The following is a 63,968-nucleotide window of genomic DNA, read 5'->3' as shown; positions in this document are numbered from 1 at the left end:
ATGCCCTGCATCTCAGACTGTAAAATGGCAAAAGGTGAATTTAAAATAGATGATTATATTGACTCTATGAGGAAAAGAAAAGTTCTGAGGTAGACAATTGGTAATCAAGCAATTATGTGTGACTTGTTAGAATACTAGGATGTTTTTTATTTGTCTCACTGATTATTTTCTGTTTAACAGGCTGGCTAAGAACAAGAGGGAGAGAAAGCTGGCTGGGAAATGAGAGGCATGAGGTCACCTCAGTCCCAACATTTCCATGGAAATGGTGATGCGAGATGGGCTGGTGGCAGGAGTCCCTGGAAATCCTCACAATCTCAGCTTTTAACTTCTGTAAAATATTATGTCACTTACAGATCGTAAATGACTTTAACAAATAACTTTTTTTCCAATTATAAAAGTGTATATTCTCTTTGGAGGATCTTTGGTAAATATAAAATGAGTTGTAAGAGAAGGAAAAATTATTCATAATTTTATCACTCAAATTTTGATAATTATATTCCTGCATTTTTAATGAAATGTAGAAATTTTAGATTATACTGTACATAAAATGTTTCTGTTTTTTCATCCAATAGTAGATCATAAATGTTTTACATAGCATAAACTATATATGTAAATCAGCTATTTCCACACCTGGATGCTTGATTTAACCCTCCTTATACTGTTAGCCATTTAAATGATTTCTTCTTTATCCTATGAATAACAGTTCAACCAGTTATTATTCTTATATATAGCTCATTCAATCATTCATAATCTTGTTGAGCATTTATTTATAATTTAATTGCACATTACCTGAGTGGGTAGTGGTTATATGTTTATATGCTTATTCCAAATATAGTGCTAAGATTAGCATTAGAGACAGGAAAATATTCACAGGTTTCGAAACTAGAAGGAGCCAAACAAATCCATGATCCAGCTCTGCATACTCTCACCCAGCCTTAGTTTTCTCACACAGAAAGTGAAGACAGTGCTATTTGCCTTGTGGCATCGCTGTGAAGTTAAAGAATACACCGATTGTACATGCAGCAGTGCACGGACAGTGGAAGGCTGGTCTCTGACCAACTCTAAGGACAATCACCATCGGATACCCCGCGATCCCACTCTCAGGATGCTCGTATGCCATATGCCATGTGAGTGTCACTCAGTGAACATATATTTCTTGATTATAAATTACTCCCATGCTGTTTTCTTTGTTTTACATGTTCACAAATCTGTAAAAACAAACTTACAATTATGAAATTAAAAGTTAACTAAAGAAGGATGTTTTCATTATCTCTGAAATTTAACACCCCAAATCCAGATTATAAAGCAAGGAAGTGTGTTATGGCCCAACCCTTGCCATCAATACTTTTTCGATGTTAGTGGGCAGGCGAGGGTAGTGGAAGTGAAGGAATCAGAGCTGTGATGAGTGCACATTGTCTTCCCTACAAATCCATTTCTTGTCCAGCCTTCCTTCCTCACTGGGGCTGCTCTATCCTTTTTGGCACATTTGAACTGCTCCCCTGTGGGCCATTCTCATTTGCTTTACTTCCTAGTCTGAATTCCATGGGATCCGCATTTAAGGAGAGGGGAACCACTTTGGGACTGGAGGAAGTTCACCTTATGAGTTATGCCTGCCTCCTTCCTCTACAGTGAATGGTCTCTGGTGTCCCTCGGTGTTCAGTTTCTTTCCACTCATGTGTTTCTGACTGTTCAGGTGGCAAATGGCCCAGGACCTTTATGGTATTAAAAAGAAAAAAATAAAAAGCTGTGTTTCTTTTTTTTTTACTTTTATTTTAGGTTAGGGGATACATGGGAGGGTTTGTTATACAGGTAAACACGTGTCACAGGGGTTTGTTTTACATGTTATTTCATCATCCAGGTATTAAGCCCAGTACCCAGTAGTTATCTTTTCTGCTCCTCTCCCTCCTCCTGCCCTCCCCTCTCAAGTAGACCCCAGTGTCTTTTGTTTCCTCTTTGTGTTCACAAGTTCTTATCATTTAGCTCCCACTTATAAGTGAGAACATGCTGTATTTGGTTTTCTGTTCCTGCGTTAGTTTGCTAAGGATAATACCCTTCAGCTTCATCCATACTAATGTGAAACACATAATCTTGTTATTTTTTATGGCTGCATAGTATTCCATGGTGTATATGTAGCACATTTTCTTTATCCAATCCGTGATTGATGGGTATTTGGGTTGATTCTATGTCTTTGTTATTGTGAATAGTGCTGCAATGAACATTTGCATGCATATATCTTCATGGTAGAATGATTTATATTCATCTGGGTATATACCCAGTAAGTGGATTGTTAGGTCGAATGGTAGTTCTGCTTTTAGCTCTTTGAGGAATCACCATACTGCTTTCCACCATGGTTGAATTAACTTACACTCCCACCAACGGTGTATAAGTGTTCACTTTTCCCTGTAACCTTGCCAGCATCTGTTAGTTTTTTACATTTTAGTAATAGCCATTCTGACTGGTGTGAGATGGTGCCTCACTGTGGTTTTGATGAGCATTTCTCTAGTGATCAGTGATCTAGAGCTTTTTTCCATATGCTTGTTTGCCACATTTGTCTTTTTTTTGAGCAGGAGTCTTGCTCTGTCGCCCAGCCTAGAGTGCAGTGACGTGATCTCAGCTAACTGTAAGCTCTGCCTCCTGGGTTCATGTCATTCTCCTGCCTCAGCCTCCCAAGTAGCTGGGACTACAGGCGCCCGCCACCACACCTGGCTAATTTTTTGTATTTTTAGTAGAGATGGGGTTTCACCATGTTAGCCAGGATGGTCTCAATCTCCTGACATAATGATCCACCCTCCTCAGCCTCCCAAAGTGCAGGAATTACAGGCCTGAGCCACCGCGCTCAGCCCACATGTTTGTCTTCTTTGGAGAAGTGTCTCTTCATGTCCTTGGTCCAGTTTTTAATGGGGTTGTTTTTCTCTTGTAAATTTGTTTAAGTTCCTTACAGATGCTGGATATTAGACCTTTGTCAGATGCATAGTTTGTAAATACTTTCTCCCAATCTGCAAGTTGCCTGTTTACTTTGTTGATAGTTTCTTTTGCTGTGTAGAAGCTCTTTAGTTTAATTAGATCCCACTTGTCAATTTTTGCTTTCGTTGCTATTGCTTTTGTTGCTATATTTTTGGGTTTTACACTTAAGTCTTTAATCCATCCTGAGTTCATTTTTGTGTATGGTGTAAGAAAGGGGCCCAGCTCAATCTTCAGCACACGGCTAGCCAGTTATCCCAGCACCATTTATTGAACAGAGTCTTTCCCCCATTGCTTGTTTGTCAGAAAAGCTGTTTCTCAGGCTTTGCCCAACATATCTTTAACTTTTGACCATATCTTTCCCTTCGTCAATAGGCTCCAGGAAATGGGACAGGATTCTTGGAAATAAAGAGCTGACCCTGAGACAACACAGGTGAACAAAGACTAGCTGCTGCATAATAAGTAAACAAAATGTGTGTCTTTCATTCAATATCAAACAATGATAGACTGGGTATGTAAGCATGTTACCATCACAGGTATGGAAGTGCCTAACTATGACTTAAATTGTAGAGCCTCAGATTTTAGATCTGGAAGAGCCATGAGTTTTAATCCATGCTGGGAGAGGCTCAAGGTTACTCTGGGGAAACACATAGTTTGGGGAGGCTGGACACCAAGGGGTGGGCTCCCATTCTCCAGGTACTTCAATGAGTCTGATCTGTTTTATAAATCAGTTATTGGAAAATGATTCAAACAACTCAACCCAATTCCCTATTATTTGGTCAAAGCCATCAGCCTTCAGGCTTCTTGCCACTGCAGCTGTGGGCTTCCACTCTCCACCTGCTCTCCTGCTCAGGTTGGGGCAGCCAAAGACCTTCTCTTCCTGGGGAGAGAGGTTAGGGAGGGACCATTTTTTGATTATTTGAGGGTGTGGTTCAGTTGTAAACAGTGTAAGTTTTAGAATTTGTGTTATTGTGATGGCGATGACCAACTGCAAAATATTTCCCATTTGCCTTGTAATAACAAGAGCATGTATTTTACACAATTGAAGTTTTTGGATCCTACTTATTTACTTTACTTTATTGAGAATGGTGACATTTGAGCAGAGAAGAGTTCTAATTTTGCATCAGAGTCAAAAGTGAAAATGAAAGGAACGGACCTATGAAGGAAGAGGTGTGAGCTGTTTACTTCATTCCTGCCCATCCTTGTTGATGTTGAGCTCTTGCCCTGCATCCCACTTTCAAATGTGGTGGATGCCCCACCTAGGAAAGGCCCTCACCATGCTGGCTTGCTCTGTTCACCGACTGTACTTACTTCTCTTAATCCCCTATGAACACTGTTTTCTGGGTTGGGTGTGTTTTCTGTAATAAAAAGGTATTTTTGCACCACTTATTGAGGACTTTTTGGATGCCATGCTAAGCATTTCATAGTCACGAGCTCATTGTGTAAACTACCCTTTGTAACACTCCTATGCATTTATATTCCCATATGAATTGGCCTGAGGAAGTGGCGTGCTGGAGAGATTAAGTAATTGAATGACAGTATACAGTTAATTACTGAGGGGATTTGGGTTTGGAACTGGATCTGTAATTCAAACACTCATGTCTATAACCACAAGTGATGCCACATCATTTGCATCAGGATTTAGAATCCCTGCTGGCAGGCCTGGGAAGATGCATTGTAACCAGATAAGAGATAATTACCACATTTACTGAGTTGTGAGAACCACTGTACTGCCTCTCAGAGAATGCCAGGCTCCCCTGTGTTTGTCTCAGTGTCTCCAGCTTGAATTGCTTCACCCCTGGCTCTTGGCAATGCTGCTCCTCTCTCCTGCATGGATCACCTGTTCCTGGAATTAATTCTCCCATTTCTTAGGTTGCCACTTTACTGTAGCTTCCTGATCAAAGGCAAAGCTTTGATGCTGTGCTTGTCCCCAAATGCCTGAGCACTATTCTCACACTAGGTTGGCGGTTTAGTTGAGTTTAAAATATATGTATTTCTCTCAGAATGTGAAGGCCAAATTTCATTTTCTTATTATATCTAAAATTTCTATGAAAAACTTCAGTGCCGTTTTGGTTCTTGATTCTTTGCAGGTGATCTTTTTCTTTCACTTCTCTGAAGCTTTTCAGATCTTTATCTCTGATGTTATCAAATTTCACAATAATGTGCTTTAGTGTAGAAGAACTTTGAAATTCATTTTGGAGGGAACTCAATAGATCTTTTAAATCTGAAAATTCTTAAACTTTATTTCTGGAAAATGTTCTTTATTTTTAAGTTGAGATAAAATTCACATACTACATTTTACTCATTTAAAGTGTACAATTTAGCATTTTCTAGAAGTAGCACAGGCTTCACCACTATTTAATTCTAACATATTTTCAGCACCCAAGAAAGAAATATTGTATTTTCCATTTTTTCCTCCTCCAACCTCTGGCAACCATTCCTTTTTGAGGCTAATAGTCCATTGTGTGGATATACTTCATATTATTTATCCACTCATCAGTTGGTGGATGTTTCGGTTGTTTCTACATTTGGCTATTATGGATAATGCTGCTATGGACATCTGTGTCCAAGTTTTTGTGTGGACATGTTTTTAATTCTCTTCAATATGAAGACTTCAGTAGAATTGATGGGTCAAAGAGTAATTCTATGTCTTAATTTTTGAGGAACGGCCAGACTGTTTTCCAAAGCAGCTGTACCATTTAAATCCCATTGATTTCTTTTCTGACATTTTTATTCCTCAGTCTGCTTTTATTTTTTTCTTTTTGTGAAATTCTATTTTAAACTCTGAAGATGAATCAGGAAAATCAATGCAGCTTCTTCACAAATAAATTACAAGAAAATAATATATAGGAGATACAGGGAAAATGTATAAATTATATAGACTTAGAAACACATCAGCTAATCACAGTGTGTGAATTTTATTTGGGAATATAGACAGAACAGAATTGGCCATGTGTTTCTGGTTATTCTGAAGGGTTATAGACATACAGGGGTTTGTTACATTCATTGTTTATTTACATATATGTTTAAAATTATCCACATAAGGGTTTTAAAAATTCCACCGGAAGCCTTATGTTTTAAAATGTACTCAGAATTTTTTTTTTTTTTTTTTTTGAGACGGAGTCTTGCTCTGTCGCCCAGGCTGGAGCGCAGTGGCACGATCTCGGCTCTCTGCAAGCTCCGCCTCCTGGGTTCACGCCATTCTCCTGCCTCTACAGGTGCCTACCACCATGCACGGCTAATTTTTTGTATTTTTTAGTAGAGACGGGGTTTCACCGTGTTAGCCAGGATGGTCTTGATCTCATGACCTGGTGATCCACCCGCCTCGGCCTACCAAAGTGCTGGGATTACAGGCATGAGCCACCACGCCCAGCTTGGCTTTAAAGACATATGTGGCTTGGCTTTAAAGACACATATGCTTTAAAGACATATGTGATGCTACATGGAGATAATGCAATGAGTATAAGACTTGCAGGAGCACATTTACCTCACCCACCAGAGGGTACAAATCAGAGGCTACTTACCCTGCAGGTTTGGGCAACCCCAAGTCAGAACAGATCTAGGCCTCTGTCTTCACCACTTTTCTTCCACACTGTCTTCCATTCCACAATGGTTGAACTAGTTTACAGTCCCACCAACAGTGTAAAAGTGTTCCTATTTCTCCACATCCTCTCTAGAATCTGTTGTTTCCTGATTTTTTAATGATCACCATTCTAACTGGTGTGAGATGGTATCTCATTGTGGTTTTGATTTGCATTTCTCTGATGGCCAGTGATGACAAGCATTTTTTCCTGTGTCTATTGGCTGCATAAATATCGTCTTTTGAGAAGTGTCTGTTCGTATCCTTCACCCACTTTTTGATGGGGTTGTTTGATTTCTTCTTGTAAATTTGTTTAAGTTATTTGTTGATTCTGGATATTGGCCCTTTGTCAGATGGGTAGATTGTAAAAATTTTCTCCCATTCTGTAGGTTGCCTGTTCACTCTGATGGTAGTTTCTTTTGCTGTGCAGAGCTCTTTAGTTTAATTAGATTCCATTTGTCAATTTTGGCTTTTGTTGCCATTGCTTTTGGTGTTTTAGTCATGAAGTACTTGCCCATGCCTCTGTCCTGAATGGTATTGCCTAGGTTTTCTTCTAGGGTTTTTATGGTTTTAGGTCAATATTTAAGTCTTTAATCCATCTTGAGTTAACTTTTGTATAAGATGTAAGGAAGAGATCCAGTTTCAGCTTTCTACATACAGCTAGCCAGTTTTCCCAGCACCAATTATTAAACAGGGAATCCTTTCCCCATTTCTTTTGTCAGGTTTGTCAAAGATCAGATGCTTATAGATGTGTGGTATTATTTCTGATGGCTCTGTTCTGTTCCATTGATCTATATCTCTGTTTTGGTATCAGTACCATGCTGTTTTGGTTACTGTAGCCTTGTAATATAGTTTGAAGTCAGGTAGTGTGATGTCTCCAGTTTTGTTCTTTTGGCTTAGGATTGTCTTGGCAATGCGGGCCCTTTTTTGGTTCCATATGAAGTTTAGTTTTTTTTCCAATTCTCTGAAGAAAGTCATTAGTAGCTTGATGGGAATGGCATTGAATCTATAAATTACCTTGGGCAGTATGGCCATTTTTATGATATTGATTCTTCCTATCTATGAGCATGGAATATTGTTCCATTTGTTTGTGTCCTCTTTTATTTCATTGAGCAGTGGTTTGTAGTTCTCCTTGAAGAGGTCCTTCACATCCCTTGTAAGTTGGATTTCTAGGTATTTGATTCTCTTTGAAGCAATTGTGAATGGGAGTTCACTCATGATTTGGCTCTCTGTTTGTCTGTTATTGGTGCATAAAAATGCTTGTGGTTTTTGCACATTGATTTTGTATCCTGAGACTTTGCTGAAGTTGCTTATCAGCTTAAGGAGGTTTTAGGCTGAGACGATGGGGTTTCCTACATACACAATCATGTCACCTGCAAAGAAGGACAATTTGACTTTCTCTTTTCCTGATTGAATACCCTTTATTTCTTTCTCCTGCCTGATTGCCCTGGCCAGAACTTCCAACACTATGTTGATTAAGAGTGGTGAGAGAGGGCATCCCTGTCTTGTGCCAGTTTTCAGAGGGAATGCTTCCAGTTTTTGCCCATTCAGCATGATATTGGCTGTGGGTTTTTCATAAATAGCTCTTATTTTGAGATACGTCCCATCAATGCCTAGTTTATTGAGAGTTTTTAGCATGAAGGGCTGTTGAATTTTGTTGAAGGCCTTTTCTGCATCTATTGAGATAATCATGTGGTTTTTGTCTTTGGTTCTGTTTATATGGTGGATTATGTTTATTGATTTGCATATGTTGAACTAGCCTTGCATCCCAGGGATGAAGCCAACTTGATGATGGTAGATAAGCTTTTTAATGTGCTGCTGGATTTGGTTTGCCAGTATTTTATTGAGGATTTTTGCATCAATGTTCATCAGGGATATTGGTCTGAAATTCTCTCTTTTTTGTTGTGTCTCTGCCAGGCTTTGGTATCAGGATGATGCTGGCCTCATAAAATGAGTTAGGGAGGATTACCTCTTTTTCTATTGATTGGAATAGTTTCAGAAGGAATGGTATCAGCTCCTCTTTGTACCTCTGATAGAATTCAGCTGTCAATCCAACTGGTCCTGTACTTTTTTTGGTTGGTAGGCTATTAATTATTGCCTCAATTTCAGAGTCTGTTATTGGTCTATTCAGGGATTCAACTTCTTCCTGGTTTAGTCTTGGGCGGGTGTATGTGTCCAGGAATTTATCCATTTCTTCTCAAGTGGGTCACGGACCCACTTGAGGAGGCAGTCTGTCCACTCTCAGATCTCAAACTCTGTGCTGGGAGAACCACTACTCTCTTCAAAGCTGTCAGACGGGGACGTTTAAGTTTGCAGAAGTTTCTGCTGCCTTTTGTTCAGCTATGTCCTTTCCCCAGAGGTGGAGTCTACAGAGGCAGGCAGTCCTCCTTGAGCTGTGGTGGGCTCCACACAGTTTGAGCTTCCCAGCTGCTTTGTTTACCTACTCAAGGCTCAGCAATGACAGACACTACTCCCCCAGCCTTGCTGCCGCCTTGCAGTTCAATCTCAGACTGCTGTGCTAGCAGTGAGTGAGGCTCCATGGGCATGGGACCCTCTGAGCCAGGCACAGGATATAATCTCCTGGTGTGCCATTTGCTAAGACCATTGGAAAAACACAGTATTAGGGTGGGAGTGTCCCGATTTTCCAGGTACCATCTGTCACAGCCTCCCTTGGCTAGGAAAGGGAATTCCCAAGCCCCTTGTGCTTCCCAGGTGAAGCGATGCCCCACCCTGCTTCGGCTCACACTCCATGGGCTGCACCTACTGTCCGACAAGCCCCAGTGAGATGAACCCGGTACCTTAGTTGGAAATGCAGAAATCACCCGTATTCTGCGTCACTCATGCTGGGAGCTGTAGACTAGAGCTGTTCCTATTCGGCCATTTTGGAACCAGAAAACCATTTTTTACTCTTTTAAATGCTTCCTTCAAAGAAAGAAATTGTTTTCGGTGAGACACAATTTCTCCAGTTTTTTCTTTAAGTTTCTGAATTATAATTAATTGGAATTTTAATCTACTGGCTACTGTGTTGGACAGCACGGATCAGAAGAAGAGATGAAAAATAACAAAAAATTTATAAATGGTGATAACTGTTGATAAAAAAAAGCAAGCGTGACATTGATTTAGACAAATGTGGTTGTTGAGAATGATTGTGGACCACTCTGCATTAGGGTGTTCAGGAAAGCCCTCTTTTAAGTGACCTGTAACTCATATCAGTGAAAAAGAACATGCTATAAAAAGATTCCAGGAAGCAAGAGCATTAAGCTCAAAGGTCCTGAGGTAGATGTGTTTGAGGAGCTGGTGTGTAGATGCTGTATACGAAGTCAACCTCCTTAGTTTTAGGCATATTTATTATTATTTTAACCCCAAGCAGAATTGCCTAGCTTGGTCCCTCACCTTTACTCAATAGTCATAGGATTTGACTGTTATCAAAAAGCAAATCCACTCTCAGAGGCCATAGATTTCCTATTACTGAGGTTCTTCAAAAGAATATGCAATCAATTTATATAGTAATTCCTAAAAATGAGATTCTAAAATATAGTAGCATGCAGATAAAGCATAGCTAATGCTTTAAATTATTCTGGAATAATGCATTCTTGAGGATATCCAAATTTTCACAGAACAGTTTTAATGAAATGGAAGCACATACTAGAATCATTTTAGTTAGGGATGATTTGTATCAGACTAAAACACTCTGACCTTTTGGTTTCACATACTAATTGAAAACTCTTTAGGATGAATGTTGAAATAGGGAAGAGAGACTTACAGTCTCAGAAAGCTAGGGAAGTGAAAATAATTGTAAAACAGATCTAACATTTTTAAATGCAGCAGCTGCTGTTGTGAACTTCATTCTGCCTTTTCTTTCTAATTCTCTGGGTCCAGATCTGTTTATACCACCTCCTGGTAGAACACCCCCAAGAGCTGACTTTGGCAGTGTGTATCTCTGTTACTGGGGCTTGAATTAAACATCTTAGTGAACAAACTTTAGCTTTATTCTTCAATACCGAAAAAAAATGTTATGCCCATGGTTAAACCAGTATCCTACTCAATCCTTCTGTGGTGTTACTCACAAAATGAATTGCATAAAATCAGATACCTGAGATTGTTTTGGCTGGGAGGATCCTTGAATTATAAAGATTAAATTAGATTAATCAGGAATGACTTCTGTTACTCCTCATGGGACCTTCAACTTCTGATTTAACTTTTTTTTCCTTTAAAATTGGGGTAATAGCCCATATCCTCCATATCTCACAAGGTTCATTTTTATTGGTCAAAAGGAGGTATATGAAAACACTTCCAAAAAAAGTGTAGGTATTATCAGTATATCATACCATGTGAGAAAAGGTGTAAAGCAACAAAAGGAGTTTAGTATTTTTGTTTTGTTTTGTTTTTGAGATGGAGTTTCGCTCTTGTTGCCCAGGCTGGAGTGCAGTGGCGCCATCTCAGCTCATTGCAACCTCCGCCTCCCGGGTTCAAGTGAGTCTCCTGCTTCAGCCTCCCAAGTAGCTGGGATTACAGGCATGTGCCACCATGCCCACCTAATTTTGTGTTGTTAGTAGAGATGGGGTTTCTCCATGTTGGTCAGGCTAGTCTCGAACGCCCGACCTCAGGTGATCCGCCTGCCTCAGCCTCCCAAAATGCTGGGATTACAGGTGTGAGTCACTGCGCTTGGATAGGAGTTTGGTTTTTAAAAATTTAACACAAGAACATGTACATGCATTTGAATGTACACCATCATTTAAAGCAGTCGACACTGGAAGCCATATATATCAAATATCATGAGGGAGAAACTCAAACAAAAAGATGAGTTGGCTATAACTTATGGAAAAGTGAAGAAAATTTCAAAAACCTCTTTATGTGAATGCTTAACTATATATAAAACACATCAATTCTATGAGGTAGGTATTAACCTTTCTTACAGAAGAAGGAACTGAACCCCATCAAGGCTACATATAAGTGGCAGAGGTGGAATTTGAACCCAGATCTTCCAACTCCAAGTTTCTTTTAAACTTGACTATAACTGCACTTGTTACTGCTTGTGACATAGGACATACGAGAGAGTAGATTTGAACTATGTATAAGCAGCTGAGAACATTGAAATTGAGGGACTTTTCTCAATTGAGAAAAGGATGACATTCTTTGGAGAGCAGACTTTCTACCCTCTCCATCTACCATTGAATGTTATATTCATTGCTGCCACTAGTTAAATGTTAGGTAGACATTGACTGGTAGTTACAATCAATGACACAGTCACTGGCCTAATTACTTTGGTGATTTTTATACCATGGTGTCTGACATTGCCAGGTGTTTTGTATAAGGCACATGTATTTCAAGAGCTCTTCAGCCAGGCCTAATCTCTATGCTGATGCCTCAGTCTTGCTTGCTGTTGGAATGCTTGGCATATTCTCCAGACATAGTCAGAGGACTATATTTCAAAGCTATGTGTAGGTGCACTGAATTCTATGCCTCATGTGATTCCACTGTGGAAAATGATGTGGAAACCCAGTAGAAACGCTCTCAATTCAGTTAACTTTTATATCACAAATTTTAAGTCTGGAAAAGGAAAACAAGCTCTTGTGTCCATACTTATTCTTTCTTAAGATGTGAAAACAATAGTGCATTTTAACATGGCTGAAGAACAATTAATTTATGTGACTGTTTATAGAATATAATATAGTTTTATAAGATAAAAATTAAGGACAATATTTTACTTTTTTTTTTTTGAGACAAAGTTTTGCTCTTGTTGCGCAGGCTGGAATGCAATGGCATGACCTCAGCTCACTGCAACCTCTGCCTCCCAGGTTTAAGCAATTCTCCTGCCTCAGCCTCCCAAGTAACTGGGATTACCAGGGTACACAACCAGGCCTGGCTAATTTTGTATATCTTTAGTAGAAACAGGGTTTCACCATGTTAGTCAGGCTGGTCTTGAACTCCTGAACTCAAGTGATCCAACCCCCACACTCGGCCTCCTAAAATGCTGGAATATTTTACTTTTGTATACATCTAAAAAGTAATTATTAATTTTGAAGTTTGAGTCTTCTAAGTTAAAATAGACAGTTGTAACTCATAGACAGAATGTTCACAAGTCACACATACCTAAATAGTGCAGTTGCTGCTTTTAGTTCTGAAGTGAAGATTGTCATGAAGCAGCTTATCACTCTCTGTGCCTTCACCATTCTCCTGGGTTATGATTTGGTGAAAGGGCTGCAGGAAAAAATGTGGAACATGTTCAATAGATAGGGAGAAGTGAGAAAACTGATGGTACCTACAGAAATGAAATACTCGGCCGGGCGTGGTGGCTCACGCCTGTAATCCCAACACTTTGGGAGGCCGAGGCAGGTGGATCACCTGAGGTCAGGAGTTCAAGACTAGCATGGCCAACATGGTGAAACCCCATCTCTACTAAAAATACCAAAAATTCTCTGGGTGTAGTGGCGGACGCCTGTAATCCCAGCTACTCAGGAGGCTGAGACAGGAGAATCACTTGAACCTGGAAGGGAGAGGTTGCAGTGAGCTGAGATTGTGCCATTGCACTCCAGCCTGGGCAACAAGTGTGAAACTCTGTCTCAAAAAACAAAAAAATGAAATCCTCTCTAATCAACAAATTAGGTGACTGAATTCTTTCACAATTCTTGCATTTCCATTCAGGACTTGGTGGCTATTCTTTTCGAAGTAGAGGCATGTTGTGCCTTATAGGACCACATACAACTTAACAAAGATATGTAGTTATAAAACTTGCCTTCCTGGAGGGTATTTGTAGCTAAAAGTAAACTAGATTTCAACTTAGATTGCCAGTAAAACACATTATAAACTATAAAGTATTACAAAAATAGGTATATAATATTAAGATTATATGTGCATCTAAATCTTACCTAAATCTGAATTTGCTTTATTTGACAAAGTCTATAAACAACCCCAGGACATTTAAATTTTTTCCTCAGAAAGTTTGTCCCAATCCCCTTTCATCCTATCCCCAGCTGCATCTGCCTATGGGTCCCCAGCCTGCCTGGGCTCTGTAGCTTCTATACACCTCTTCCATTTCCAACTGTTCCTGTGTTGTATATTTTATAATAAACTGTTAAACAGAAGTACGGTGTTTGGCTGAGTTCTGTGAGCATTTTAATCAAATTCTTAAACTTGAGAAAGGGGTTATGGGAGTCCTCACTTCTTAGTAGCTCAGAAGTACGTATGGGTACCTGTGGTTTGTGACTGGCATCTGCAGTAACAGCAGTGTTGTAGGACTAAGCTCTGGACTCTAGGGCCTGTGCTGACTTTGGTGGTGTGAGATTTAAAAGGTTAAACAACTAGTTGGTGTTGGAGAATTGCTTTGTATTCCTCAAACTCTACACATATAGTGTTAGAAGAAAGACATCAGCCATGCGCGGTGGCTCATGCCTGTAATCCCAACACTTTGGGAGGCTGAGGTGGGCAGACCATGAGGTCAGGAGTTTGAGACCAGCATGACCAACATGGTGAAACCCCATCTTTACTAAAAATACAAAAATTAGCTGGGCATGTTGGTGGGTGCCTGTAGTCCCAGCTACTCAGGAGGCCGAGGCAGGAGAATCACTTGAACCCAGGAGGCAGAGGTTGCAGTGAGCCGAGATTGTGCCACTGTACTCCATCCTAAGCAACAGAGTGAGATTCCATCTCGAAAAAAAAAAGGAGAAAGAAAGAAGAGGAAGAAGAAGGAAGAAAAGAAAGAAGAAGAAGGAAGAAAAAGAAGAAGAAGGAAGAAAAGAAAGAAGAAGAAGAAGAAGAAGAAGAAGAAGAAGAAGAAGAAGAAGAAGAAGAAAAGAAAGAAGAGGAAGAGGAAGAGGAGGAAGAGGAGGAGAAGGAGGAAGAGGAAGAGGAAGAAGAAAAAGAAGAAGAAGGAGAAGAAGAAAAAAGCATTTAGCCTACATGTACATTTTTCTTTGCTTCTTTTGAAATATACATATATATATAAATTATTTTAACGCTAAATAAAGCTTACCTTTTTTTTTTTGACTCAGGATTCTCTTTATCTAGGACCTGAGAACCATTATTTTGTTTTTGCTTTTGATTTGGCAAAGGTTTTTTTTTTTTTTCATTTTCAATCTTTTAAAGTAGACAGATTTGTTTAGAATAATAAAGCTCATTTTAAGATCACACAAAAGTTGAGCACAAAGGATAGGATTCAATTCAGCAATACAGAGTAATGAAGAGTAAAAGATACTAAGTTTCTCTAACAGAAAACTCATCATCTAAGGCGATTATATCAAAGGTGATAATATCTGGAGCCTGTCCTGCAAAAGCAAGAACAGTTACTGTATAAACTGAGCAGTGGAATTTTTAGCTGTGCCTTGGTGTCTACTTATTACTTAAGAAAAATTAGCATAGTTTTGTGTAGTCTTTAGTAGACAACTACATCCATGTAAATTAAACAGTATTTTCTACAATTGTGTGAATATAAGTCCACAATATTTATTTTGAATAAACCTCTTAAATAGTAATTTTAATATTAATGTTATTAATTTGTTTGAAATATAAAGTATTATAACTTTAAGTTTACATAACTTTATTATAAGTATTAATTTGTTTGAATTAAGTTTATATACCTTTAATATAAGTATTACTTTGTTTGAAATATAAAGTATTATAAAATATTGTAATTAAGCTTACAGACAATTTAAAAAATATATACACTATGACTAGTATATTTAAATTATTTATATGTAGACATTTATATTTAATACCCAAAGAAAATTTACTACCACATTGCTACAGTACATATTAACCTGACGTGCTTATTAATTGATCCCATAGGTATAATTATAGGTCAACATAATTTTACAGTCTATTCTTTTATTTTACTAAATTAGGAATGCCACTATTCCCGGACAAATAAATGCAGGTGATGTGGCCACCCAAGAATCACAGTAGCTCTTCAGTTAGCTATCTTGCAATCTCTGATATAATTCTACTATGTGAATAGAGTGAATTCCAATTCTTCATCAAAAAGTGCTGCTGGAGGTTGTCAGGTGTGTTCCAGTATAGATTCCCAATCCAACAGCTGGGAGATGGGAGAGCAGCAGAGATGGCAATTCTGCTCAGAATAAGCCCTCTTTCTTCATAATACTTGTGTTTCTCATGCTGAGAGTAGCTGTGCCCTTCTGGTGTTTAGAGAAGAACTTCTTCAGGAGAATATTTTCTGGTCAATTTGACTAATGTTATATGTAATCTGAATTTGTCTTTAAGATTCTTTCAACCTCTTTTCTTCTCTCAATACAGTTTTACTCAGACTGAGAGCTGTCTTTCTCTTCAGTGCTTTGGGTATCTGTGTCTGAGCCCTATTAGTATCACATGGTGTCTGTGAGTGAAGGGGGCTGTCATCGTGAGAACTCCTGGAGCTACTCTATCTAGATCCATGCTATGTATCCAGAAATATTCTTTTTGTGTCACTATTATAAATAGAAAGTGAGGCTGAAACATTTCTCCTGTTCCCCTTATTGCAAAAGTGCAATTCTACCCAGGAGCCCTGCAGGCTCTCCTCCTGCAGCTCAGGGACCCTGCTCTATAATGTAAAATGTGGGGACCCCACTCTGTAATGTAAAATGTGAGCTGCCAGCTGTGGGCTGTGCCTCAGTGGTAGATGGCAGGGTTTGGGCGAGCACACAGGCCACTAGGAGAGGGCAAGCAGAATTGCTGCAGCCCAGGGCTTAGGGAGAAGGGATCCACTGCTTTGAAATATAAATAGCTGGCCAGGCGCGGTGGCTCATGCCTGTAATCCCGGCACTTTGGGAGGCCGAGGTGGGCGGATCATGAGGTCAGGAGATCAAGACCATTCTGGCTAACAAAGTGAAACCCCGTCTCTACTAAAAATACAAAAAAAATAGCCAGGTGTGGTGGCAGCCACCTGTAGTCCCAGCTACTAGGGAGGCTGAGGCAGGAGAATGGCGTGAACCCCGGAGGCAGAGCTTGCAGTAAGCCGAGATCACACCACTGCACTCCAGCCTGGGCGACAGAGCAAGACTCCGTCTCAAAAAAAGAAAACAAAAAAAGAAATATAAATAGCCAAGATTATAGTACCCTATCTCACTGTTTCTGTGTGAGATTGAGAGTGACTCAGAGCCACTTAGAGCTGAAGGTAAGGTAGGCTTACCTGCAAGGCACCTTGCAAAACTGCCTCCTATCATGATGTTGGAAGTTTATTTTTTCTTTGCATATAACCAACCAGCATACACAGAAGGCCTCCCCAATTACCACGTGAGTTTAGGATGAACTATGTATAACAAATGGTTTGTACAGAAGGGAGGCAGGAGAATGGGGTCTGGAGGCAGAGAACTTAAAGGCCAATTTGTGCTGACTTCCTAAAAGAAAAAAACACCAAGGTCTGGAGGCAGGGAACCTAAGGCCAGTTAAGGCAAACTTCCAACAGCTGAATCAAAAGAAAAAATCCCATCTCCCCACACCTGAGTGACAAAGGATCAAAGGCTACTGTCCCCACAACCCTCCCCTTTCTACCACTTCTCAGGTGGAAAGGGAAAGTGCCTTGGAGTGTCTGTAGGCCAAGCACTGGCCATTCCTTCATCTGCATAGGGTGCCAATTCTCCTAAGCCTTTAATTAGCCACGGACCAAATCCTTCATCCAGATCAGTGGTAGCTGATAGGGACCTCAAAAGGAGTACTTAAAACCCAGAAAACTTCGTAACTGGGTCCTTGAGCCACTTGCTCAAGCCCACACCCACCCTATTTCTTACCTTAATAAATTTCCGCTTTTGATGCTTCCTTCCTCGGTTTTTTTCCTTTGTTACTTTGCACATTTTGTTCAATTCTTTGTTCAAGTTGCCAAGGACCTGGACAACTCACACTCACGGTCTTCCTTCTGGGAACAGAAATGCAGGTAGATGTGGATGCATGTGATTGGCACTTAAGCTCACACAGTGCCCCACACCAAAGGAGAAAAACACATAGTTACAGCCTGTGTGTCCAAATTAGGTCCAGATTAGGTCCAAAGACAAATAGCAAAACAAGAAGATTGCCTTTAATCTTTTCCCTCCACTTCTAAACTCTGGAGGACAAGGCTGTGAAGAGATCTGAAGACATGGTGTTCTCTGCTCGTGTGGCCCCAACATTCTTTGTTTACTGTCTGATATTTGAAAGGAAGAGGAACCTTTGCTAGAGGAGGCAGTCGGATGCTAGTTAAGCAGATAGAGAGGGTCTGGGGAGAGGAAAAACACCTGTGGGACCGCACCTGCACCACCCCTGTAGCTAGTGGGAAGAAATGTGGTTAAGAACTTCCTCTTATGCCAGGATGTTGCTCCAAAGGGACTGTCCCAACTTAGGCACAGGCGCAATAAATCAACCTAAATGTTCTTAACTTGACCCAGCTCATTATAAGGTCATTAACATGACATTAGCATTGATGTTTTAGCTCCCCTCGTGTAAGTTTCGCTTAGGCACTCATGGTTACTAACCAAAATGGAGTCACTGTGGCCAATACCAGGCATGCGCAGATGCAACACCCTTAGTGAGGAACCTTACCCCTCCCATTTGGGCAGAACCCACAGAAGACATACTTGTTCTTGCCACATAAAAGACCCAGACCTCAGCCTCATTTCTCTCAACCTGCTTTCAGGTCCCCTCTTGCTTCTGAGAGCTTTCCTTTCGCTTAATAAATTCTGCTCAGCATTATTCACTCTCTGGTATCCGTGTGCTTAATTCTTTTTGGTCGTGGCACAAGAGTCCCGACCTGGCTGAACCAAAGAGACCACCACACCTCCACCAAACAGCAACTGGGAAACGTGGTCTTCACGTGGATACTCTCAGCTTGCAGCCCCTGCTTTCTCTAGGGGCACTGTCCCACCCACCCTTGAGCATGAGGACAAAAGTTGGTAGAGAGGCTGGTCCCTTACTTCCAGCAGAAAAGAAGTGTTCAGGCCCTCACTTCCCTGAGGGAAGACAGCCCTCATAGCTGCGCTCAATGTGGCAGCCACCTGCCATATGTAGCTACTGGGTAACTGGAATGTAACTGGTTTGAAGTAAAATGTGCTGCAAACATAAAATACACAGAGAGTTTAGAAGAATTAGATCAGAAATATACTATATTTCTAATTATATATCGATCACATAGTAAAACAATATTTTGATACAATGGGTTAAAAATTATTACAAACAACTTCACTCTTTAAATATTATTTTTGACGTGGCTAATAAAAAACGGAAAATTCACAAATTAACATTTTATTTTTTAGAGGATTGCTTCCCTCTTAAAATCTCAGGTGCCCTACTCAAAAGACTAGCTGCCAGAAGGGTTATGAAATCTAAAATATTAAAATAATTGTCATATTGCTTCCCTTTGTGAAAAAGTGTGTGCCTGTGCATGCATGTGTGCATGCATGTGTGTGTGTGCGTGTTTGTGTGCGCGCGTGTGTGTGCACGTCTGTGTGTGCGTGCGTGCGTGTATTTTACAAGTGGACATAATCTTACACACAACAAGGTTAAAAAAAGACCCCTGGGCTGCGTCTGGCCAAGCCCGAGAGAAAGCCCTGCCTGAAAGGGCCTGGAGGCCCCAGCCTGTCACTCTTGCCTCATCAGTGGAGTGTATGGTTGCAAATTCTGTTACTCAAGGTCCGAGGGCGGGGATTGGAGTACTATCCAATCAGAGTGTCGGAGTGAGAACTGCCCAATCAGGCGCGCAGCCAGAGAGGAGGGGTTGGCTTCCGGGATCTGGCGCGGCCTTTTCCTCTGGCTCCTGCGAGGGCTTGGGTTAGAGCTTCAGCTCTCTGCGTCCTCGGCTCCGAGAGGCCTCGGCGATTCAGCCACAGCTTCTGCCTCCCCTCGCTCTGTGACCTGAGGGTATTGGATGATTTGTAGCTAAGACTCCCGGATCCCCTGAAGTCGAGAAATGGTGAGTGTGCGGGGCAGGGCATCCCGAGGCTGGGGAGGCCTTACCGCAACCGGCGGGAAATGGCGGCGGCGGGACCGAGTCTGCGAACTGAGTCCCCGCTGCCGCCGCTCAGCCTTCAGTCCCTTCGGGTGAGGGACCGGGCTCCTGTCGGTCCCCGCACGGCGGCTCTGGCCCGCCTGCAGCCCTCCTTGTGCAGTTCTGCGCCCGCAGCCCCGCACCTTCCCTGGGCTGTGGGGTGAGGAGGAGCTCATCTGGAAGACGCTGGCGCCCGCGTGCGTGGTGCCCGCGTGGGAGGAGCTGTGGTCCGGGGGTCCAGTCCCTACTTTACCCTGTTCGGAATGAGATCAAGGCCCCATCAAAACGGAGTTCATGTGAGCAAACGACTCATTAATGGGACAGCGCTGGTCGCGGCTCTTGGTTTGGGGGCTGCCGGCGGGTCTTGAAGGAAAGGCTTTTGTGAGGTGTGTGAAGAAGCGAAGCAAATCACCCGCCCGCTCCAACTTTCCCACCAGTCCCCTTGCCCTGTGCACCACCTCCGCGTGGCTGTTCCTGAGTGGCATCTTTTAGAATACGCTGGTGTCGGTGCGCACAGCGTTCTGTGAGTAGTTCTGCCACATTATTGAACTTCAGGATGTGGGTCCCTGGTTTGTTGGCAGACGTTCAGAAATGAATACGGGTGTGCAGAGGCAGGGACTGGCGTCTGCAAGGAGGCAGCTGCGGGAAGAGCGCTGAGCTTGTAGGGTCTGCGCTGACTCTGGGCGTTGTCGTTAGTGAGTCACTGGACAGCTCGTTGGGGCTGGAGCATTGACTGGTGCTGAGGAAACTCCGCACGTTTTCTGTCAGAAGAAAAACATGGCTGAGCCTGGGCTGGAGGGAGATGCCTGGTGTCTGCAGGAGGCGCGGCCGGGTTCTGCACCTGTGCTGTCCCGCTGGGCACTGTCCTGTTCCTCCAGGTCTCCTTCTGGGGAGAGAAGGGACCGAGAACGCAGAGGAAAGGAGTTCTGAGAAACATCCCTTCCCCGCACCCTGCTGCCAGTCCCCACCCAATGCTAACCCACTCCTGAGCATGCCCACCGGGCATTCGCATTGCCCCACTCCTCCCAGTACGGGGTTCCACCTCAGGAATTGTGCCCATGCCAGCTTTGCGCCTAGCGTTTTCTGCCAAAAACACACGCAGTGCCCAGAAGTCTCCTGGCTCATCTCAACCGCAGACACTGGATCTATAGCAGGAACCTGCTTCCTTCACCCACCCAGACTTCTAGACCACCTGATCCTAATCTCTTCTGACTTTCTCTTCTGTCTTTGTAGACATGGAATCAGAGTGTAGCCCTGCCTTGGCCTGTACCTGTAGCACAAACCAGTGCTTTAGTCAGTCCTGCCCTGCTCCCACTCATGGCTCTTTTTTTTTTTTTGGAGATGGAGTCTTGCTCTGTCGCCCAGGCTGGAGTGCAGTGGTGTGATCTCGGCTTACTGCAAGCTCCGCCTCCCAGGTTCACGCCATTCTCCTGACTCAGCCTCCTGAGTAGCTGGGATTACAGGCGCCCGCCACCATGCTCGGCTGATTTTTTTTTCTGTATTTTTAGTAGAGAGGGGATTTCACCGTGTTAGCCAGGATGGTCTCAATCTCCTGACCTCGTGATCCGCCCGCCTCGGCCTCCCAAAGTGCTGGGATTACAGGCGTGAGCCACTGCCCCCGGCCTCCCACCCATGGCTCTTGATAGCTCCTTTCTCTCTTCTGCTTTTTCCTTCCCCACAAATTCTCTTTTCTGTGCACACGGTGTGCCCAAGTCCATCCCTCAGGTGCCTATGAGAATTCAGACGTTAGTGAGTTCAAGACCAGGCCTTTAGGCCTGGCTGTTGTAGGAGCAGACACAAATTAGAAGAGGCTTAATGCTTTCTCTTTAGAATGAGGGAAGAATTTTTGCTCTTCTCCCTTTTCTTAAAGCATTTAGTTTGAGAACTTTTATATTTATCTCTGCTTCTTTGAAATATATGTAAATCATTTTTTTCAGTAAAATAGGTCATTTGTCTTTTTTGGCTCAAAATTGTCTTCATCTGGGACCTGGGAACTAGTGCTTTGAAATGTGAATAGCAAGAATATACACCCTATTTCACAGTTTCTGTAGGAGACTAGGAGGCTGCCTTCAGCAGGTACCTAGCTCCACATTGCAAATCTACATCCTGTCATGAAGATGTGGATGTTTATTTTTTCTTTAATGATCGGAAAAAATTAGAAAACCCAGATGACCTCTCAAATTACAAGGTGAAATTATAATAAATTGTGTATGACAAATGGTGCTTTCAAGGCTTCTACTTGAGAACTGATTATGGTGACTTTTCTGTGTTTGCATTTTCTTAGATTGCTTGTGATGCGCATCACATTTTGGTTTAACTATACAACAAAACATTTTCTTGCAGTTCTGTTATTGTGGAGACTTTTTTTAGGACTGCAGATGATTTTGCTTTTAGTTATATTTTCCACACACTGTCCAGAATTACCAGATGTTATACACAAAATGTCCAGCCAACTTCACTTGAGAAAACATTCTTTCTCAGGATTCCAGTCACAACCTACAATTGTGCGGCAAAGTGCTTCCCAAATCTGCAAACAGAATGGTCTCTCTCTTGAGATCTACAGTCCTTTCTAGAGCAGTTAAATTTCTACAAAAATAACTTTTCGGGACAGCAGTCAGTTATTTCACCGCCTTCAGTGCTCCTGGCGTCTTCCGTTCTGACACTGATTTCAGAGATTTGGGGCCCATAAACTTAACCAGAATCACACATACGCATCGATTAAACCTGAGAAATTCTGCTCCCTCCCACCTCCCCTTGCCCACATGCCCACAAATGTGCATAGCTCACCAGCCTCCAAGACCTAAATGTGCAGTTCCGAATTCTGAATTTATGTCCTGGGATTTGATAAAAGAACTTTTATCTGAGAAATACAAGTTTTTAAATTTATCAGACCCAGAGATGTGTTAAAATGAGACCACACTCACATACTGTTCTCCTCCTTGAACTATTTGTCTTTTGAAATTGCTTGCTATTGCCACAAGTGGCTGTAAATTACCCTAATAATGCCACACTGGACACTGTAACCCATACCTTATAGCTTAACTATGTATATGGCCAATCACTAACCAATGTTACTTCTGTAAACCAGTAAGAATTTCTGACACCTTTCTATCAATCTCCTCTCTGACTTCCTTTTTGCCTTTAAAAATATGCTTGTAACTGCTTCTAATTGGAGCGTATATTCAGGGCAACTTTATACTCCGGGATTGCAGTCTTCAAGCTTTGGCTCAAATAAACTCTCTACTTATGTTTACCCCAGCTTTTTCCCTTTAGCTCAAAGTATTCTTTAGAATATGTTGAAGGAGGCTTCATGAGAAGGTCTTTCCTCTGATTTTACTCTTCTTCCTGTAACTCAAGAATGCAGCACACATTGATCTCACCTAGAATCTGCACATAAAAGCTGGCCTCTGCCTAGGATTCACAAGACAGGGCCAGACTTTGGGTTGAAGAGATACAGAAAAGTCACAGAAGGTGTTTTCTGCATCATGAGAGGTCAACATAGACATCTTAAGCCCCACTTTCAGAGTGGAGCCCTTTAAGTTTTCCAGATCTTATCCAGTGACCTGCTACAGCTGTGTGAGAGGCTTCTAGTGTGAACACAGTCCTGTGGCAGAATCTGTAAGTGTAAACAAGCACCTTAGCAGTGGGAAGTCAAGGCCACTAAATATCCAGAGCCATAATGCCAACTATGCCTCCCTGTGTTACTGGAGTAGAGTACTTTTGTTCTTCTTACCTCAGAGTTAGCCGATCAGGGACAGGGGATATCATATCCGGATCCAGGATCTGCAGCTCCACCAGGGCAGTTCCATTTTCTGTTTGCACCACACAAAGTCAGCCTGAGTCTCCTGCCTGGATCACTATGGAGGCATCAGCCCAGGGTCACTGAGGATACTCTCAGCAGCATCAGTGAGTGTTTGAGACATTTGAGGGTGTCATGTGCAGACTGGGGTCAGTGTTTCATATGGTCATTAGAAAAAGAGATGAAATAGTCGTGCTCCCTACCATCAAGGAACTTGCATTCTAGAGCACATGAATAAATGATTGAATTCAGCGTCATGTATTCAGTACAAAGATGAAAACTGTGCAGGAGACTTAAGCTTCATTTGGATTACTTCCCTTTTATTGTCTTGTGAATTTTGATGCCACCACCTGCAGGGCTGTTTATGGACAGAAGAGAAGTCATTATTTGTATTGTTCTTGCCTTGCTAAGAATAAATATTTAGCTTCAAATATAATTGGTCTGGAAAAACAAAAGGGTTTTGGTTAAATTCCTTGTTATTGTATGTTCTAGATGGGGAGGTGGCAAAATAGACAAAAATTACACAAACTCTGGGAATCAAATTTCTTTTGAGCAGGCTTAGAAAAGACAAAACTGAAACTACTTAGTGGCCTAGAGAGCAGAAGCCTAGGGCCCATTTTCTGTCCCAACTTTGCCCAAATCCACCCTCTACTGAACCTTGTCCAGGTCTGTCCCCACACTGAAATACCTCACAGAACTGCTTAGAGGGTGGATTTGGGTGCTTAGAGGAGATCAGAGTTTGGAGTAGCTATTCCCGCTGCCTGTCCAGATCTGGTGCTCCCAATTTCCTGAAACACAAAAGCTGATAAATGGGGAAAAGCAATGTACTTTGAGGCCTTAAATTATTTTATATAAAATTAAAGCCAGTATTTCTAGAGACATCCCATCCAGAAACCTGTTCTCCATCTTTGCAGTTTCAGTGGATTTTTCACAAGTCTCAAAATAACTATAAACACAAAAATAAAAAATTCCTGAATTGTACTTGAAACTTTCTTCTGTGTCTCTCCCATTTATCTACATTGAGCTATTATTCTATATATTTTTAAAAAATCAATGATAGGAAAACAGAAGAAAAAATAGAAATGCTAGGCCCTGCATTTAAATCCTGGGAAGTATCACACACTTTGTACCCACCTCCCAGGATGCTGTGAGAATTAACACACATAATGTGAGCTTCCCAGCACAGTGCTCTGTGACATACTCCTGAGCACATAGTACATGCTCCATAAATATCACATTAATGCATGTGGATGTGCTGTTTTTCAAACGCAGACTTACTCAGACATTGCCACCATCTGCAGCCGCTATAACCTTTAAAGGGCTTGCAGAGAATGCCATGTTTCAGGATGATGATTGCTGGTCTTGGCTTCAGATGAAAAGTATTTGTGTTGTGATAAGGGTGTTGGGGTAAGGGACTCTGTGTGCTGTGTCTGCTTTCTCTAGCTGAGTGGTACTGTAACGGGTCTAGGAGGAGCATCAGCATTAACAGGAGACTTGCTGTAAAAAGCTAATTCATGGACACTTTTCAAACCTGCAGAATTTTGTTACTTACAGTGAGGCCTAGAATACCAAATTTATATGCACATTGAAGCTTGAGAGGCAGTGCTTAGCTAAGTGACTCTCAGCCCAGTCTTCCAGTAGGATCACATGGCAGTTTGAAGAGAAACAGTCACCTGTTCCCTCCCCACAGATCCTGTTACGTTTCTTGCGTGACATTACAGTGAGGCCAGGGTCAAGCATGAGGGCTTCCAGATACTTTAATGAGACATGAGTTCAACCTTTGTTCCAGGAGGTCACAGGGCCTGCTGTGCTTGGTTTTGGTAGGGGCAGGTCAGTGTAGCCCATACTTCCATTGCAGCAACAAAAATTGCTGGCATGCCCTCCTTTTTCTTCAGAGTTATAGAATACTTTAGATAACATTACTGTGTTAAAAGTTATTTTATCCGATAATTCCAGTCAGTCACATAAGTCACAACTAGTTCTCTTATTTCATTATAGTCAAATTAAGAACTCTGTCACATGATAAATATGTGTTTTCAGGAACTCTTAACGTTCAGGGATGTGGCCATAGAATTCTCCCCCGAAGAGTGGAAATGTCTGGATCCTGCCCAGCAGAATTTATATAGAGATGTGATGTTGGAGAACTACAGAAACCTGGTCTCCCTGGGTGAGGATAACTTTAATACATAATTCCTAATACTCCCTCTGAGTTTCATTTTCTTTCTTTGTAGAATGTCTCTTGGGAGCTTCTGCTTTGCATTAATTAATTTCAGTTCATTTCTACAAGAAAAAAATTGGGAATTTACTGGTGTAAAAAGAAAATCTTCAGGATGTTTCATCATTGCATAAACCATCTCTTTTCTTGAGCTAATTTGTGTCCTTCACTCTAGGATAGTAGTGATTCTAGAAATTCAGTGATGTAAAATATTGTTTTCCACATCTTAAAATCCAATTTGCACCACTTATTTTTGATTCAGTAGTACTGGGTAGTGGAACTTAGAACCCACAGATTTAAAATATTTCAGTATTCTAAAGATTCTGTCAGGAAACAATTTTTGGGTTAATTTTCTAGAGTCTTCCATAATTTCTTTATTCTACTTAGCATAGTAATAGATTGGTCATTGGAGTATCCCCAGCAGTAGTCATGTTAATTTTTTTTTTAATAAAACAGGTTTTGTGATCTCTAACCCAGACCTGGTCACCTGTCTGGAGCAAATAAAAGAGCCCTGCAATTTGAAGATACATGAGACAGCAGCCAAACCCCCAGGTAGGTGAGACCGAATGAAGGAGAGGACACAGGCAAGGAGGCCAGAGGTCAGGAAGGAAGCCAGGCCTTCAAATGTAGTTTGGGAAACTGCGCCAATGAAAGTAATTTCTGAAAAGGATGGATTTTTTCTGTTATTCACAAATAGGGTCATCTTCTGTCCCATGCTCTTAAATCTTCTAAGAATTTCCTTTTTTTCTTCAGTGATCGCCATTCAAATTTACGGGGAGAGCCAATGTCTACTTTATCGCTTATAACGGGCTGCATAATCTGACTGCTGTTCCATTGCTTTTAGAGACATAGGAGTATTTGTATTATTGAGGACCTCTATGTTAAAGTATTTTTTCAAATATTATTTTTGCATCATGCCTAAAATACATAAGGTGAGTAGTAGACATAATGGGATTTGGTTTAGAAATCCTAGGAACACCAAGGACAGATGCTGCATTTTTTCTGCTTAGTTATTTTTAATCCTATAGAGGTTGCAAATGTAATTCTACAAAAACTCTTACTCAGCAATTTTATCAGACCAATAAGCATTTTTCCAAATATGAAAAAATATGTTACTTTACTTCAAAATGTTATTTTGTGTAAACTGAAATTTGTAATTTAAACTCTATATATTCAAATTTTCAAATTATAATATAGTTTAAAGCACGGGTTTTCAAACTCTTGGCTTCCCTGGGCCACATTGGAAGAAGATTTGTCTTGGGCCACACTTAAAATTATAAAATACACAAACAATAATGATAGCTGATGAGCTAAGAAACAAGAAATAGGTTTGTGAATAATCTTTGTGATACCCATCACCACAGATAAGCAAAAACGTCCTCACACTCAAAGGATTGGATACCACTGGTTTAAAGTATCTACTCACCTTCTAGATTTCTTCCTTTCTTTTTTTTTTTTTTTTTTTTTGAGACGGAGTCTTGCTCTGTCACCAAGGCTGGAGTGCAGTGGCGTGACCTCGGCTCGCTGCAACCTCTGCCGCCCTGCAACCTCCCCCTCCCGGGTTCAAACAATTCTTCTGCCTCAGCCTCCTGAGTAGCTGGGATTGCAGGTGCTCGCCACGGGGTTTCACCATGTTGGCCAGGCTGGGTTTGAACTCCTGACCTCAAGTGATCTGCCCACCTCGGCCTTCCAAAGTGCTAGAATTACAGGCGTGAGCCACCGCGCCTGGCCCACCTTCTAGATTTCTTAAATGCACTGTCATTAACCAGCTTAGAACATTCTTAAGAGTATATTAAGCTCTCAGTTGTTACCTTATTTCTTGATAAACTATTATCTTATAATTTTGTCTAAATATATTTAGTAGGAAGCCTACTGGGATTCTCTCATTGAGCTATAAACCATCTATATGTAGAACTGTGTGTCACACACACATACACATACCTATATGAGTCATATATGTGTACAGGAAATTCTCACTTAACATTGTTGATAGGTTCTTGGAAACCGTAAGTAAAGCAACATATTGTTTAAGAAAACTAATTTTACCAGAGTTTAATCAATAAAAACAAGTTATGTTTGAATGGCATATAGCAACATTGTTTCATTTAAAGATGCAGTTTTCAAGAATCTATTTTGAACATTAAATCAGGACTTCGCATACGTCTGTGTTTGTGTGATACGGATTTTTCTGATAAAATTGTGTAACTATTTAATTTGTACAGTGTAATTATTTGATATGCATACACATTTTGAAACAAAATGTTGTCAAGTTGATGAACACATCTATTACCTCACATAGATAACCATTTTTTTTGTCATAAGAACACTTGAGGTCTACTGTTGTAGCAAATTGTAAGCATACTTTACAGTGTTACTATAAAGACAATGCTATTTTGCTAATCTAATGCTAATGTACGTTAGCTTTCTCAGACTTACTCAACTTACAACTAAAAATTTGTGCTCTTTGAACAACATTTCCTCATATTCCCACCCTCAGGCACTAACAACCACCATTCTACTCTCTGTTCCTATGAGTTTACATTTTTAGATTCCTCATCTGAGAATATGCAGTTTCTTTGTGTTTGGCTTATTTCACTTAGCGTAATGTCTTCAAGGTCTATCAGTGTTGTAAATGGCTAGATTTCCTTCTCTTTTATGGCTGAATAGTATTCTACTGTGTGTGTATATATATAAATTTTTTTGGCTATTTTAAACAAAACTAAAATGAACATGGGGCTGAAGATATTTCTTTGAGGTACTAATTTTATTTCCTTTTGTAGTATCCCCAGAGGCGGTATTGCTGAATTATGTGATACTTCCATTTTTATTTTTTATGATGACTTTATCAATTTATATCTCACTAATGGCATACAGGATTTCCCTTGTATGTATGTCTTCTTTGTGGGAAAAACAAAACAAAACTAACCTTTTGCCTATTTTTGAATAGGTTATCATCATTATTGTTTTGCTTTGAATTGCAGAAGTTTCTTACAATTTTGGATATTAACTATCAGATATATGACTTGCAAATATTTTTCTATTTTTTGTAGGATTTTTTTAAATTTTGGTTTTTTCCTTTACTGTACAGAAGCTGTTCACTTGGATGCAGTCCCACTCTTTTGTATTTTCTTCTGTTGCTGTGCTTTTGGTGACATACCAAATTGCCAAGACCAATATCGACAAGGTTTTTCCATATGTTTTATTCAGGAGTTTTAAGCTTTTATGTCTTACATTTAAGTCTTTTATTTTGAGTTACTTTTGGGGTATGGTATAAGAAAATTTTATTTATGGTATAGTCTAATTTTATTCTTTTGCTTGTGGATATCCGGTTTTTCTGGTACCATGTATTGACAAGACTATACTTTCTGCATTGTGTATTCTTGGTGGCCTTGTCAAAGATTAGTTGACCTTGTATGCATGGATATGTTTCTGGGCGCCCTATTTGGTTGCACTGGTTTTTGTATCTGTTTTTATGCACATACCATACTCTTGATTACTATGACCTTTAAGTAAAGTTTGAAATTAGAAAGTATGATGCCCCCAGCTTTGTTCTTTCTCAAGATTGCTCAGGTTATTGTAAGTTATTTAAGATTACACTTACATTTTACAATTGTGTTTTCTATTACTGTGAAAAATGCCACTAAAATTCTGATAGGGATCACATTGAATCTACAGATCACTTTGGATAATATTCCTTGACAATATTAGTTATCCTAATGGATTATGTTTTCATTTATTTGTGCCTACTTCAATTTCTGTCATCAATATCTTAACTGTGTTAGTGTATACATCTTTATCTCATCCTTTACATTTTTTAATTTATTTTATTTATGTACTTATTTTTTGAGACGGAGTCTCGCTCTTTTGCCTAGGCTGGAGTGCAGTGGCACAATCTCAGCTCACTGCAAACCCCACCTCCCAGGTTCAAGCGATTCTCCAGCCTCAGCCTCCCAAGTAGCTGGGATTACAGGCACACACCACCACGCCCGGCTAATTTTTTTGTATTTTTAGTGGAGATGGGGTTTTGCCATGTTGGCCAGGCTGGTCTGGAAATCCTGGCCTCAAGTGATCTCCCCACCTTGGCATCCCAATGTGCTGGCATTACAGGCGTGAGCCACTATGCTGGGCCACTTTACATTTATTTTGATTCAGTTCCTTATTTTTATACTATCGCAATTGGAAACTTTCTCTCTTTTTTTGGAAAGTTTGTTTATGGAAATGCAACAAATATTTGTATGTAGGGTCAGGTGCAGTGCCTCGTTTCTGTAGTCCTGCACACTTTCAGAGGCTAGAGGCCAAGGAAGGTGGATCACTTGAGCACAGGAGTTTGAGATGAGCCTGGGCAACAGAGTGAGACCCTATCTCAAACAAACAAAAAAACCCCACAAGTATTTTTATGTTGATTATGTATCCTGATACCTTAACGAATGCATTTGTTAGTTCAGTTTTTGTTGTTTTACTCTAGGGTTTTGTATATATGCATAATCATATTATCTACAAACAGTAACATTTTTACTTCCAAGCTGGAAAGCTTTATTTTCCTTGTCTAATTGTTCTGATACAAACTTTCAGTAATATGTTAAGGTAAAAGCTGTGGCCCTGGAGGCATGCTTGTGGATCTTGGCCTCAGCTTTGGTCCTCGAAACAGCCCCATGTCTGTACATTTGAAGGATCTAACAACTCTTAACAGTTTCTATAAACTATCTTTGGCAAGTAAAGATCTCCTTTTATTGGGTCTCCTGGCTGATAAGATTACCTCTGGGCTTGCTGAGAAGAAAGGTCATAGCTGGGTCACAAGGGTGCTGCTGGGTCTGTTGTTTAAATGGCATATAGCAGCATTGTTTCATTTAAAGATGCAGTTTTCAAGAACCTATTTTGAACATTAAGTGAGGACTTACCATACATCTGTGTTTGAGTGATATGGGGTCTGCCTTTGATGGTTGTATTACCAGAGATTTGGACAGTCATGAATTCTTTCTGGGCCATGGAAAGATTAAACATCCTTGAGGACATTAATCTATATGGCAGGCAGTAGGGTAGGGTTTTGAAGTTTGTCTGCATATGATGACCCAAATACCATGTGTATGAGTGGGATTGGCTTCTACTAACTACCTGGGAACAGTTTTCACAGTTCTGTCTGTGGGTCCCTTAGTGTGTACAACTGGCCATGGACTGTGGCTGTGAGAGCTACAACTGAGTCACAGGGCTGCTTCAGGGACCACAGATGAGGCCAAGATCTGCAGGCTTGCTTCCAGGGCCATGGCTGGGTGTGCTTCCCTGCTGGTCACTTGATGGGAAGGACCACTTTTGGATTATAGCTGAAGGAGTTTGAGAGAGGTTGCAGAACTGCTTCATAATCTTCAGTAAGACCAAGCTCGGTGCCCCATTTCCTTGTCTGTAGCCATGTCTGTGGGCCCTTGAGTTGGCCACCTGGGTGAGGGCCTGCTTTTCCCAAATAATCCTTTTTGATTTTTGGCACCACTGAGGTTTCACAACCCTAACCATAGGCAAGCACCTTTCTACTTCCATTTTCCAGGAGTTTACTATTTAAAATATCTTATATACGTGGAATCATACACTGTCACTTTGTTGGTGTCTTATTTCACTTAAAATAATGGCTTTAAGATTTATCCTTATCGTAGCATCTGACGAGATATTTTCATTTGAGGCTAAAGAATATTTCATTGTATGTGTAAGCCACATCTTTTTCAATCATTCATCTATTGAAGGGCGTTTGAGTTTTTTCAGTTTTTGGCTTTTGTAAGTGATATAGTTTGGATCTGGGTCCCCATTCAAATCTCACGTCAAATTGCAGTCCCTAGTGTTGGAGGTGGGCCTGGTGGGAGGTAATTGGATCATAGGGTTGGCTTCTCATGAATAGTTTAGCACCAGCCCCTTTGGTACTGTCTTTGCCATAGTGAGTGACTTCTCTTGAGATCTCATTTTTCAAAAGCATCTGGCACCTTCCCTCTCATGCTCTCTTGCTCCTGCTGCCACCATGTGAGATGACTCTCTGTCCCTTTTCTTTCTGCCATGACTGGAAGCTTTTCAAGGCCTCCCCTAAAGCAGAAACTGCTGTGCTTGCTGTACAGCGTGCAGAACCATAAGCCAACTAAACCTCTTTTTAAAAATAAATTACCAAGTCTCAGGAATTTTTTTTATAGCAATGCAAGAATAAACTAATACAGTGAATATGGATGTGCAAATACTTCTTTCAGTATTAAAGTATACATTGCATACTTTAAATAGATGCTCAGAAGTGGAATTACTGGGTCATACGATAACTTTATTTTTAATTTTTGGAGGAACCTCCATACTTTTTTCAGGTGGCTGCATCACATTTTTTCCACCAACAGTGTACAACGGTTTCAATTTCTCTACATTGTTGACAATATATATTATTTTTTGTTTGCTTGATATTGGCCATCTTAATTAATGCATAGTAATACCTCATTGTGGTTTTTCTTTACATTTTTCTAAAGATTAGAATTTTTTTTCAGTAATTGTTTGTGTATTTCATCTTTGGAGAAACATTTTCATCTCTTGTCTATTAGTCATGTAACTTTTTGGTTTTTTTTTTTGGAGTTGTTCTGGATGTTATCTTCTGTCAAATATATGTATATTTTGGCTTTTCTGCTGCTTAGGTGGGACTCTTACTAAATCTTTAATGTGGAGAGATAAATTTAATGTAGTCCCACTTTTCTGTGATTTTGAATTTTTTGCTCATGTATTTGATGTTACATGCAAGAAAACATTGCTGAGATCAATGTCATAATCTTTCTTCCTATATTTTCTTCTAAAGATTTTACAGTTACAATTCTTACATTTAAATATTTAACGCATTCAAGACAGTTTTTGTATATGGTTCAGGGGAAGGATCCAACTTCAGTTTTTTCATATGGATATAGAGTTTTCCAACACCATCTATTGAAGAGACTGTCTTTTTCTTATTCTGTGGTTATAGCAACCTTGTTGAAGATCCTTTGAACATATACACAATGGTTTATTTTTGAGTTCTGGGTTCTGTTCCATCATCTATTTGTCTTCTTGCAAGTACCACACTGTTTTCATTTATTTAGCTTTGTTATCTGTTTTAAAAACAAGAAACGTTGTGCCTGTAACTTTGTTCTTGTTTTCTAAGAATATTCGGGCTATCAGTGGTCCTTTGAAATTCCATATAAAAGTAAGAATTGTAAAAAATACTTCTTCACAAAGTATCATTTTTATTTTCATTAGGATTACATTGAATTTGAATATCACTGTATAGTATGGTCATTTGACAATATTAAATCAACTGACACAGATAAGAATATGTTCAAGAGTGTATTAAGTTTCACATATTTTTGGATTTGGCAATTTTGCTTCTGCTTTTGATTTCTAGTTTTATTACAGGTGATATGAAAGGATGTGTTATATAATTCAGTGTTTTATAATGAGAACTACGCTAAATACTTTGATGACCAAATAATCTGTACAACAAACCTCCATGACAGTTTACTGGTATAAGAAACCTGCACATATACTCTGATCTTAAAATAAAGTTAAAAAAGGGTTGTTTTGCATTCTAACAGGCTGTCCATGAAACAACAGCTACTCATTTTCTTCTCCACTTAACCCTGACACAGTTTTAATCTTCTTTCTGCTTCTATGAGTTCAACTACTCTAGGTATCTTACATAAGTGGAATTATATTGTTTCCATACTTTTGTGCCTGGGTTTCTTCCACATAAATAAAGCCTTAAAAATGTATCCTTATTGTGGATTTAACAAAATTTTCTGCTTTTAAGAAGCTGAATAATAATTATTTATATATTTGAAATTGTCTTTATTCATTTATTAAGAAAAGTTATTTTCACTTACTTGCTTTTGTAGATAATGCTACCATGAATATGGATGTGTAAATTACTCTTCATTTGATAATATATACAAGGGACTATTTGTGTGCTTTATTCTGTTTCACTGGTATTTTAAAATTGAGTTATAAAGTATTTCAGTTACTATAACTTTATAATAGGTTTTTAAAATCAGGATGTATGGTGCTTCTGATGTTGTTTCTCTTTTTGACAGTTGTTCAGCACTTCTGGTCTCTTTAGTTCTGATATGCTTTTAGGATTGCTTCTTTTTTTCTTTTTGAGACGGAGTCTCACTCTGTCGCCCAGGCTGGAGTGCAGTGGAGCCATCTCGGCTCATTGCAAGCTCTGCCTCCCGGGTTCACACCATTCTCCTGTCTCAGCCTCCCGAGTAGCTGGGACTACAGGCACCCATCACCACTCCCGGCTAATTTTTGTATTTTTACTAGAGACGGGGTTTCACCGAGTTAGCCAGGATGGTCTCAATCTCCTGACCTCATGATCTGCCCATCTCGGCCTCCCAAAGTGCTGGGATTACAGGTGTGAGCCACTACACCCGGCCAGGATTGCTTCTTATGTTACTGCAAAATATGCATAGCTGTCATCCGAAGTATACCACCATTTCCATCAGCACTCTACATCAGAGGAGACACGTCAGGGGAGACAAAATTCCTCTTTGGACAGTCCCTCAAAAGACAGGAATGTGGACATATATTCCACATTTCTCTTTCTCTCCTGAGAAAGAAGCATAGAGTTGGGAGTTTCTCCTGGATTGCAGCATGCTGTATTGGGAGGAGGTCAGGCTGTGCTGGGCATATGTAATAAAATTTTTCTTCTCTTTTACGTGTTTTTGGCGTTGTGCTCAACTGAAGTAGTACAAATTCTTAACTATGTTCAGAAATTCTCACAAAGGCAATGTGATCAGCGTGGTGTTAAGTTCATATATGTATGAAGAAATGAGGACCAGTGGTGTTTGTTTTTACGGTTTTCATTTCAAATTTGTATTTTATTTATTATTTTAATTTTTGTGAGTACATAGTACCTATATGTATCTATGGGTTACATGAGTTATTTTGATGAAGGCATGAAATGCACAAAAATAACATCAGCATAAATGGTTATTCATTGCCTCAAGTTTTTGTTCTTTGTTTTATGAACAATCTAATAACATTCTTTTAGTTACTTAAAAATGTACAATTAAATTGCTTTCGACTATAGTCACTCTGTTGTACTAGCAACTACTAAATCTTACCCATTCTAATTATTTTTGTATCCATTAACCTTCCCCACTTCTCTCCAACCCCTCACTATACATTCCAGCCTCTGGTAACAATCCTTCTGCTCTCTATCTCCATGAATTAAATCAATTTAGTTTTTAAGTCCAGCAAATGTGTGAGAACATGCAAAGTTTGCCATCATGTGCCTGGCTTATTTCTCTTAACATAATGACCTCTAGTTCTATCCATGTTGTTGCAAATGACAGGATCTTACTCTTTTTTATGATTGAAAAGTACTCCGTTGTGTATTTGTACCACATTTGCTTTATCCATTCATCTGTTGATAGACACTTAGATTGCTTCTAAATCTTGGCTAAGGTGAGCACTGCTGCAATAAAATGGAGGTGCAAATATCTCTTTGATGTCCTCATTTATGTACATACCTAGGAATGTGATTGTTGGATAATATAGTAGCTCTATTTTTCATTTTTTGAGGAACCTCTAAGCTGTCCTCCATAGTGGTTGGATTAATTTACATTCACACCAAGAGAATACTAGATTTTTTTTCTCCACATCCTCACCAGCATTTGTTATTGACTGACTTTTGGATAAGAGCCATTGTAACTGGGGTGAGATAATATCTCATTGTCGTTTTGATTTGCATTTCTCTGATGATAAATGATGTGGAGCACCTTATCATATACCTTTTTGTTATTTGTATGCCCTCTTTTGAGAAATGTCTATAAACATTCTTTGCACATTCATAATCAGATTATTTGATCTTATCCTATAGAGCTGTTTATGTGCCTTACGTATTCTGGTTATTCCTTTTTTGATGGGCGGTTTGCACATGTTTTCTCTCATTTTGTGTGTTGTCTCTTCACTTTGTTGATTGTTTCATTTGCTGTTTAGAAGCTCTTTATGGTGATTCTTTGCTGTTTAGAAGCTCTTTAACTTGATGTGATTCCATTGGTTCATCTTTGCTTTGGCTCCCTGTGCTTGTGGTGGTATTATTCAAGACATTTTTGCCCATTTTAATTTCCTGGAGAGTTTCACCAATGTTTTCTTGTAGTAGTTTTATAGTTTGATGCGGGGGTCTGCCTGCAGACCCTGACCCAAACGATGGATGAATAAAGTACACTGATACACAGATATTCTGTTTTGCCAGTCCAGCTGGGTGTCCAGGCTGCTTACAGACTCCCCAGAGAGTTCTGTAAAGAGTTGTGACCCTGACCAGCCAGTTAGATTCGCATTTATTTAGTAAAGATTAATTGACAAAGGCTTGAGTCAACACTACTAGAGAGTAATTGACATTGTGGACTTCCCAAGTAGAAAGCAATTAAGCACCCATGGTAGATAACTATCTTTAATATTTTCCCCACCAGCTTGATTGAATCTCTACAGTTTGAGGTCTTAGATTTGAGTCTCTAATCCATTTTGATTTAATTTTTCATATGGCCAGAGATAGGGATCTAGTTTCATTCTTTTGAATATGAATATTGAGTTTTTGTAGCACTTTTCCCAATAAATATCCTTTTTTTTTTTTTTTTTTTTTAAGACAGAGACTTGCTCTGTCACCCAGGCTGGAGTTCAGTGGCACAGTCTTGGCTCACTGCAACCTCTGCCTCCCGGGTTCAAGCAATTCTCCCACCTCAGCCTCTGGAGTAGGTGGGACTACAGGTGTGTGCCCCCACGTCTGACTAATTTTTGTATTTTTAGTAGAGACAGAGTTTCACCATGTTGGCCACTCTGGTCTCAAACTCCTGATCTCAAGTGATCCACCTGTCTCAGCCTTTCAGAGTTCTGGGATTAGGCATGAGTCAGCATGCTCAGCCCCCCAATAAATATTCTTGACACATTTGTCAAAAATAAGTTTGCTGTAGATGTATGGATTTATATCTGTGTTCTCTCTACTGTTTTACTGATCAGCCCATGCTGTTCTAATTACTGTAGGTCTGTAGAATCATTTATAGTTAAATAGTATGATTCCTCCAGTTTCTTTTTTCTTACAGTGACTTTCGCTATTCTGAGTCTTTTGTGGATCTGTCCACATTGTAGAATTGTTTTTCCTATTTCTATGAAGAATGTCATTGATCTTTTGATAGGGATTGCATTAAATCTGTAGATTGCTTCAGGTAGTATTGACATTTAGAAAGTATTGATTCTTTTTATTCATGAACATAAAATATCTTTCCTTTTTTTGTCTTTTTAAATTTCTTGCATCAGTATTTCATAGTATTCATTGTAGAGCTCTTTCACTTCTTTACTTAATTCCTAGGTATTTAATTTGTGGCTATTGTAAATGGGATTACTCTCTTGATTTCTTTTTCACATTGTTCACTGTTGGCATATGGAAGCACTACTAATTTTTAAATCCTATATTTTGACTAAATTTATTAGTTCTAATAGTGTTCTAGTTAATTAGATTTTTTCAAATATAAAACTACATCATCTGCAAACAAAGATATAATTTGACTTCTTTCTTTCCAATTTGGATGCCCTTTATTTTTTTCTCTTGTCAAATTGCTGTGGCTGGCACTTCCAGTACTATGTTGAATAACAGTGGTGAAAGTATGCATCTTTTGTGCCTCTTCTTTTGTCTTCTTATCAGAATGTCCCTGGGTTTAGGTTCCCAGTTTTACAAGGTGATTCTTCCTCATCCATCCTATTGTCTTTTCCTGGTCCTAGGTTTCAGAACTGTCTGGGAAGACCACAGATGCCTACGGCGGCCATGTCTCTTGGAGTGTCTAGGGAATAACAGCTACTGCATCATTTCCTCATGGCGGACAGCCTGAGGTTTAGGGTGGAGCCTCAAGGGAGCAGCTGAGTGCCCTGATGCTAAGAGCACTCTTCTTGTTTACTTTTCATCCAAAAACCCAAATCCTTGTGGCATTAAGATTTTCTTTCTCCAAATCCAGTTTCCATGTTTTAGAGACATGTTTTAGAGACATCGCTGGTCAGCCAATGGAATGCTGATATTGATGGGAAAGGCAGAAATAATTCCTACCATCTGGATTTTTTCAGAATTGTGAAAGGGGAAAAAGTATCCCCAACAACACTGAATGTTCATTCTCGCAAGGTGATACAAGGACCTGCAAAAAAAAAAAAAAAATGTACTCCAGGCACACAGAGGCACACAGTGCAGAGGCCCTTGGGACGGTGGTCATTGAGTATTTCAATGAGTAGGATGGGGGTGGGAGGATCTATATCATAGGATGGCCTGACTTGACACTTGAGTCAGACATACCATTCCAGCCAGTACTGCCATTCCCTGGGTTTGTCATCTTGAAAAGATTGTTTATTTATTTCAGCTTTCATTTTTATTAACTGCACAGTGCATTCTATTGGTAGAGCTTGAAAAATATGAAAATATTCTCAAAGAGGCATAAAAATGTGAGTTTTAAAAAAATCTCGTGATATATTTTATTTGTTAAAAATTCTTATTTTCATTTTTTTTTTCCCTGAGCAAGGGTAGTAAGTTTCTGAAATCTGTACATTTTGGGAGTTATTTCACACAGAATCTCAGTGCTTAGTTATAAAAATATTACTGGGTGAAAAGAAGTAGGAAAAATTTTCTTCTTTTATGGCTGCAGAAAAGTGAATACATTTCCACAATAAATTGTGGTAGAGAAATTGGTGATTTATAGAGATTTGCCAAAACACCAGTTTCTTTTTTCTGCATAGTGGAGAATTTGCGATAGTGGATAAGTCTACTCTGTATCCTGTTATCTGCATGTTTGAGTTTAATGTTAAATTCTATGGACTAGGACTTGACATTCCTGGAAGTGCTCATAAATGATTGCTTAATTATTTGTTATTATGGAAATAATACCTAAATGATGTTTGCTGTCTGAAATGGATATTTTGGCTTTTCTTGTTGAAGTATGAAATGTAAGCGCCTTCTAATTTCCATTTCTCCTGTGAACATAAGCACTGAGTTTGAGGAATTCTGCTGGATTCTTCAAACACTGAGTTCCTTTTGTATAAAACGAAGGGAATAACCTTGACTGGGAATCAGACCTAAGCCCATTAACTGCAGGGTAAGGCCAATCTTGACACTGTCAAAGGATGTAATCAATAGCCCAGTTGTTACTTACTGGGGAACCTTTCCTGCAGGTGTCCCAGCCTGGCTCAAATTAGACATGGAAGGAGCCTTTATATTGAGAAGCTACAGAACCCTGGAAAGCTGAGGATCCACAGGCAGACGCAGTGAGAGTTGGGATGGGAGGTTTCTTGTGATGTCCTCTGAGAGGGTGTAATTGTTATTGTCTTGGGGCTCTTCCTAGATATTGTCAAATAAATTCCGATGAGGTAAGAAGTGACTTTATTCTAAGGAATATTGCATTGGGGAAAGCACCAAGCATAAGACCTGCAAGCATCTCCAAAATGAGGCAGAAAAGGGCTGTTTGTCATACGGAGGAGCAAGCAAGATTAGAAAGAAGGTGTGAGGGAGAGGGCAGAATGGATCAGATTCAGGATTGCAGAATGTTTCACCCTGACGTCAACCTGTTCTTGGGAGGGACATGAAGAGGGGTTGCGTGCTATCTCAGACTGAAGGTGGAGCAGAGTCCAGGGGCTTGGGTAAAGGAGAGAAACTTAAGCAAACTTTGGTTAACAGGTATTCTGTTCAGAACACTGAAGACAAAATTATTTGTTTATGAGGGAAAAATGAGAATCTGGAGTCTGTGAATTTGAGATATCTAAAGAGGGAACATCATCAAAGTCAATGAAAAGGTGATTTATTAGCAATAAGCTTTTTTTAATAGGGCACAAAGGATTGGAGAGACCATAGTTAAAACTACCAAGATTCACTAACCCACCTCCTCTTTTCCTTCACTTTCTTTTGTCCTATATATTTTTTCCTTTTGGCTTTTACTGAATTATATCCAATATTAATAATCTGGTAAACATAGGTAAAATGTTTTTGTTAAGTTCTGTGAGTAGTTTTATCAGATCCTTTAACTTGAGGGAGGGAGTTATGGAAGCCCATGATTTATAGACAGTTGCTCTGAAGTATAGGTGGGTCCCTGGGGCTTGTGACTGGCACGTGGAGTGGAAGCAATATTGTGGGACTGAGCCCTGAGCCGGTGGGGTCTGTGCTGACCCTGGTGTTGTCAGAATTGAGTTGTTGGACACCCAGTTGGTGATAGAAGTTTGGTTGGTGTTCAGCAAACTCCATATATTTGGTGTTAGAATAAAGATATCAGACCAGGTGTGGTGGCTCACGCCTGTAGTCCTAATACTTTGGGAGGCCACAGAGGGCAGATCGCTTGAGCTCAGGGATTCGACACCAGCCTGGGCAATATGGTGAAATCTTATGTCTACCAAAAATTAAAAAAAAAAAAGTAGCTTGGCAAGGTGGTGCATACCTGTAGTCCCAGCTGGGGCTGACGTAGGAGTATCACTTGAAGGCTGGGATGTTGAGGCTCTCCAGATTTATGATGTATCCTGGAGAATGTTCCATGTGTGTTTGAGAAGAATGTAAGTTACACTGTTGGTTGAAATGTTATCTGTATATGTCTTTTAGGTGTAGTTTTTTAGTGCTATGCAAGTACATTGTTTTCTGTCTAAATGATGTGCTGTGTTAAGTAGGGGAATAAAGTCCCCTAGTATTATCATATTTGTCTGTTTTTCTACATCTGTTAATATATGTTCATATTTTTGAGACAGGTCTCAGTTAACTTAGAAAGTTTATTTTGTCAAGGTCGAGGACACACACCTGTGACAGGAAGTCCTGGCGACATGTGCCCCAGGTGGTCAGGGAACAACGTAATTTTATACATTTTAAGGAGACATAAGACAGCAATCAATATATGTAAGAAGTACATTGATTCGGTCTGGAAAGGTGGGACAACGTGAAGCAAAGGTGGGAAGACTTGAAGTGAGGAGGGGGCTTCCAGGTCATAGGTAGATAAGAGACAAATGATTGCATTCTTTTGAATTTCTGATTAACCTCTCCAAAGGAGGCAATCAGATTCACATCCGTGTCAGTGGCGGAGAGGTGACTGAATAGAATGGGAGGCAGGTTGGCACTAAGCAATTCCCAGCTTGACTTTTCCCTTTAGCTTAGTGATTTGGAGGCCCTAAAATTTATTTTCCTTTTACAATATATTTATGTGCTCCTATATTGGGTATGTATATATTTTTAATTGTTATATTATTTTGACAAATTAGCCTTTCATTACCATATAGTGAAGTTCTTTTTTTCATAACATTTTTTTTTTTTCCTAGAAATCTCTTTTGTCTGATATGGCCACTGCTACAGTCTTTTAGTTATTATTTACATGGAATATTCTTTTTCATCCTTGAACCATTAACGTGTGTGTGTCCTTAACCCTAAGTCTCTTGTGTGCAGTGTATTGTTGCAGCATATTGTTGCACACTCCTGACCTTGTGATCCACCCGCCTTGGCCTCCCAAAGTCCTCAGGTTACAGGCGTGAGCCACCGCACCTGGCCAAGTCTTCAGGTTTGTTTCTGGGTTCTTGGCATTTCTCCCCTCCAGATTCCTGGGTGGGCAGGACTTCTCCCAGACTCTAGGTGACAGTGACTGGAGCTGGGTTATAGGGCTGTTGCCTGATTCACAGTGGGAATAAATTCAGCCAGCATGCCTACAGTGGCACATACAGGTGCGTTTTTTGGCAGGTCCCAGGTTAGGAAAAACTTCTCCTGGACTTTGGTGGCATGGACTTGGAGCCAGGTTATAGTGCCACGTCAAGATCCACCACCAAATAAATACTGGCAAGCCTACATCCAAGGGCACAGATGGACGTTTCTCTCTGTGGGTCCCTGTGTGTTTGGGATTTCTTCCACACCATGACTGACTTGTGCAAGGGGTGGATTTTAGGCTAATTCAGAGAGCACAGACAGAAGCAACAGGCTTTTCACCTGAGACACAGGACATTATGAATTCTTCTAGGTGTCTTGGCAGATGGTGCTGGTGGCAGAAACAAAACCAAATGTTCTACAGCTAATTCTACAATGAGAATTGAACATATTTTTTAATTCTGTAGCTGGGACTGTGATGGGCAAGCATACCCATGCCACTCAAGGGCATGCCCTCTCAATACAGCCTTCCTCAGTCTTGGGTTCTTCTGTTTTTATGATATATCTATATTACATTCAATATTTTATAGGTAAAAATTTTCAATTTTTTTCAACTCCATTTTACTGGGGAGCTTTTTTCATGTAGGTTCTCCTCAATTATTTGATTTTTGTTTTGTTTGTTTGTTTTTGAGGCAGAGTCTCACTCCGTCACCCAGGCTGGAGTGCAGTGGTGTGATCTTGGCTCACTGCACACTCTGCCTCCTGAGTTCACACCATTCTCCTGCCTCAGCTCCCCGAGTAGCTGGGACTACAGGCGCCCACCACCATGCCCAGCTAATTTTTTGTATTTCTGGTAGAGACGGGGTTTCACCATGTTAGTCAGGATGGTCTTGATCTCCTGGCCTTGTGATCCACCCACCTCGGCCTCCTAAAGTGCTGGGATTACAGGCGTGAGCCACCGTGCCCGGCCTTTTGTTTTAATCTTTATGTTTGCCTGGTAATTTTAAACTCTGTACCTTTTATGACCCTGTGGTATTTAATTCAAATAAAAGTCATTGGGTTTCACTTTGAGCAAATTAAAATGTACATACAAATCAGACATTTCTATTGCTTATAAAAGTTATCTGTGTGGTATTTGCATGTATAAATATTGTCCCTACTTTGTTTGTAAATTATTTATTCACTTGGGTGGTCATCAGTGTTTTCTTGTGTACGTGAGTAGTAAAAGAAACTGTAAAATTACCACCTACTTGATTATATGTTCTGTGAGAGAAACAGTTTTATTATTTGAAGATGATTTTTGAAAAATGTAACCTTTTTAGGTAGATGTAAATATCTAATTGTGATTAAAAATTTTAAATTGCTAACTTAAACATTTTCTTTCTTTCTTTCTTTTCTTTTTTTTTTTTTTTTTTTTTTTTTTTTGAGACAGAGTTTCGCTCTTGTTGCCCAAGCCGGAGTGCAGTGGCGCAATTTCAGCTTGCCGCAACCTCCTGCCTCAGCCTCCTAAGTAGCTGGGATTACAGGCATGCACCACCATGCCCAGCTAATTTTGTATTTTTAGTAGAGACAGGGTTTCTCCATGTTGGTCAGGCTGTTCTTTAACTCCCAACCTCAGGTGATCCACTTGCCTCAGCCTCCCAAAGTGCTGGGATTACAGGCATGAGCTACCACCCCTGGCCAATATTTTCAAGAATACGGTCTAGTGGTGTTAAGTACATTTACTTTATTTCACAGTGGATCTCTAGGTTAATTTTACCTTACAAAAGTAAAATTTAATACCTTATAAACAATAAGCTGCCCTTTTTTTTCTCTTCAGCTCCTGAAGAACACCATTTTACTTACTCTTTCTATAATTTTATAATTCTTCTCAGTGTAATTATATAATGTCTGTTTCTGTTTGACTCATTTTATTTAAGATAATGTTCTCAGGCTTTGTTTTGTAAGAAGTGTCAGAATATCTTTCTGTTTTAAAATGAAATAATATTTAATTGTATGTATATGTCACATTTTAGAAGTCTGATACTGATCTCTAAAGGGACATTTGTATTATTTCCAGGAATTGTCTTTTGTAAATAACAATGAATGAACATGCATGTGTACATAGCTATTTAAAGTCCTGCTTTATCATGTGGATAACTAATATTTCTAGCACCGTTTGTTGAAAAGACCGTCTTTTTCCAGCTGTGTGTTCTGGACATCTTTGTTAAAAATCACTTGGCTATAGGTTCATGAATTTGTTACTGGGTTTACTGGATACTTTGATCTCTCTGTCTGTTTTTATGCCAGTATTTTGCTGTTTTGCTTATTATAGCTTTATAGTATATTTTGGAATCAGGTAGTGCAATATCTCCAGCTTTGTTGTTGTTTTTTTTTTTTTTTTTTGCTCAGGATTGCTTTGGCTATTTGGGGGTCTTTGGTTGTTTCCTATAAATTTTAAGATAGGTTTTTTTTTTTTTCATTTATTTGAAAAAAGTCATTGGTATTTTGATAGAGATTTCATTGATCCTGTAGATCACCTTGGGTAGTATAGCCACTTTTAAATATTATTTCAATTCATGAGCAAAAAAATATTTTTCAGATTTTCATGTCTGTAGTTTCTTACCAATGTTTTATAATTTTCAGTTTAGAGTGTTCACCTTTTTAATTAAGTTTGCTGCTAGACATCTTTATTTTTTAGCGTGAATGACGTGGATGCAGAAGCAGCATTGGGCAAAACTGAACATGTCTTTTTTTTTTTTTTTTTTTTTTTTGAGACGGAGTTTCGCTCTTGTTGCTCAGGCTGGAGTGCAATGGTGCGATCTCAGCTCACCGCAACCTCCGCCTCCCAGGTTCAAGCAATTCTTCTGCCTCAGCCTCCCGAGTAGCTGGGATTACAGGCATGCACCACCACGCCCAGCTAATTTTGTATTTTTAGTAGAAATGGGGTTTCTCCGTGGTGAGGTTGGTCTCGAACTCCTGACCTCAGGTGATACGCCCGCCTCTGCCTCCCAAAGTGTTGGGATTACAGGCGTGAGCCACCGTGCCCTGCTTGAGCATGTCTTTGTGACTTAAAAAACTCAACAAATTAGATATAGATGGTATATACCTCAACACAATAAAGGCCATATATGACAAGTCAATGGCTGATATCATACTGGACAGGAAAGGGAAAATTTTATTTTTCGTTTTTTTATTTTTGTCATGCTCATCCATGTGAAAAGACCACCAAACAGGCTTTGTGTGAGCAATAAAACTTTTTAATCACCTGGGTGCAGGCGAGCTGGGTCCGAAAAGAGAGTCAGCAAAGGGAGATAGGGGTGGGGCAGTTTTATAGGATTTGGGTAGGTAATGGAAAATTACAGTCAAAGGGGTTGTTCTCTGGCAGGCAGGGACAGGGGTCACAAGGTGCTCAGTGGGGGAGCTTCTGAGCCAGGAGAAGGAATTTCACAAGGTAATGTCATCACTTAAGGCAGGAACCAGCCATTTTCACTTCTTTTGTGATTCTTTAGTTACCTCAGGCCATCTGGATGTACACGTGCAGGCTTGGACTCAGAGGCCTGACAATTTTACTTTAAGTTCTGGGATACGTGTGCAGAATGTGCAGGTTTGTTACATAAGTATACATGTGACATGGTGGTTTGCTGCACCTATCAACCCATCGTCTAGGTTTTAAGCCCCACACTCATTAGGTATCTGTCCTAATGCTCTCCCTCCTATTGCCCCCCACCCGCCCCCCGACAGGCCCCAGTGTGTGATGTTCCCTCCCTGTGTCCATGTGTTCTCATTGTTCAGCTCCCACTTATGAGTGAGAACATGTGGTGTTTGGTTTTCTGTTCCTGTGTTTGTTTGCTGAGAATGATGGTTTCGAGCTTCATGCATGTCCCTGCAAAGGACGTGAACTCATTCTTTTTTATGTCTGCAAGAGCAGAAAACTTAGGATGTTTTCATTTTACATTATAATGTAAATATAATGACAATATTTCACTGTGTACACTAAGTGTGGAGCACATATCAAATATAGGTCAGTGATAGGTCTATTTCCAATATAAGAGTCTCTGTTTATCTGTATGCATATTGTTCCTTATTGTTTATGAGTTGTATACTTGTTCTGTTTGTATACAATGGTGATTTTACCCTGCCTAGGTGAGTAGTCATTGAAATTCTTCTAATTTTACCCTCCATTTATTTATAAATCTGTTTTTCTATGTGTGGGAGAAACACTTTTGTGAGTTGAAGATAATTTCAAAAACCGTCTTACCACTGTATCTGTTTTAGATACTATTTTTGATTGTCAACACATAAACTTTACAATCTTAAATATTTTTAAATATTTATCTTAGTCATATTAATTATATTGACATTGTTACTCACTATCTCTAGCATATGTTTATCTTGCAAAGCTAACACTCAGTACACATTAAACAACTAACTACCTTTTCTGTTTTCTGGCCCTTTACAAAAACAATTCTGTTTTCTGTTTTAGAGTCCAACTGTTTTAGATATCTCATGTGAGTTGATTCATACAGTTGCTCTTCATGGTTGACTTACTTCATGTTGCACAATGTCATCAAGATTTATCTTTATTATAATTGTTGTGATATTTTTTGCTTTTTACAAGCTGGAGTAATATTTTAATATTTTTAATTTATTCATTTATTTGGTGAGAAATTTGCATTGCTTTCATTTATTTGCCTTCAGTAACAATGCTACAATAATTATGAGTGTAGAAATTACTCTTCATGTGACCATATGTGTGAGCGTGTGTATTTTTGCTGGATTTTATTTTATTGATCTAGCTGTTCACCTGTATACCCATACCAAATTTTTTAAGTTCTTTAGCTTTGTATATGTTTTGATATCATGAGATGTGGTGCCTCCAACATTGTTTCTCTTTTTGAAGATTGTGGGGTGCTTCATTGTCCTTTGAAATTCCCTATAATTTGGGGGTTGCTATTTCTATTTCTGCAAAAATTTAATTAAAAATTTGACGGAGATTGCATTTAATCTGTAGATTACATCAAACAGTCTAGATATCTTCATATTATTTGAAACGTTGAACAAGAGCATGCTAAAGTTTGTGTTGTTTAATTTCTATAAATGTCCATTTTTTTGGTTTTTTTTTTTTTTTTTTTTTTGAGATGGAGTTTCACTCTTGTTGCCCAGGCTGCAGTGCAACGGCATGATCTCAGCTCACCACAACCTCTGCCTCCCAGGTTCAAGTGATTCTCCTGCCTCAGCCTCCCAAGTAGCTGGGATTACAGGCATGTGCCACCACACCTAGCTAATTTTGTATTTTTGGTAGAGATGGGGGTTTCTCCATGTTGGTCAGGCTAGTCTTGAACTCCTGACCTCAAATAATCTGCTTGCCTTGGCCTCCCAAAGTGCTTGGATTACAGGCATGAGCCACCGCACCCAGCCAGTTTTCTTTTTTTAGTTAATTTCTACTCTCATTCCAGTTTGGTTATTAAAAGTAATCTGTAAAGTTCCTATTTTTAAAAATTTGTTAAGACTTTTTTGTAGCCTAACAGGTGGTCTATCACGGAGAATATTTTATGAGCTATTCAGAAGGGTATGTATTCTGCTTTTGTTTAAGAGTGTTCTCTACAATTCTATTAGACATAATTGTTTTATACTGTTTTGAAGTCTTCTATTTCCTTATGAGTATTCTTTTCTGATTATTCATTACAGAAATTGAGGTATTGAAATATCCTACTATAATTATATTGCTCTCTATGTCTTGCTTTACTTCTGTCAGTATTTGCTTTATATATTTGGAACCCTAATGTAAGACACACATACACACACACAAATATATGTACATACACACATTTTTCAGGGGTTCCTAGTAAATGAACATTTTTAATACAGTTTGTGTTCTTCTTTGTCTCTTAGGAGCTTTTAGTTAAAATAAGTTTTATGAAATAGGAGTTTTTTCCTTTAGATGTACTTCGGGTAATATTATTTTGACCTCTTCTGTTTGGTTCTTTGCATAAAGTTTTTTCTTTCATCTTGCCTTTTTCAGTCTCCTTTAATCATTAGATCTCAAGTGACTTGTAGAAAAGCAAGTTGTCAGGCACAGTGGCTCACGCCTGTAATTCCAGCACTTTGGGAGGCCGAGGCGGGCGGATCACGAGGTCAGGAGATGGAGATCATCCTGGCTAACACGGTGAAACCCCGTCTCTACTAAAAATACAAAAACAAAATTAGCGGGCGTGGTGGTAGATGCCTGTAGTCCCAGCTACTCGGGAGGCCGAGGCGGGAGAATGGCATGAACCCAGGAGGCGGAGCTTGCAGTGAGTTGAGATCACGCCACTGCACTCCAGCCTGGGTGACAGAGTGAGACTTTGTCTCAAAAAAAAAAAAAAAAAAAAGAAAAGCAAGTTGTATCTTGTTTTTTGATTTCTTAAATTTATTTGGTGCATGTATTTCCAATGGAAAGTTTACTTCATAAATATTTAAATAATTTGCTGAAATGGAAGGCTTATTCATATTATTTTATTAATTGTTTCACTTGATTATTGTGTTTTTGTCCCTTTTCTGTCTTCCTTTTGACTTTTGTATGGATAGATTTTTACTTCTTATTTTATTCATGTTTTATTAATTGTTTTACTTGATTATTGTATTTTTGTCCCTTATTTTCTTTTCTGTCTTCCTTTTGACTTTTGTATTGATAGATTTTTACTTCTTATTTTTTCATGTATCCATACAGATACCTACTTTGTGGTATCTTGTAAATTACATAAAATTTCTTAAAGTTAAAATAGTACATTTTAAAATGGTTATTTCAGTTGCATTTGAAAATTCTTCCTCATTACATCTGCCCTCGACTTTGTTATTAATGTCACTAATTATATTTTTATGTTACATATTTATTAACAGATTATGATGAAGTTTTTGATCATTTTTATGCTCTTTAAAATATTAGAGAATAATTAAAATGTTTTCTGCAGTATCATGATAATGGTACAGAACTTTACATTTGTGTATGTTCATGTCTTTCCCAAAAAGTTATTTATTTTCATATGATTATGTTTTGTTTTCTTGCATCATATTATTTTCAGTGAAAGATACTTTCTTCAGCATTTCTTTTGTAAGGCAGGTGTTATGCTAATATACTTTTTCAACATTTGGTTATCTTGAAAGAGCTTTACGTTTTCTTCATTTTTAGGACAGTTTTGGATGCTATAGTATTCCTACTTAACAAGCTATCTTTCTTTCAGCATTTTAACTATATCACAATTCCTTCTTGTCTAAAAAAATTTTGTTGACAGATTCACTGGTTAAGATCACACTTATAAATGACACATCACTTTTATCTTGCAGCTCCTAAGATTCTCTGTCTTTGACTTTTGAAACTTCGCTTATGTATGTACCTTTTTATAAATCTCTGTATGTATCCTAGTTGAAGTTTGTTGTGCTTCTTCATTTTTTACATCCTTCTTTTACTTTTGGAAATTTCTCACTCATTACTTTTGTATTTTTCACCTCCACAGTTTGTTTTTTATATTTTAACGTTTTCATCAATATTCTCATTTGTCTTATTATATTTAGTTGTATGTGTTCCCCTTTAGCTCACTGACGATTATTCAGGTTAAATTTTTTAAATTTCTACATCTTCATTTTTTATGGTTGTTTTCTGAAGTTTTAAATTTTTTAATTGGGCCATGTTGCCCTAATATTTTGTATATATTGTAACATCTGTTTGTTCATGTTTCTTCTTATGGTCTCTAATCACTCTTCTACCTATTCCCTGTATTTAACACTGCAGCCTGCTCCTGAAACATTTACATTTGGTCTTAGCAGACCCAAGCTGTTCTTTCAAAGTGTAGCACCATTTCTCTCAGCTCTGTGTTGGAGACAGAAACCAGATTTTGTAAAGACCCCAGAAAGCCAGAAGTAAGGATATGTGTATCAGTATTTTTCTTCTAAGAAAGAACCCAGGGGTTGACAGTTTACTCCTATAGGCACAATGCTATATTGGGGAGGAGGAAAGCTGTGGTGGGTAAATATTACAAACCTTCCTTCCTGTTCCATGTGGTTCTTAGTATTGTGCTTACCTGAGGCACTGCATACAGTTAACTCATTTACAGCTTTTGCACAAAGGCATTTTGGTTAGTATATTTTTGTTACATGTCTGTGAAGAAATTATGGGCTTTGATATTTTGTTATGCTATCTTATGTAGTTTGTATACATTTTCTACATTATATTCGTATGAATCTAGTAACTGGGATAATTTGTTATTTTTATTTCTTTCAGCTATATGTTCTCCTTTCAGCCAAGACCTTTCACCAGTGCAGGGGACAGAAGATTCATTCCACAGACTAATACTGAGAAGATACGAGAAATGTGGACATGAGAATTTACAATTAAGAAAAGGCTGTAAACGTGCGAATGAGTGTAAGGTGCAGAAAGGAGTTAATAATGGAGTTTACCAATGCTTGTCAACTACCCAGAGCAAAATATTTCAATGTAATACATGTGTTAAAGTTTTTAGTAAATTTTCAAATTCAAACAAACATAAGATAAGACATACTGGAGAGAAACCCTTTAAATGTACAGAATGTGGCAGATCATTTTACATGTCACACCTAACTCAACATACAGGACTTCATGCTGAAGAGAAACCCTACAAATGTGAAAAATGTGGCAAAGCCTTTAATAGGTCCACATCACTTAGTAAACATAAGAGAATTCATACTGGAGAGAAACCCTACACATGTGAAGAATGTGGCAAAGCCTTTAGAAGGTCCACAGTTCTGAATGAACATAAGAAAATTCATACTGGAGAGAAACCCTACAAATGTGAAGAATGTGGCAAAGCCTTTACAAGGTCCACAACACTGAATGAACACAAGAAAATTCATACTGGAGAGAAACCCTACAAATGTAAAGAATGTGGCAAAGCCTTTAGGTGGTCCACAAGCCTGAATGAACATAAGAATATTCATACTGGAGAGAAACCCTACAAATGTAAAGAATGTGGCAAAGCCTTCAGACAGTCCAGGAGCCTGAATGAACATAAAAATATTCATACTGGAGAAAAACCCTACACATGTGAAAAATGTGGCAAAGCTTTTAACCAATCCTCAAGTCTTATTATACACAGGAGCATTCATTCTGAACAAAAACTTTACAAATGTGAAGAATGTGGCAAAGCTTTTACTTGGTCCTCATCCCTTAATAAACATAAGAGAATTCATACTGGAGAGAAACCTTACACATGTGAAGAATGTGGCAAAGCCTTTTATAGGTCCTCACACCTTGCTAAACATAAGAGAATTCATACTGGAGAGAAACCCTACACATGTGAAGAATGCGGCAAAGCTTTTAACCAATCCTCAACTCTTATATTACACAAGAGAATTCATTCTGGGCAAAAACCTTACAAATGTGAAGAATGTGGCAAAGCCTTTACACGGTCCACAACACTGAATGAACATAAGAAAATTCATACTGGTGAGAAACCCTACAAATGTGAAGAATGTGGCAAAGCTTTCATATGGTCCGCAAGCCTGAATGAGCATAAAAATATTCATACTGGAGAGAAACCCTATAAATGTAAAGAATGTGGCAAAGCTTTTAACCAGTCCTCAGGCCTTATTATACACAGGAGCATTCATTCTGAACAAAAACTTTACAAATGTGAAGAATGCGGCAAAGCCTTTACTCGGTCCACAGCCCTGAATGAACATAAGAAAATTCATTCTGGAGAGAAACCCTACAAATGTAAAGAATGTGGCAAATCTTATAACTTATCCTCAACCCTTACTAAACATAAGAGAATTCATACTGGAGAGAAACCCTTCACATGTGAAGAATGTGGCAAAGCCTTCAATTGGTCCTCATCCCTTACTAAACATAAGATAATTCATATTGGAGAGAAATCCTACAAATGCGAAGAATGTGGCAAAGCTTTTAATCGGCCCTCAACCCTTACTGTACACAAGCAAATTCATACTGGCAAGGAACATAGTTGAATGACATTTCTAGAAACCTCTAATTCCAGTGTCTTCAAACAGCAAATAAATGGAAGAATACTGTTCCCATATAAACTTGTATTATTTTTCTTATTTTAAATTTTTTAAAATTTCTGTATCTACATAGTATGTGTATGTATTTATGGCTTATTTGGGTTATTTTGATACAGGCATATGATATGTAATTATCACATCAGAGTAAATGAGTTATTCTTCTCAAGCATTTCTTCTTTGTATTACACACAGTCCAGTTATACACTTTAATTTTTTTTTTTTTTTTTTTTGAGACAGCATCTCACTCTGTCGCCCAGTCTAGAGTGTAATGGCACAATCTTGGCTCACTGCAACCTCCGCCTGCCAGGTTCAAGCAATTCTTCTGCCTCAGCCTCATGAATAGCTGTGACTACAGGCACGTGCCACCATGCCCAGCTAATTTTTTGTATGTTCAGTAGAGACAGGGTTTCACAATGCTGGCCAGGCTGTTCTTGAACTCCTGACCTCATGATCCGCCCACCTCGGCCTCCCAAAGTGCTGGGATTACAGGTGTGAGCCATCGCACCTGGCCACTTTAATTATTTTTAAATGTACAATTATTTTTTTACTACAGGTTATTTTATGATTATAAGTATGTGAATATAATTATAATTCACATTTCTAAGTCATGAATGCTTTTTAAAAAGTTCCATATTTTGAACATGTAGCATCTCTCTGCAAATAAATGCAGACTTTGGTTTTGATTTACATGGAGTTAAATATGTAAATGTATTGCTCTAAAGATAAAATTTATGTGTAAGAAAATTATGGGGCAAGCAGTTGTGTTTGTGTGAGAGTTTGTATCTGTTTTCCAAAGAAAATAGCAATATTGGAACAAAGATTATTTTAATAAGGTGGATAATTTACTAGAAATCTAGAAACCTAAAACATTCTGAAATCAAATCTATATTTTCTTCTATTACTGTAAAATTTAATGGATCATTGTTGAGACTCTCCCCATGCAAATTCTGTTTTTATTTGTCTGTTACTCATGCTAGAGCTATAATTGACTTCTTTCTTTTTTTTTTAATTTTTACTTTAGTAAGTATTATGTAAGCTGGTCAGAAATTATAATTTTATACCTATTTCTCAGTGACCGGGTCTTTCGCTTAGGCACAGACGGGGAAGCAGAGCCAATATGCCAGTGGCCCGGAGCTGGGTTTGTCGCAAAACCTATGTGACCCTGCGGAGACCTTTCGAGAAATCTCGTCTCGGCCAAGAGCTGAAGCTGATCGGCGAGTATGGGCTCCGGAATAAACGTGAGGTCTGGAGGGTCAAATTTACCTTGGCCAAGATCTGCAAGGCCGCCCGGGAACTGCTGATGCCTGATGAGAAGGACCCACGGTGTCTATTCGAAGGCAATGTCCTGCTGCGGCGGCTGGTCCGCATTGGGGTGCTGGATGAGGGCAAGATGAAGCTGGATTACATCCTGGGCCTGAAGATAGAGGATTTCTTAGAGAGACGCCTACAGACCCAGGTCTTCAAGCTGGGCTTGGCCAAGTCCATCCACCACGCTCGCGTGCTGATCCGCCAGCGCCATATCAGGGTCCACAAGCAGGTGGTGAACATCCCGTCCTTCATTGTCTGCCTGGATTCCCAGAAGCACATCGACTTCTCTCTGCGCTCTCCCTATGGGGGTGGCCGCCTGGGCCGCATGAAGAGGAAGAACGCCAAGAAGGGCCAGGGTGGGGCTGGGGCTGGAGACTACGAGGAGGAGGATTAAGCCCACTTGTCCCTCCTGGGCTGCTGGTTTGTCTCGTTTTCCTGCCAAATAAACAGGATCAGCGCTTTACAAAAAAAAAAAAAAAAAAGAAATTATAATTTTATAAAAGTAGTGTACACAAAATTTTTAGATGCAAGTTCACAATTTGTGTATTAAGTTGTATTTTAGTTAGGACAATTTCATTTTATTGCTTTAATTGGATAACCCTATATGAGCTGTTTAGTTATTCCTTTCACTTTTTATAATTGACATAAATGAGTTTATTGTGCCAATTTTTTCAGGTAAGTACTGGGAAAACTTTATAATTCATGGGATGTTTTGATATATAATTATAGTAAACATAAGAAAGTACTGGGTAATAGATGCTCCATAATTAGCCATAAATATTTTCTTTCTGGAGTGAGTTTGTAGCTCCAAGTAAGAGAATGAAAATGTCTATAGTGAAGAAATGGCAGTCTGCATGTGGAAAGAACATCTGTTCCCAGGCTGCAAAACTGACTCATTCTGAATTTAAAGAGAATCTCTGATTTTATTTTCTAATTAGTTTTGGGATATCTTTATGTGTTTATTCCCAGCTATGTATGCCTCACAGCCCTTCTTCTTTGTGTTATGGCTACAGTCTTCTCACTGTTCTCTTTGCCATGTAATTTCATACAGACTTTCTACATTCTGATTGGAAGTTTGAAATTTTTTAATGTGGTAAATTTTTAACTGGAGTGTTTGAGATTATTTATAGCTTATCAATGCAATGTTTAGATCACTTAATTGAGATAAGTCATTTACTGTCCTCAGGGGCATTGGTGGGACATGAAGTGAAACACCAGGACCTGGTTATGGAGTTATAGAGGGCAACTCCAGTCCCCAGTATGGGCCCCAGCCTCTGGCACACTGGTGCATGCCAAAAAGTACTCCTCAGGCCACGGCTACTCTGATCAGGGCCCTTGCTGCTGTCATTGTTGTCATCTGTGCTTGCAATCCCCTGGTGGTGGCTGTTCTCCAGGTGGCAGATGACTTTGCTCCCAGCATTCACACCTTTTTATTCCATCTGTGCAGGAGTACTTTATAATTCTGAATGTCTTCTAAAAATCATTTTACTTAAGATAGCTCATATAAATGGGATTATATACTCTTTGTCACTATGTTTCTGGTGTATTTCACTAAATATGTCTTAAAGTTTTATGCTTATTGTAGCATGTGCATAATTTGCTATCTGAAGGTACAGCCATATTCCATTGCCAACATAAGCTATATGTTATCCATTTATCAAGAAACTTAAGTAGCTGTCACCTTTTTGTGTGTAGGGGGTTGGGGAATGCTCTTAAAAATATATTTGTGCAGGCCAGGCGCGGTGGCTCACTCCTGTAATCCCAGCACTTTGGGAGGCCGAGGCGGGCGGATCACGAGGTCAGGAGATTGAGACTATCCTGGCTAACACAGTGAAACCCCGTCTCCTAAAAATACAAAAAATTAGCCAGGCGAGGTGGCAGGCGCCTGTAGTCCCAGCTACGCGGGAGGCTGAGGCAGGAGAATGGCGTGAACCCCGGGGGGCGGAGCCTGCAGTGAGCCAAGATGGCGCCACTGCACTCCAGCCTGAGTGAAAGAGCCAGACTCCTCAAAAAAAAAAAAAATATATATATATATATATTTGTGCAAATGTCTATTCCAGGTCCTGCTTTGAATACATAGATTCCCAGAAGTAGGATTCCTGGATTGTATAATTTCTCTTTTCTTTCTCTTTCTCTTCTTCTTTTTTTTTTTTTTTTTTTTTTTTCTGAGATTGGGTTTCACTTTGTCACCCAGGCTAGAGTGCAGTGGTGCAGTAATGGCTCACTGCAGCCTTGACATCCCAGGCTCAAATGATCCTTCAACCTCAGTCACCAAAGTAGCTGAGACTTCAGGCACATGCCAGCATACCTGGCTAATTTTTGTATTTTTTGAAGAGATGGGGTCTCACTGTGTTGCCCAGGCTGAACTCAAACTTCTGAGCCTTAGTAATTCTCCCACTTTAGCCTCCTCAAGTGTTGAAATCACAGGCATGAGCCACAGTTCATTTTTAATATTTTGGAAAACCTGCATCCTACTTTTATTGAGGGCTGCATTATTCTTTTCCACCAACAGTGCATGGAGGTTCCAGATCCTACATACTTGACAACATTGATTACTTTTCATTTGTTGAATAGTGGCCATGCTAGTGGGTGAGAGTTAAGAGTTCATTGAGATTTTGCTTTGCATTCTTCTCATAAGTGATTTTGATTGTGTTTTCTAATTCCTCTTGGTTATTTGCATAGCTTCTTTTAGGAAATGTCTTTGAGGACACTGGTCCATTAAAAAAATGGAGTTATTCACCCTTGGTGATGGTTATGTTTCAGAAGTCAAATGGTTGATGGCATTTGTACTCCACTTAGTGTTTCCCTTGATGTGTGGATGTGCAGAAGGTTTTGAAAGTTTGATATAGTACCTTTTCTAATTCTCTTGTTGCTTCTGCTTTTAATGTAATATTCAAAAAACCTGCCAAAACCAATGTTACTAGGCTTCTCCCTATATTTTCTTCTAAGTGTTCAAGAGTTATATGTCTTTTAAGTTTTATGTTTAGTGTATGTAAAATATCTTGTTTGCATTGAAGAGAAAGGTCCAAGTTCATTATCTTTCATTTAGACGTTGAGTTTTCTCATACCATTGGTTGGGGAGTCTGATCTTTTCTTCACTGTTTGGTCATGGTAACCTGGTAAAAGATTATTTGGTAATATTTGCACAGGTTTATTTCTGGGTTCTTTTTTCTGTTACGTATTTTTTCTCTTTATGCCATTACCACATTGGTTTTATTTTTGTAGCTTTGGACTCTGTTTTGACATCATGAGGTGTGGTACTTCTTTGTTCTTTTCTAAAGCTGTTGGCTATTCATGGTCCCTTGAGATTACACATGAATTTTAGAATTATATTAAATATCTCTGCCAAGTAACATTGGAATTTTAATAAGGATGACACTGAATTTGTGCAATACCCAGAAATACTGACAGTTTAACAATATTACATCTCCTGGCTGAGAAACATGCATTTGTGTCTGTGTTTGTGAGTGTGTGGGTTGGCATCAGAGATAGTGCTGAGATGCAAGACAAAGAGTTCAAAGTGTTTCCTTGGCCTGTCTCTGGTCTCCTGCACAACTCTTAACTTATGGAACCTAGGCTAACCACTTGATCCTCAACTGGTTTATCTTCTTAGTTGTATCATTGTCAAGTTGGTAGGACAATAAAAATTCCTTTCACAATTGAACACAGTTGTCCACTTTTGGCCCAGTCTCACACCCGAAAACCCAGAAAGCTGGAAGTTAAGGAAGATAAATTCTCCGTGGTAGATATGTAGGTTAATTTGTTTCATTGAATTGTTTTTTTATTTTCTAATTTTTTGGCATTGTGTCATTTAATCAGAACAAGACACCATACATGTTTTATCCTTGCCTATATTTGCATATCCATACAAAACGGAAAGAGAACAAAAGAGATAAAAAGAACACAGGAAAGAATGTAAAGAGAGGAAAAAGGAAGCAAAAAAGAGAAAAAATGCAATTTTAAAAGTGCTAGAAATGAGAACTAAGAAAGCATCTGGGCAGTGTAATCACCATTTTGTTGTACAAGGCACAAACCAACAGGTCCTCCTGAAACAGAGATATCAGACTGCAAATAACTCCTGAAATTTTTCTATTTTTACTGTATTCTTTTCCTAAGTTACCTCACTTTGTTTTGTCCGCTGAAATTAAACCCAGATATATTAGTTTGTATTTACACTGCTATAGAGAAGTAGCTGAGAATGGATAATTTATAAAGGAAAGAGGTGGCTAGGCACGGTGGCTCACGCCTGTAATCCCAACATTTTGGGAGGCCAAGGTGGGTGAGTCACAAGGTCAGGAGTTTGAGGCCAGCCTGGCCAACATGGTGAAACCCCATCTCTACTAAAAATACAAAAATTAGCCGGGTATGGTGGCTGGCGCCTGTGATCCCAGCTACTCAGGAGGCTGAGGCAGAAGAATCACTTGGATCTGGGAGGCGGAGGTTGCAGTGAGCCAATATCTCCAGAACAGCATGAGGGAACTGCCTTCATGATCTAACAAGCACCCATGAGTTCCCTCCCCAAACATGGGGATTACAATTCAGATTACAATTCAAGATGAAATTTGGGTGGATACACAAAGCCAGACCATATTATTCCACCTTTGATAACTCCCAAAACACGTGTTTCTTACATTCCAAAACACAACTATGCCTTCCCAACAGATCCCCAAAGTCAACTCATTTCAGCATTAACCCAAAAAGTCAAAGTCCATAGTCTCATCTGAGATAAGGCAAGTCCCTTCCTCATATGAGCCTGTGAAATCAAAAAGCAAGTTAGCTACTTCCAAGATATAATGGGGGTATAGGTATTGGGTAAATACACCCATTTCAAATGGGAGAAATTGGCCAAAACAAAGCGGCTGCAGGCCCCCACTGAAGTCCAAAATTCAACAGGGCAGTCATTAAACCTTAAAGTGATCTCCTTTGACTCCATGTCTCATATTTAACTCACACTGATGGAAAAAAGTGAGCTTTCACAGCCTTGGGCAGCTTCACCTCTGTGGCTTTGCAGGGTAGTCTCCCAGCTGCTTCACAGTCTGGTATTGAGTGTCTGTGGCTTTTCTAGGCACACAATGCAAGCTGACAGTGGATCTACCATTCTGGGGTCTGGAGGACTTTGCCTTCTTCTCACAGCTTCAGTAGGCAGGGCCCCAGTGGGGACTGTGTGTAGGCCTCAGCTCCACATTTTTTTCTGCACTGGCCTAGTAGAGATTCTCCATGAAGGCTCTGCCCCTGCAGCAAACTTCTGCCTGGATATCCAGGCATTTCCACACATCCTCTGAAATCCAAACAGAGGCTTCTAAACTTCAATTCTTCTGTGTGCCTACAGGACCAACACCATGAGGAAAATGCTAAGGCTTGGATCTTACATCTGAAGCAATGGCTCCAGCTGTACCTTGGCCCCTTTTAGCCATGGCTGGAGTGACTGGAATCCAGGGAACCAGGTCCTGAGACTGCACACAGCAGGGTTTCCTGGGCCCAGCCCATGAAATATTTTTTGCCTCTTAGGCCTCCAGGCCTGTGAGAGGAGGGGATGCCACAAAGGTCTGTAACATACCCTGAAGGCGTTTTCCCCATTGTCTTGGTGATGAACATTTGCTCCTCAATTCTGCAGCCAATTTTTTCTGAGAAAATGGGTCTTTCTTTTCTACCACATCATTAGGCTGTGAATTGTCTAAACTTTTATGCTTTGTCAACTTTTGGATGTTTTGCTGCTTAATTTCTTTTGCCAGACACCATAAATATATCTCTCAAGTTCAACCTTTCACAGATCTCTAGGACAGGAGCAAAATGCCACCAGTCTCTTTGCTAAAGCATAGCAAGGGTCACCTTTATTCCAGTTCCCAATAAGTTCCTCACCTCCATGTGAGACCATCTCAGCCGGGACTTCATTGTCCATCACTACCAGCATTTTGGTCAAAGTGATTCAACAAGTTTCTAGGGAGTCCAAACTTTCCCACATCTTTCCTTCTGAGCCCTCCAAACTTCCAGCTAGTTCCAAAGTCACTTCCACATTGTTGAGTATCCTTACAGCAGTGCCCCACTGTGTCAGTACAATTTACTGATCAGTTTGTTTTCATGCTGCTCTGAAGAAATACCTGAGACTAATTTGGAAGAAAAAAGGTTTAATTGACTCACAGTTCTGCATGGCTGCTAAGACATCAGGAATCTTACAATCATGGTGGAAGGGGAACCAATCACATCCTACTTTACATGGTGGCAGGAGAGAGAAGTGTCATGCAAAGGGAAGATGGTTTTATAAACCATCAGATCTCGTGGGAACTCACTATCATGAGAATAGCGTAAGGGAATTAACAACATGATCTAATCAGCTATGATATCCCTCCCTGAAAATGTAGGGATTACAATTTGAATTAAAACTGAAAATGAGATTTGGCTGGGGACACAGAGCCAGACCATATCATCAGATCTCTAACAATATTTTACTTTGTTATTATAATCCAGGTCCAAATAATAAAAATAAAAGTGTTTTCTAGTCGTGGTTGCTTTATTTCTAAAGTAGTCTGGGCAGATTGATCAATTGTTATATGAAGTTGGGACAGGAATCATGTATTAGCATTCTGAACAGGGATCCTGGCCAAGAAGAGAAATTCTCTAGAAAGGAGCCAGGGGTTCCATATATAAGAAGAACTCTTGGGCAGGTTCAGTGAAAATCACAAGCAATTTTACTCTCACCAGACAGAATTCTGACTGGCTGTGTGGACAAAAAGCCCAACTTTGGGGAATTCAATCCAAGACCTATCTACCTTCAGTATTTTGCTGACCTTTGGATGGGGTTGTGGTGGTTTTTTGTGTGTTTTTTTGTTTGTTTGTTTGTTTTTTTAACAATCTGGCCACCATTTTGTAGGGCGACTGTGGTTTGCTGGGGCTCCACTCCAGACCTAGTCACCTTGGATTTTCCAGTACCTGGAATTATCACCAGGGAAGGCTGAAAACCAGCAAAGATAGCAACCTGCCCTTTCCTCTGGGATCTCCATCCTAGGGGGATACTGACCTGTTCCCTGCCTGAATGCATCTGTAGGAGGTGGCTGGAGACCCTGGTTTGGAAGAAAAAGTCTGGCTGTGTTTTGGTAGCGCATCTGTGCTGTTGATAGATGCAGGAGGCAGATGAGGGAACCTGCCCAGGGTCTTGTCTGCACAAGCCCACAGTGAACTGGGGACCCACCAGTGCACTGGGGGAATGGGATGGAGCCAATGGAAAGTTCACACTTTGTGCAGGGGGGAGGAATATGACCTCTTTGGTTCCTCTGTGGTGGCCTGGTGTTCAAGATTCCCTCTCACTTTGCTGACAGGTTTTTTTTTTTTCTTCTTTCCCTTTTTACCCAATAAATTCTGCTCTTCACCCTTCAGGGTGTCTGCAAGCCTAATCTTTACTTGGTGTGATAAGAACTCAGTTTTAGCTGAGCTAAGGAGAAAATTCTAAAAACTTTTGGTGCCCAGACATGGGCCTTGAGGAAGGGTAAGATGCAAACCAAGAAACTTTTTCCCTTTTGCTTCTAAGCCTTTTCATCGTTGTACTTCTTCTGAGAATAGAGGAAACTGCACGCCACCCCACCCCAAAAGTTGCAGGTGCACATGAGATGGACCAGTGAATGGTCACTCCCCTGCACCCTCTGGGTTGGGGCCAGAGTGCATGGCTTGGGCAGTGAGTTATCTGCCACTTATCCACAGTTTCTCCCCCTCCTCTGACCAAGGACTCCAGCTCTGTCCAAGCCCTGGAGAAAATAACTCATTTGCATAAGAATAAAAAGTTTCTTCCCTCTCCTACACTTAAGTCTTTTTTATTCCTTTTCTCCACCCTGTCAGCAGTTAAGTTTTAAGTGAGAAGGACCCCCCCACCCCCACTTTTAGAGAACATTTTACTAGGCCTCACTGTTTATATTCTCTGTAAAAGTTTTAATTATAAAAAAAAAATTGTGAAGTTGGTCTTAAGCTGTAGACAATCTGGTGTGCTTTGCAGATCTTCCTGTTTGGTCAGTAGGGATCTTTGCTGCAGGCCTCCATTTTGTTTTATGTCCTTGGGGGCATGACCTGTAACCACATGGCAATATTTTGCTTTAGCCTCTGCAGTCTGGGTTCAATCCTGGGTAAAGGAATGAGTACTTTTGGGTTGATATCTGTGTGACTTTTGCCATTTGGTGATTATCTTCCCTTCATGAACAACTCTTGAGTTTTATCTTAAGCCCTCCTTTTTCTGGGTTTTAGATTTTGTGGCCAGGCGTGATGGCTCACATCTGTAATTCCAGCACTTTGGGAGATGGAGGCAGGTGGATCATGAGTTCAGGAGTTCGAGACTAGCCTGGCCAAGATGGTGAAACCCCATCTCTACTAAAAATACAAAAATTAGCCGGGCGTGGTGGTGGGCATCTGTAATCCCAGTTACTCGGAGGCTGAGGCAGGAGAATTGCTTGAAGTCAGGAGGCAGAGGTTGCAGTGAGCCAAGATTGCTGCACTGTAGCCTGGGCAACAGAGCAAGACTCCATCTCAAAAAAAAAATAATAAAATAGATTTTGTAAGAACTGCTTACCTCTTTGAAACTCACGGTTAAATCATAACCTTAATTAGTGCTTGTTGGTTTCACCTGTACAGTTACTTTTAGGAACGTCTGAAAGCCAGAAATATTGGCTGCTTGGCACAGCTAAAGCAGGTAATGGGGAATTTAAAAGAATTTTCTTAAAGTACATTCAGCTTAATTAAAAGTGCATATCCAAATGTTACACACACACACACACACACACACATATATATGTCTTTTGTTGTTGTTGTTGAGACTGAGTCTTGCTCTGTAGCCAAGCTGGAGTGCAGTGGTGTGATCTCAGCTCACTGCAACCTCTCCTTCCTGGGTCTGAGTGACTCTCCTGCCTCACCCTCCCGAGTAGCTGGTACTAGAGGTACACACCACCACGCCCAGCTAATTTTTGTATTTTTAGTAGAGACAGGGTTTCACCATGTTGGCCAGGATGGTCTCAATCTCTTGACCTCATGTTCCACCTGCCTCAGCCTCCCAAAGTGCTGGGATTACAGGCATGAGCCACCATGCCTGGCCCAAGTTATAGGTATATTTAAAGGCCTTTTTTTTTTTTTTATTGGACCTTGTTTTGCTGAAAAAAAGGATTCTTATCAGTTGACTGAATTCTTTTTCTCCATTTTGTTTTTCCACTCAATACATGCATGAGAGGCCAATAATCTAATTAGGAAAATGGGAAACAAAACATCTTATACCTACTGGATTCTTTTTTGCCTTTCTGTGTAGTTATATGTGCTGTATCTGTGTAATGTCTATTTTTATAAAGCTCTAATTGACCTAGAGAAAAACGAGTTCTTGGATCAAATGTTTTTTGAAGGGAAGGTAAAAGCTGTGGTACATTGAAGTTCACGTGACTTTAAACATTGAGAAATAAAAACAGCAATTATTGGTCAAAAGCAGATTTCAAAATATACATTTTTGTTTAGGGTTAAAGGATTGTTCTGAATTAGATAAGATAAAGCTAAAAGTTTAAACAAGTTATAAAAAGTTTCTATAAAATTCATCTTGCCAAATAAATTTTGTCTATGAACATTAAATTACAAAGGGTATTATATTTTTTTTGGTAAATTAAGCATTTAAATAATAGCACAACAAGGTACTCTTAAGGCACTAATCTGCTCTTTAGCAAAATTTGTAAAGTGTTATAAAAGGGTTTTACTTTTGTAAATTTTTTGAAACAATTGTGGCAAAATAAATAACATGATAATTTGGAATTCTATTTCATAACATCAAGTGTTTTAAACCTCTAACGTTTGTTCCCAAAATCAAACTTCAGTTTCAAAATTGTCTTTCCTCATGCCTGAGGAATGCTACAGAGGGCCCCTGGAGTATCCAAAAGAGAGGTAAACCGGATTATTTGACATATTTAGTTACATGGGATTGCCAATTTTCTTTAGCTTACACAGGTTATATTTTGATAAATATTCTGTAGGTTATATTTTGATAAATGATACTAATATATGTTCCAAAATTGTATGAGATTTCTAATATTCTAATGTCTGAGTATATGCTATCAAAATTAAGGTTTTTATGTTAAGTTATTGTAAACCACAGAGATTATCAAACTTCTTTGTCAATTGTGTTTCTGACTGTAACTACCCTGGACATTTTGTTATTCCAAGACAATTGTTGTCTTGTTTAGATCCTTTTCAAGAGATGGTTTATAAGAAGCTACAAAACTGTGACAGGTGCTCTCAAATGCAGGTTTCCAAATAACTTTGGAGATCATGACATTGAAATAAAGTAAAACATACAGGACTCATGAAGAGCTAAAATGTTCACAAATATCAAGCAGAACAAGAGTTAACTAAATGGACTGAACTAATAGAAAACTGAAATATTTTTTTTTTACCTATGCTTGGACCATTGCTCATCCTTGTTTTGTTTTTCAGAGTTAAGGAAACTTATTTTGAGCTATTTATAACCTTTAATAATTGAGTAATAATATTAACAAAATTTGTGAACAAAATTTGGAGCACATTTGTCTCTCTCTCTCTGCCTGGCTTCTCTAGAATTTCAAAACTAGTTGTGAGTGTCCTTAACTTATGACAATATAGTTGTTTGCATCAGTGCAATAAGAATTCATTTTTCTTTTTCAACAGGATGCAACTGGAGAAACTGGTTGTTTCGCCAAGGCTTTGACTAGAAGGGTACATTTCCCTTTAAGGAGTTAAGCTTGACTTGCAGAGCTGATAAAAGCCTCTTGGAAAAACTGGCCTTATACCTTGTTACACAGGTTCCTAACCTGCAGTGAGTAAAGAATGTCACTTTCCAACAGGCCCAGGAACCACATGCTCTTCGGACCTCAAGAACAGAGGAGTTTACCCAACTCACAGGTATTTGAGAATATACACCCATGGTTGGACTTAGCTTTGGAAAGTCCTGTCTGAGATTCTTTGTGGTACAGAGTGTTCCATCAAAGCCAGTCTAAAAGGCCTATATAGAAATAATTATTCTTGCTGTACTTTATGCAAATAATCAGGCCAAGAATAAGACTGAAATCTATTTTACAAACAACACAGTCCTATCATGGTTTTTTTGTTTTTGTTTTTTTGTTTTGTTTTGTTTTGTTTTAGATGGAGTCTCACTGTGTCACTCAGGCTGGAGTGCAGTGGCATGATCTCGGCTCACTACAACCGCCACCTGCCAGGTTCAAGTGATTCTTCTGCCTCAGCCTCCTGAGTAGCTGCGATTACAGGCACGCACCACCATGCCCGGCTAGTTTTTCTTTTTTTTTTTTTTTTTAATAGAGATGGGGTTTCACCACGTTGGTCAGGCTGATCTCGAACTCCTGACCTCATGATCCACCCGTCTCGGCCTCCCAAAGTGCTGGGATTACAGGTGTGAGCCACCACACCTGGCCCATAGTTTGTTTTTTAATACAAATGAGAGAGAGAGAAAAAAACATTTTTTTTTTTTTTGAGGCAGAGTCTTGCTCTGTCACCAAGACTGGAGTACAGTGGCATGATCTTGGCTCACTGCAAGCTCGG

The 63,968-nt window shown here is 39.5% G+C and overlaps 1 protein-coding gene and 2 pseudogenes across 4 annotated transcripts; 2 read left to right on the top strand and 1 right to left on the bottom strand.

Annotated features, from left to right (window-relative positions):
* Positions 1-15,060: 15,060 nt before the first annotated feature.
* LOC100605297 lies at positions 15,061-18,471 on the bottom strand (annotated as a pseudogene).
* A 731-nt stretch (positions 18,472-19,202) lies between these two features.
* Positions 19,203-51,812, top strand: LOC100599219 (zinc finger protein 595). 3 transcript variants are annotated; one of them, XM_012499821.1, is made up of 4 exons: positions 19,203-19,409; positions 25,324-25,450; positions 25,955-26,050; positions 49,348-51,812. In XM_012499821.1, the coding sequence occupies exons 1-4, from the start codon at positions 19,407-19,409 to the stop codon at positions 51,066-51,068; spliced, it is 1,947 nt and encodes a 648-aa protein (XP_012355275.1). In that variant the 5' UTR covers positions 19,203-19,406; the 3' UTR covers positions 51,069-51,812. The 3 variants fall into 3 exon arrangements, with proteins under 3 accessions (XP_012355275.1, XP_030656981.1, XP_030656980.1); XM_030801121.1 differs by lacking the exon at positions 25,324-25,450 and having other exon boundaries at positions 19,209-19,409; positions 49,348-51,139; XM_030801120.1 differs by lacking the exon at positions 19,203-19,409 and having other exon boundaries at positions 25,273-25,450; positions 49,348-51,139.
* A 427-nt stretch (positions 51,813-52,239) lies between these two features.
* LOC100604195 lies at positions 52,240-52,912 on the top strand (annotated as a pseudogene). The gene has a single exon (XR_001114093.2). The product of XR_001114093.2 is annotated as a 40S ribosomal protein S9 pseudogene (transcript).
* The last annotated feature ends 11,056 nt before the right edge of the window (positions 52,913-63,968 follow it).

Source organism: Nomascus leucogenys, chromosome 20 (genome assembly GCF_006542625.1).
Source record: "Nomascus leucogenys isolate Asia chromosome 20, Asia_NLE_v1, whole genome shotgun sequence".
NCBI lineage: Eukaryota > Metazoa > Chordata > Mammalia > Primates > Hylobatidae > Nomascus > Nomascus leucogenys.
This window is presented reverse-complemented; position numbering and strand designations above follow the sequence as displayed.

Excerpts from the sequence above, each read along its gene's own strand:
- LOC100599219 (XM_030801120.1), top strand. The coding sequence starts at position 25,303 with ATGATAAATATGTGTTTTCAGGAACTCTTAACGTTCAGGGATGTGGCC. Across the intron at positions 25,451-25,954 it reads CAGAAACCTGGTCTCCCTGG|GTTTTGTGATCTCTAACCCA; the intron begins GTGAGGATAACT and ends TTAATAAAACAG. Across the intron at positions 26,051-49,347 it reads GACAGCAGCCAAACCCCCAG|CTATATGTTCTCCTTTCAGC; the intron begins GTAGGTGAGACC and ends TATTTCTTTCAG.